The sequence below is a fragment of the Bidens hawaiensis genome, unplaced genomic scaffold (genome assembly GCF_021521415.1).
Source record: "Bidens hawaiensis isolate Kalapana, Puna unplaced genomic scaffold, B.hawaiensis_p1.1 tig00008374_1, whole genome shotgun sequence".
In the NCBI taxonomy this organism is placed as follows: Eukaryota; Viridiplantae; Streptophyta; class Magnoliopsida; order Asterales; family Asteraceae; genus Bidens; species Bidens hawaiensis.
In genome coordinates, this window is record NW_027491592.1 from 826,902 (window position 1) to 898,828 (window position 71,927).

Sequence of the window (71,927 nt, forward strand, 5' to 3'; positions counted from 1 at the left end):
TACCCAGCTGGAAAAACGAACGAGGGTCCCTCGCCAAACACTAGATCAAGTGAAGGCGTGGGCCGAAGCACGTCAGAAAGAGTTCCAAGCTGAATTGGACGAACGCTTGCGTTCAGTTCAACAGGCTGACGAATTCGGCAGTACTCGCCAACACCTCATTATGAACAGCGAGGGCGAGTACTCAGACGACGAGAGGGAGGAGTCCGATACCGACGCAAACCCTCGCCATAAGGCGAAAGGGAAGCGTAAGGAAACGGACTCCCAGCCAAAAAGGAATTTTGGGGAAGCCTTTAAACCAACAAATGCGGAGAGAAACCCGCGTGACTTCTCCAAAACCTTTAGAACAACTGCTACGAATGCAGGAAAGTCAAAATTTGCAAGGGACATTGCGGAAGCAATCGCCCCGAGAAGTGCCAAACAAATGTCCAACATTGGCACTTATGATGGTCTATCCGACCCAGACGACCATTTGAACAGGTTCATTGCGGGGGCTACCGTCAGTAACTGGACGGAACCCACGTGGTGTTACATGTTCCAGATGACTCTGGTCGGAGCAGCCAGGGCATGGTTCGATCGTTTACCGGTCCACCACATATATGACTGGGCGGAGTTTCAGAACAAGTTCAGCCAGCACTTCAGCCAGCAGAGGAAGTATACTGAAGAGCAGTGGACGATCCTCAACTGCGTTAGAGAGGAGGATGAATCTTTACTAGACTTCATCACCCGCTTCAACTCCAAGAAGCTGAGTCTGGGCAACATAAGTGAAGATCTTGTTCGCGCCGCTTTCATCCAGGGCGCCGAGTACCCAGAGCTTATCCGCACATTGACGGGTAAGGACGGCATGCCATCCACATGGGATGCCATCATGACGGCAGCCAAGCGCTTTGCCGAGACGGAGAAGCAGCTGGGAAGAGATCTTCCCCAGAGTACACACCTCTACATGCAGAGGACAAGGGAGAACAACGTTAGGACCGCCCGGCAGAACAAAAAGAGGCGGCTAGGTATTTGGCAGTCAAGGGTAAACTTTGACACCTCATCCAGCTCTCGCCCTCTTGTTGGCGGAAGGGACAACACACACCCTTCAAACCGAAAACACCGTTGGACGCCACTCACCAAGAGCGTCACGGAGATATTTGCCAAGGAAAAATTGCCATGGCCAAAAGCCCCATTGATCCGGCAGAAACCTAATGCGGATCAAAGCAAATCCTGTGATTTCCACGGGACAAAGGGTCATGGTACTGAAGAGTGCACATCCTTGAAGGATATTGTTGAGACATTTGTCAAGGATGGAAGACTTGCACATCTCGTGGCATCAATCAAGAAGGGAGGAAGGAATGACAACCGGTACAGAGGTAACGGACGAAAGCCCGTCGACATCAGCATCAACATGGTTCATGGCAAGGTCAGAGGAAGAAAAAGACGAGTGACAGAACCATGCGCGTGGAAGGAAGCTGAGGTGCGCTTCCCGCGAGTGCCAGGAGGCCCCAGCAAAGAAGGCCCCATCGTCATCAAAAGCCAGCTGGGGCATTACATCACTTCCCGCACTCTTGCTGACAACGGCGCTTCGTCGACAGTGATGTACAGGCAGTTCTTTGACAAGCTGGATGATGAAGACAAAGAACGCTTGGAAACGGTCTACGCTTCAATGGAAGGGTTTGACGGCAGTACAGAAACCCCCCTGGGTATCCTATCTTTCCCCGTTACTCTTACCGATGGGAATCATTCACGCACAGAAGACGTGGATTTTGTCGTGATGAAAAAGCCGCACCACACGTACGACATCCTATTCGGAAGAGACGGGATGGCAAGATTCAACGCCGTGGTATCTTCAGTCCACGGCATGATGGGATGGCCAACAGCTGAGGGTGTAGCGATGATCACTGGCATTCCCCAGGTATGCATCGCATCTGTCTCATCTAAACCCAAACCGAAAATGGCTAAACCAACCATCACCGAACCGGAAAAATGGGCCTTCAATGGCAAATACCCCGACCAGGCCGTTACCATTGGACCAACAATCGTTGATCCCACCCGCACCCTACTCAAACGCTTACTGCAGAAAAACGCTGACATCTTTGCGTGGGCACCAGCTGACATGACTGGTGTACCCCGAAGTAAGGCGGAGCATAAGCTCAAGTGCGATCCGGCTGTTACGCCAGTCATACAAAAGCGCAGAGTAATGGGGCCTGAACAAACTAACGCGTGTAGAACCCAAGTCAAGGAACTCCTTGACGCAGGCATCGTACGCGTTAGTAGATATCAAACATGGGTTGCAAATCCCGTAATGGTACCGAAGAATGACAAACAATGGCGCATGTGCATAGATTTCAAAGATTTGAACAAAGCATGCCCCAAAGATTGTTATCCGTTACCAGAAATTGATCTTAAGGTGGATTCGTTGGCACCATTTCGCCTTAAATGCTTCTTGGATGCGTATAAGGGGTACCATCAAATCCACATGGCCGTAGATGACCAGGACAAAACCGCATTTCGGACGCCCGATGGTACATTTTGTTATAAAATGATGCCATTCGGACTTAAGAATGCAGGGTCCACGTACCAACGACTGATGGACAAAGAGTTTCATGCCCAAATCGGGAGAAACTTGGAAGTCTATATGGATGATTTGGTCATCAAAAGCCTCGAGCCAGAAGCGATGTTGAAAGACATTGAAGAAACTTTCAACACGCTCAGAAAGATAAACATGAAGCTCAACCCGAGCAAGTGTTCATTTGGGATGGAAGAAGGGAAGTTCTTGGGAGTCATTGTTACTAAAGATGGCTTCAGAGCGAACCCTGAAAAGGTCGAAGCCATTGTTAAAATGGAATCACCTACCACCATCAAACAGGCTCAGACACTGAATGGACGACTAGTCGCACTTAATCGCTTTTTGGCAAACCATGCGGATAAGTCGTTTCCTTTCGTGTCAACATTGAGAAACTGCTTAAAGAAAACGCACTTCCGCTGGACACCAGAAGCGGAAGCAGCTTTTCAGGAGATTCGGTCACGCCTGATCGAACTCCCAACACTTACAGCACCACAAGCGGGAGAGAAGTTAATCCTATACCTTTCCGCAACAGATAGAGCAACCGGGGCAGTCCTGCTAATAGAACGAAAAGGCATCCAGATGCCAATCTATTATGTTAGCCGTGTACTAACAGACGTAGAAACCCGGTACTCTACCCTCGAAAAATTGGTCTTAGCACTTATACACGCTTCACGCAGGTTAAGACGATATTTCCAGGGCCACCCAATCACCATTCTCACCAACTTCAAACTCTCAAACGTTCTAGGCAAACCCGAATTATCGGGACGTCTAGCCAAATGGGCAATTGAATTGGGAGAATATGCAATTAAGTACAAGCCAAGACCAGCCATAAAAGGCCAGGTCCTGGCCGATTTTATTGCAGAAGTCCCCGCTTCGCGGGAGAAAGAGTGCCAGGAGGAGGCTCAACCCTCCCCAGCACAGGACATCAATGATGTCTGGCGACTCTACACTGAGGAGGAGCAGCCAGTAACGAGGGTTCAGGCGCAGGGTTAAAATTAACCAACCCAGCAGGCCAAGAATATACTTACGCTATTCGGTTGGATTTTCCAAGTACGAATAACGAAGCCGAATATGAAGCATTCTTGGCCGGATTGAGAATTGCGCGTTAGATGGGAGTGAAAAACTTGGAAGCCCACGTGGATTCCATGCTGGTGGCCAACCAAATAAATGGGACGTACACGGCTGTGAACGACACATTGGCCCTGTACCTCGCCCAGGCAAAAACCCTTATGCGTGATTTTAATGATTGTAAAGTCATACACGTCAAGCGCAGCGAAAACAAATCTGCGGATGCGTTAAGCAAGCTTGCATCACTAGCCTTCACCCACTTGGGAAAGGACATCCGCATTGAACTCCTCGAAGCACCATCAGTCCCGCACAAGGAAATTTGTGTCATCCAAACCGGTACAGAAACGTGGATGACACCAATAATAAATTACTTTGCAGCAGGAACACTACCAGAGTCAAAAACACAGGCAAGAAAACTACGCTGTAAAGCACTGAATTATCAACTCGTCAATGACATCCTTTACAGACGTAACTTTCTTGGCCCACTCTTAAGATGCGTGGACAACCAAGATGCTGACTACCTCCTAAGGGAAGTACACGAAGGCATCTGTGGAGTACACGCAGGTCCCCGCGCTGTTGTAGCCAAGCTAAACAACGCGGGATACTTTTGGCCGGGGATGCATACGGATGCACTGGCATACATCAGAAAATGCAGGTCTTGCCAGCTTTACGCACCCAACACGCACCGCCCGAAGAATGAACTGGTTCCAGTCACTTCTTCATGGCCATTTCAGAAGTGGGCCATCGATGTGACAGGCCCATTTCCTACAGCAGCAGGAAATGTTCAGTTCCTAGTGGTAGCCATCGACTACTTCGCCAAGTGGATAGAAGCAAAACCTTTAGCCCAAACAACCGCGAAACATATCAAAAAATTTATTTGGGAATTTATTATTTGTCGTTTTGGACTTCCACAGAATTTGGTGAGCGATAATGGCACCAACTTTGCTGACAAGAAGCTACAACAGTGGCTGAAAGAACTTCAAATCACCCACACCTTTACCTCAGTGGCACACCCGCAAGGTAATGGTGAGGTGGAAAGAGCAAACAAGAGCATCGTCGATGGCATAAAGAAAAGACTCTTGGAACACAGATCCGGCTGGGTGGACGAGCTTCCGCACGTCCTTTGGGCAAACAGAACGCTGAAAAAGGCGAGTACGGGGGAAACCCCGTTCAGTCTCACTTATGGCACTGAAGCCATGGTCCCGGTCGAAATTGGTTTACCCTCACCAAGGGTCTTGATCCAGCCAGAAGACAATGATGCGGAAAGACGGTTAGACCTTATGCTAACCGAGGAACGCAGAGACTTGGCCGCAGTGCGTGAAGAGAATTACAAACGACAAATGCAAAAGTACTACAACACGCGGGTAAAACTCTGCAACTTCAATATAGGAGACTACATACTGCGTAACAACGAGGCTTCAAACCAAGAGCGCCCGGGAAAGCTGGCCCCGGTCTGGGAAGGGCCATACATTATCAAAGAAGTCCTGGGAAAGGGCGCATACCGGCTCGAAATGCTCGATGGCACTCCCATCCCAAGAACATGGAATGGAGCTCAATTACGCAAATGTTATATGTAGATCAATTCCAAAACTTGTAAAGAAAAGGCCTAGAGCCACTTCTAATGGAAATGATTCTCCTTTCATAATGTGTTTACCTTTATACTTATGAACTTCCCACTGGTGCCGGTATTTACCGCATAAACGGGAAGAAGTAAGTCGTTACGTGTGGAAGGCGGCAAAACCCGCATAAACACAACGTTAAAAAAAAGGGAAACCTACACGCAGGTCAGATGTAAGTAAAGTTTAGCCATCCTTGTAAGTGCAAGTGACGGTCTTACCCGCACAATCACGAACAAGGAAGCAAAACTTCAACCTATCATCTACCACGTTCAAAGGTTATCCTAAAAAAAAAAAAAAAAAAAAAAAAAAAAAAAAAAAAAAAAAGATGAGGAAAACCTACACGCAGGTCAGATATGGGTAAAGTTTAGCCATCCTACTAAGTGCAAGTGACGGTCATACCCGCACAATCACGAAAGAGGAAGCAAAACTTCACACCTATTATCCACCACGTTCAAAGGTTAACTTATCCTCAGAGATGAGGAAAACCTACACGCAGGTCAGATATGGGTAAAGTTTAGCCATCCTACCAAGTGCAACTGACGGTCATACCCGCACAATCACGAAAGAGGAAGCAAAACTTCACACCTATTATTTACCACGTTCAAAGGTTAACTTATCCTCAAAGATAAGGTAAACCTACACGCAGGTCAGATGGTAAAGTTTAGCCATCCTACTACGTGCAAGTGACGGTCCTACCCGCACAATCACGGAAGAGGAAGCAAAACTTCACACCTATCTACCACGTTCAAAGGTTAACTTATTCTAAACACTTGGAAAATTGCTAATTTAAACTAAAGTATGTAAGTCATATAACGTTTATAAAGCAAGGAATCCAATGAATCAAGCGGTCTTAGCCGCGCAAAGATTTACATTTCATAAATATTCGTTACAAGAATGGCCGGGTAACTACCCGCCTACAAGAAAGTAAATCTATACAAACTAAATCTATCCTAGCAGCGGGAAGGGATCTTCAGGATCAGGCTTCAGGGCCACTTCCACTTGGACCAGCGCCGTCAGTAGAGCGTGGCTGTTCAAGGTAAGCCTTAAGGATAGGTAGCCCATCATCAGCAGCAGCAATTTCATTCACCTTCTCCACCACCGGATGCGGGAAGGCGGCGTATTGATTTACTGCTTGGTCATATATGGCTTCGGTATCTACATTGTACAAAGGGAAGTTGGATGGCGGGACGCCTTTCTCAACAAACCCTAGACCAAGCAGGAAGCCGACCCGTTCCCCATCCTCGTGAGAAGCGTTGAGGGCTGCGCTCATTGCATCGTCGTAAGATGTCTCTGAGAAGACCCGATGCACAACCTACATAAGAAAATATACAAGTGTCAACACCCTATTTACAAAGAAAAGCGTGAAGACATGAAGATAAACATACCTGAGACAACGCTTCTCGAAGAAGCCACTCATTGGCAACCAGAGCTTCTTGGAGGGCGGCTTGAGCTTGGGTGCAGGCGCGTTCGGCTTCGCTTTTGTTAAGGTTGGCAAGTAGCACTTCCTTTGCGGCAGCCTCTTCGACGCCCTTAAGCTTCCGCTCGATATGGTCAAGCACGCCCCTCTGGTCCAAGATCTCCTGGAGCTTCTTGGCATCTTCCATCGCCAAGGCATCATGAGCACGTTGGAGAGCCTCTAACTTGGCCTTGAGCTCCTCGTTCTCCACGCGTAAAGGCTCAGCAACGGCTTCAGCCTTGGTGGCCCTCTCGGTTGCGTTCCTCGCAGTCTCCTTAGCCAGCCGAAGCTGTTCGTTAACAGCTTGGGCAGCCTTGGAGCGGGCCTCGAGTCGCGCCTGAACCTCAACCTCGAGGGCCTTGAAGGCCTTCTCCTTCTCCGCAGCAGCTGCGGCCAATTGTTGGTTCTCCTCCCGAAGAGCCCGCGCTTGAGATACTTCCTTAGCGCGAGCTGCTTTCAACTTGTCGTTTTCACGACAAAGCAGCTCGACGCGCGGCTGCATCCGGGCCTGGAGAACCCGAAGCTCATTGGTTAGCCTACCCTCCTGGTAGCTAGCCATGGCTTCCCCCAACGCACCATGGGGAGCAGCGTGGCGAGCCCATTCCACGCACTCCACAGGGGTACGAAGGGTTGTTCCTCGGCGGATGTTCCATCGCGGAACATACACTTCATTGGAATCCGACACTGCAAAAGAAACAAAGCAGTTAGGAAAAGATGAAGAAAAAATATAAAGGCTAAAAGAACCCTACGCACCTGTAGGGTCGATCACAGGCCGATAGCCACCGAACCCATCGCCTGAACCTAAGGGAAATCCATCCAAAAGGTCGGGCAGATGGGAAGGTGACAAAGATTGGCGAGAAGCCCTGCGCGTACCTGATGGGCCGGCCGTCGTTGCCGGTGGCGGAGGCATAGTAGCGGCCGTCGCGGTCGCCGCCGCAGAATCTGCGGCAATCGTAACCGCCGGCTCGGTGAAAGATGCTGTAAAAATCGCACTTACCACCGGCGGTGACGTCATCTCGGCTGGAACAGTCGGCTCAAAGGAGTGAGCAACTGATCCAGCGGAAGCAGGCGCAGGCGCCTGGGTCGTCGCCTCAGGTAGGCTGACCGAGCCTACCGTCATCGGCGGAGAGGTACTCCTCTGCGCTCCACCCTGGAATGCGTCAACATCCACGCCTGCACAAGAAGATAAGTGTCAATAAATTTATAAAGTGAAATCTACAAAGGATGTTTGTACTTACGGGTTTTCTTGAGCTTGAACGTACGGACGGGCGGGGACGAACCCGATGGAGCCGGTCTCTTGATGCCGGTCACCGTCGTCGTCATTGGTTCTCCGGAGGTAACAGTCGTAGCCTCCGGAACAGTGGTCTTCTCACCACCGGGGTTCCCCGCCACCTCTTCACTATCTGACTCAGTGTCAGATAGGAGCACTGGATCGGCTGTGGAGGCCGCCTTCTCCTTCCCTTTCCCTCCGGCAGCCCTCTTCTTCCGCACTAACGAAGGACCATCTGCGGATTCCTCAGAAGAAGACAGGATGTCAGGAATTCCAGCAGACTTGAGTTAATTCACCATTCATTATATGAGTTCAATGATGATCTTAATGTGACACTTATGAGATTTGAATATCTCAATTAATCTCCTTCAACCAATGGAAATCAAAAGATCACCGATTTCTCATTCATATCAACTACATTTAGTACCTAATACAAATAATTATTTATCTCCAAATATTTAAATTTCCAACAATTTTGACGTATTCATTGAGTAGGGTAAATGAATCTTTTGGCTATGTCAAGGAGACAAGGTAATTTAAAGAATCTGTTGCATTGCTAACGTTCATAGAGTTGGCGATCGTATTAGAAACTTGGCGTTATTAGTGACATAAATTCGATACCTTTGGTCATTCAAAGCTGGAACTATAAAACTTTGGGCATTGGAGCCGCGAGTCAAAGATTGGTCACTGAGCCGCAAGTCCACTACAATATATGTGCATCAGCGCCTCAGATTTGGGGCTCGATAACCATCATTTGAATTGATTGTGAGCGAAGAATTAACTGTTAAGAATTACCTGCTAAATTTTGGAACTAATCCCTAAAAGGAGTAATGAACTAGCTAACCCAGTGAACGATCACTGGATCAGGATGATATGAGGTGAGATGTTTGTTTCACGTTGGGTTTACCCTTCTTACGAGCGTCCCTTGGTGTGTTGATGTAGATGTGACGGACTACATTTTCGAAGATCATTTTGCTAATTTTGTATTTGAGCACTTGGGTTATTGGCTAGTTTATACTTCATTGAGGACGACCTTAATTAGTGGATAGAAACATGATATGCCTAAATGCCTTTGCACATTGAACACATCATTAGTCGAGAGATGAGAGCTAATGTCGCTCTTAGGTAACCAGTGGGCCACATAGAGCCTCGAACGTTTATGTACCTCAGGTATGCTTTTATGTACCTCTAATACTTATGGAGTATATTAAGCTGTCACTTGTTCAATAAAATTGTCATCCAACTCCTAATTTTATAAGCTCTTGGTATAATTTGAAAATAGAATAAAACAAAATGGAGATAATTCTATATATGGTTCGTAGTCGGTACATTCACGGAATCCTCATACATGTTACACATGTATGCAGTATGCTTATTCCAAATCCTACCACACCCTTCTCCTTTTTGATATGTATTGTTTCGAAATCAATGCAGATCGATGGCTTTTGTAGCCTCTATGAGGGGACCGAATACTTGATGCCAAAATAAGAACAGGATGTAATCATTGTATACTACGTACCATAGATGAAAATATGTTGAAAAAATAATCTTTTTACTAACATGTAGGTGCATGTAAAATCTAACTGTAACTTACATAATTATAAAGTGTTGAGTTTGTGTTCTGCTTGATCACGAGAGCTTCGAAATAAGGTAAGATGTTTGAACTAAAGTTGAGAAGTATGCAATATCGATGGTTAAAGTGGTGTGTTTCAAGTGAAAGCGTTTTGAGAAATTGGGTGAGAATGTGTTTATTCCATTGAGGATGAATAACTTTGAATTGAATTGATTTACATGTAAGTAACCAATATGTTTTAGACATATGAAGCATTTTCCCTTTAGAATATATATAGTAGACACTCTTTGTCAATTTATTCAAAAATACCCAAATTGCATCACGTTTTCTTGTCTTTTGTGTAATTCGGTTAATATTTGCATTTCATCTAGATGCATGTTTCTACATAGGATTTACCTGGATTTTGGTGTTTGCATTTCATCTAGATGCATGTTAGACATGTGTCAATGTATATAGTTATACCTCTCCACTAACATGATCAAAAGTAATTGATTTTCCAATCTCACGCACCCAACACTATATTTTCTTGATCGCTAAAAGTTGGGTCTAAAAATGGCCAAAGTGTCTTTAAGCCAGTGACTAGATTTTGATAAATCTTACTTTTCATTTTCTCTGTTAGTATATTCTTATTGCTTTAGACAATCTTATTTTCCCATCAAATAATCCTATTGTCATACTGTCACCACCATCTTCGTAACTTTGTCACCGGAAACTCGCATGATCTCGCCAATATCTTGTCAACCAAAAGTTTAAGATATTACAGCTTGCGCTTCTCATGTTATTGGAAAATTTATGTGCGCCCATCAATTTCTCGTTTGTCAAAAAATTAGATACACTACAGCTTACACTATCTTGTATTATCTTGCATTATAGCACATTAAAGGAGTAAGTCATAGGTCTCATAAACATTATCTATTTATTAAACATGATACGATTTTCAAAAGGTTAGGTTATGCATTATACTTCACACTTTATTGCTATGAACTATTCGCCACCTCAACATTTCCTACCCTTCACCCCAGTGTTGTAAAAATCGTTAGTCCTTATTGGGCGGTGGGATGGGGACTAGCGATTGATCGGATCGGACCGGACTTTAATATATAATTTTTAGTTTTATATATATATAAACACACATTTTTATATGTAATTTTCAGTTTTATACATAAACAGACATATTTTGGCCTAAATCTCGCTAGAAACCGCTGGTTTTTAGTTGGAATTTCGCCGGATCCTGTTTCTTTTAGTCGGAATCTTATCGAAAACCTCTGATTTTGGTCGGAATCTCACCGAAAACTGTCATTCAGGCCGGATTTGACCATTGACCGATTGATTGGCCGACTAGCCCAAAATTAATTAGTGAAGTAAAGACTGGCGATTAATTTAAGATTAATCGGTGCGTAATCAGGATTTTTACAACACTGCTTCCCTCTATATTATACTTCATTTTCCATAACTAATGGTGTTAGTTGAACCTTACCCCATTGCCATAATGAAATCAGTGTAATAATAATATTTTATTTGGAATCGCTTGATTCTCACGATATGTATATCGGTTGCATGTGGGTTACGTCGTTAAGGATGGATCTATCCATGAGATTAACAAATCATGTGTAGTTGCTAAAAACATTAGTCCCACTCTCAATATAGGACAAACAAAGTTGTCCTAAATGGCTACACGTGTCCATCCCATAAGAAGAATCATGACGTAATCATTCTGTTTTGTTCTTCAAGAACTCCACTCCATCACAATCACACATAAAACCTATACATACACACACACTCACACCTTTTTCAACCTCTGTAATAATAATATGAAGCCACTCGATCTATTCAAATCTTCAATCCTGTTAAAATCATTAGCCTTCATATTTATATCTTCAGCTTTCTTCTACTTCGGTAAACAATTCTCCGACGATAATTACCACCAAATCATTTTCAATAATCCCAATTCTACCCCTAACACCAAAACCCTAATCATCTCAATTTCCCCAAATCTCAACAAAACCTTCAACATTACTTCATTAATCAACACCACCACCAATCACACATTACCTCCGATTACTCAGTCTCCACCGCCGGCGCCGGCGGTGCTGCGGCTAGGGTTAGTGGACGAGAACGGCGTGATGCGGAATGATTTTGAGGTCGGTGAGTTTGATTCCGATGTGGTGGAGAGTTGGAATAATGAGACGGAAGTGAAGGATGTAAATGATGAAACGGTTAGGGTTAGGGTTTCGAAGTTTGAAAAGTGTCCGGCGAGTATGAGGGAGTATATTCCGTGTTTGGATAATGTGGAAGGTATCAAGCGGTTGAAATCGACGGTGAAAGGAGAGAATTTCGAACGGCATTGCCCCGAAAAAGGATTGAATTGTTTGGTTCCGGCGCCCAAGGGTTACAAAGCGCCGATTCCGTGGCCGCGGAGTCGGGACGAGGTGGTTTTTCTAAATCTTGAGCTCGGGTCGTTTATTGTTTATTAATTGACGTGTATGCATTGTTAGTTATATTTATATACATTGAGAAAAACCAAAGTAGCCTAAGCAGGGCCGTCCCCGAGAATCGTAAAAAGAATTTTGGGCCGAATGAGAATTTTTTTTTGGGCCTTTTAGTAAAAGAAAAAAAGATTATTAGGCTTAAACAATTTGTTATGATTTGGGTTGTGCAATTTTTTATTTTTTTTATTTTATAGAATTGGGGATAAATAAGTTAAGTAATTGGGTTTAAAGTAACACATATTTTTTTCTAAAATAAGGTATATACATTTTTTTTTAAATTCGGGCCTACCAAGGTGATTGGCCGGGAGGTCATCGACCACCCTGCCCTCCTTCAAAGCCAGGCTTGAGCCTAAGCTTGGCTCGAGCTTGGCTATATAATGTGAAACTAATACTTAGAAGGTCAAAAGAGTTAAGATGTAAAAATACACAAGGCTTGAGCTTGGGCTTGAATGCTCAATAAGGCTTGGCTCGTTTCGAGCATTTTATCGATCTGATCTCGAGTAGCTCGGCCCGTTTGCATTCCTAATTTGGCCCTGATTTTGTGAGCTTATTGTGGTTTGGGCTTAACACAGGTGTGGTATAACAATGTTCCACATGCTCAACTAGCTGAATATAAAGGTGGTCAGAATTGGATTACTGTATACAAGGATAAATTCAGGTTTCCTGGAGGTGGTACACAGTTCATACATGGTGCAGATGAGTACATAGATCAAATTTCAAAGGTCAATTTCTATAGTTTTTATAATTTTACTTTAGTTCAAAACATTTTGTTTACAGTTTTGATCTGTTTTTGCAGATGGTTCCAGAGATTGCATTTGGGCATAAAACCCGTGTTGTGTTGGATGTGGGATGTGGTGTGGCGAGTTTTGGTGCGTATTTGAGTTCACGGGATGTATTGACTTTGTCTGTGGCTCCAAAAGACATGCACGAGAATCAGATTCAGTTTGCACTGGAGCGTGGTGTGCCTGCAATGGTGGCGATTTTTGCAACGCGGCGGTTGCTTTATCCGTCTCAGGCATTTGATTTGATCCATTGTTCAAGATGTAGAGTTAATTGGACCCGTGATGGTAAAGGTTTTATGGTGATTTTAATTTTAGTTGCTAAGAAGATTAAGTGGTTATGTTATATGGGTTTGGTTTTGTTTTCTGGTTAACTTATATACTTGATCACATAATAAGACTTTAAAACACAGTACAATCATGTTCAGTCATATGCCTTAGTTAGAAATGCCTTTTCAAAAAGCTCGTTGCTCGCTCTAAATTGTCTTATCTGTAGCCGAACCGAGCCCAAAGCCAAGGTTAGCCCCGTGCTTGCTCTTGAGTTGGCTTGTCGGCTCCCTTGTGCCTTGCTATTAGCTTCTTTACAGGCCTAGTTAAAGACGTCAATTTCGTTTCATTCACTTATGAATGGGTCGGTTCCAATTATATCTTAAAAGGGTCAAAAGTCACCCAGGGTGCACTTAATAAACCTTCAATCACTTAATTTAAATAGTTTTTCTATTCTTGAAATACTATAATTTTTGTTATCGTATCTGACAGTGACACTAATTATTACCTATGTTACAATGTGTAGATGGGATTTTACTGCTTGAAGCAAACCGACTGCTTCGGGCAGGAGGATATTTTGTCTGGGCAGCACAACCAGTTTACAAGCACGAACCGCTCTTAGAACAACAATGGGAAGGTGACATCATCATCTTCAAGAAATTAGTTATATCTTTTATAACAATTTCAAGCTTTATAACTCATTTTATTCGTTACATTGATTCAGAGATGATGAACCTTACAACTCGTCTTTGTTGGAATCTTATCAAAAAAGAGGGCTACATTGCAATATGGCAAAAATCCACTGACAACACTTGCTATTTAAGCCGGGATCCAGAAACCCGACCCCCATTGTGCGATCACGAGGATAACCCAGATAACGTTTGGTATATATTATTCAAATTAGATATTTCCTAGTAAATAATATATTTCAATAAAATGATTATATCAACTTGTTGTCATAACAGGTATGTTGATTTAAAGCCATGCATCACTCCACTGCCCGATGACAAATCGGGAGCAAACAGTATCACATGGCCCGCAAGATTGCATAATCCACCTGAAAGAATCCAATCCATAACTTTTGATGCGTTTATGTCTCGAAAAGATTTATTTAAAGCAGAATCAAAATACTGGAGAGAAATAATCGATAGCTATGTTCGGTCTTTACATTGGAAAAAATTCAAACTCAGAAATGTGATGGATATGAGAGCTGGATTCGGAGGGTATAATATTATTTTCTTTTGACACGTTATTAGTTTATCTTTTTATATTCATGTCTTAAGATTAATATTTTTGTTGTGTCAGATTTGCGTCAGCCTTGATTGATAATCAACTAGATTGCTGGGTTATGAATGTTGTTCCTGTTAGCGGTCCAAACACGTTGCCTGTTATTTATGATCGGGGCCTGTTGGGAGTTTTGCATGATTGGTACATATTGCTTATCATTTTTGCTATAGTAAAAAAATAATTAGACTTAATTAATCGGTTGGTCCCTGTGGTTTGCTCATAATGCAAGTTTGGTTCTTAAGTTTGAAACATTACACGTCTGGTCCCAACTATATTGAAAAGTGTAACACGGATAGTCCTTGAAATGGATGGCCATTAGTTTTTCCAGTTAACTGTGCGGGAAATGACCAAAATACCCTCCTGTTGAAAAAGACAAAAAGAACAAGTAAAAACAAATGTGTAGTTTCACATGCACTTAACTGAAAAAGGTAACGCCCATGTATTCCAAGGTACATTTGTGTTGCACGTTCGAAATAGTTGGTACTATACGTGTAATTTGTCAAACTTAAGGGCCACCCTTGCAGTATGGAGTATGGACATAGGGACCATCCGAGTAAATAACTTAAATAATTATAATATTGTTCCTTTGTATTTTACAGGTGTGAGCCATTTGACACTTACCCGAGAACCTACGATCTCTTGCATGCGGCGGGTGTTTTCTCAACCGAGCAAAAAAGGTGGTTTTTCTTTTAACAGATTAGGGCAGATTTAAAAATAATAATAATAATACTAATAAATTTTATTTTTCAGATGCAATATTTCAAGCATAATGCTTGAGATGAACAGAATTTTAAGACCTGGGGGACGCGTGTACATTCGTGATTCAGTTTCGCTGATGAATGAACTTGAAGATATTGGGAACGCAATTGGTTGGCGTGTCGCATTACGTGATACATCTCAGGGGCCCCACGCGGGTTACAAAATCCTGGTATGTGATAAACGGCTCAAGTAATAATAATCTTGTTTAACGATTCTTGGCAATTTTTTAACCTGTGAAACAGAAGTTACCACCCTGTTCCCCACTCCTAGTTTTTATAGTTGTATAGGTACATGTACATCTTTGAGCGGTTACTATGTGTATGTTAGTATGTATGATTAAAGTATGTTTAGGATTTTGAATTTAAAACATTCCAAGTGACTTTATCCTTTCAAACGATGGCCTTGGTTCGTCGTATCTTGAATTGCAGAGAACTGTCTGAAATATGTATTGTTTCACGCGTATATAAATTACAGTACGCGAGCTTGGGTATAGACGTGTAAAACAATTGAAAAATAATTATTTTGTTTAATTAATTTATTGCTCTTTTTTCCTTGATATTCAAACGATTGATTGAACTCGAACGTGTAGTTGCATTTACAGAAATTTATAGTTTTCTGATGGTTTTATATACCCTAATCATTTTACAGAAATAATCGTTCCTTATGTAATGTTATGTTTCACGCATATAATCGTATCATATGCAACTATAACATCGGGATAACAAGAAAAGAGGAATTTATATAAGTGGCATTATGTGTGGCTAAGTGAGCATTAGTCGCGTATAATCTCTGTGAAAATACCTGCTACACAGCATCTACTTTGCATGAGACTTGTATCCGTAGACAATCAACTGGTATTAACTAGAAGATTGAAGTAGTATTTATGCGATTAAGTAAGCTTAGATGCTATTGTAGATCTTTACAACAGCAAGCAGCAACAGTCATATAACTATTTCGAAGTTGGTTGTAAATTTAAACGCTTTTAGATGTAAAACGATTTGAAACACTTTTAGATACATCCCAACATGGATTATTGCAATTAACAAGAAACTAAAAAGAAAAACAATCATAGAATTTTTAGGACACTGTAGAAAAGTGATAGTAGATTAAAGAAACTTGTGCCCCACAAAATTATCCACACCAATACCAAACAATGAGATGGCCTGTGTTCAATCCACCAACTCACCTAACACTCGATTATTACACGCCGCATGTTTAACATGTTTAGATAAATAAGTTAAATGACGTTTGTTTGATTAACAGATTTATGTGTGTGCGGGTTGACCGTTGCTATCTCGCAACAGACAACCCATCAACTCAACACAATTGATACCCCTGTTGAAACAATCTAGATAATATTCTTTGTAGATTTGCAGTAAACCCAAGTACTATGTATACATAAACTAGACAACATAGGTACAAAAGGACTTAGAAAATGATTAAAAAACAAGCAGCACTTCCACATGGCCATTGACCGGTTTGGAAAAGAGACAGGAGATCCCATTTGTTTAATCAAAAGTATTTTAATACCCACCAAAATAATGTTGTTTTTTTTGTACCATCCATAAATTATAGGAAAGGACAAAGTTATGAGTTTTTATTTTATATAAAAACCATGTTATAAACATAAAAACAAATCAGTATGTCATTGACATACTAACTTTCAAAGATTTATACATAAATTGGATATATGCATAGTTTTACTTGCATTGAATAATCGGTATAAATTTTAATTTATATTTACAACAATATGTTGTAGATCTACTTGTATATTCTTGTGAAACATCTCTAGAAACCTAAAATGATCATAATTTCTCATTATAGTCTTTCTCAGCTATCTTAGTAATCAAATCATTGAGATTGTATATGATAAACATGATAACCCGCTTCTTATTGCATGGGTTTATTGCATTTTGTACCACCAGCTACGATAGACAGGAACTCTATAAACAAAACCCAAAATAATGTTAGATAATGAAATAAAGAGAAAACCTAAATTTAAATCATGAAACGCAAAAAATAAAGTTGGGTATCATGTGCCAACCCATGATCCGGCCACGTGTAACCAATAAGTCAAGAACACTGTTCGCTAATCTTGTCATTTTATGCAAGGATGATATCGGTACCGTATCGATACTAAAATTTTTCCAAACAAAATTCGTACCGAATAGGCGAATACTGTGTGTATCAATACAGAACTAATACTCGTTACAAAATGCTCATATTATATTGTACTAGTATAGCACGGGCATTGAAAATACAAATACCAAATCAGTTAAAAATTGTAACTGAATACCGAATTAAAAGGAAAACGGTGGATTTGAATTAGCATTTTAAAATTTTGTTAAATTATTTTACGTTACATTATCCTTTTTTATTAAAAAAATAAAAATAAAAATAAAAATAAAAATAAATAAAATTTACAAAATAAATTACGAGCTTGATCAAAACTGTTAATATAAAACCCGTATTCACTTCTTTCCAATCATCGTATCATTCCAATTCCATTTCATTCCGTTCCAAACCCTCCCACCGCACCACCGTCGTCCCACCACCCACCTCCGGCACCACCAATTCCATCCACCACCCACCTCCGGCACCACCAATTCCATCCATCACTCACCACCACAAACCACCGTAACCATTTCCCCCAAATCAATTCCACCCAAAACCCACTACACATCCCATATTCATATGCTAGGGTTTCAAAATGCTAATTAACAATTTCGACACCGTGATCCACTCAGGTTCCAAATCAATCAACGAATCCGTGAACGGGTCACATGACTTCACAATCCGCGGCTACTCGTTGGCCAAAGGCATGGGTGCGGGTAAGTACATATCCAGTGATACGTTTACTGTTGGTGGGTATGACTGGGCGATATACTTTTACCCAGATGGGAAGAATCTAGAGGATAATTCGATGTATGTTTCGGTGTTTATTGCGTTGGCGAGTGATGGGTCGGATGTTAGGGCTTTGTTTGAGCTGACGTTGTTGGATCAGAGTGGTAAAGGTAAACATAAGGTGCATAGTCATTTTGATCGCGCGTTGGAGAGTGGTCCGTATACTTTGAAGTACAGAGGAAGCATGTGGTATGTATGTGTGTGTGTGTGTGGGGTTATATTGTTTCTTTTGTTATATATGTTACAAATTTGGAATTGGTGGTGAATTGGGATAATGGGTAATTGGGTTTGTGTGGTTATATTGTTTTTTTGTTAAAAATTTGAAATTGGTGGTGAATTGGGGATATGGGTAATTGGGTATGTGTGATTATATGATTTTTTTTTGGTTATTTGTGTTGAAAAGTTGAAATTTTTGGTGAATTGTGAATAATGGGTAATTGGGTATGTGTGGTTATATAATTTCTTTTGTTATTTCTGTTGAATAGTTGGAATTGGTGGTGAATTGGGGATAATGGGTAATTGGGTATGTGTGGTTATATTATTTATTTTGTTTGGAATTTTTGGTGAATTAAGAATAATGGGTAATTGGGTATCTGTAGTTATATGATTTTGTTTTTTGGTTATTTGTGTTAAGAATTCGATACTGGTGGTGAATTAAGAATAGTGGGTAATTGGGTATGTGTGGTTATTTAATTTATTTTGTTATTTGTGTTAAAAAAAATGAAATTTCTGGTGAATTGGGGATACTGGGTAATTGGGTATGTGTAATTATATAGTTTTTTTTTTGTTATTTGTGTTAAAAAGTTGGAATTGGTGGTAAATTGGGGATACTGGGTAATTGGGTATGTGTAATTATATGATTTTAATTGGTTATTTGTGTTATAAAGTTGAAAATTTTGGTGAATTGAGAATAATGTGTAATTGGGTATGTGTGGTTATACAATTTCTTTTGTTATTTTTGTTAAAAATTGTTAAAAAGTTGAAATTTTTGGTGAATTTAGAATATTGGGTAATCAGGTATGTGTTATATGATTTTTTGTTTGGTTTGTGTTAAAAATTTGATATTATAGTTTCTTTTGTTATTTGCGTTAAAAACTTGAAATTGTTGGTGAGCTAAGAATAATGGGTATGTGTAATGTCATTACTAATTCTTTTGTTATCTGTGTTGAAAACTTCAAAACTAGTATGATGAGTTAGGGTTTGATTTTGTGAATTTGTAAAATTAAAGTATTAATTGGGGACATAAGTTATTTAGGATCATGCTATTATATATGGTATATAATTTTAGTAAGTTAAATTGAAGAATTTTGGGCTGTTCAAAAAGTTTCCGACTTGTTTGAAGTTGACTCGGCTCAGAAATAGCTCCTATCTAAAGCAGCCGAGCCCGAGCCAGGGTTGGTGCGGCTCGTGGCTCTATATATGTATATTGTTGTTATTATTATTGTTACTAGTTTGAGGCCCGTGTATTACACAAGTAGTTATTGAAAATACAATAAATAATAAACCCGTTAAACACTATTAATACAGTCGTTGTACAATAGTCTTTAAAACAAAGTCAAAGATAATTATAAATATCAAATGTTTGAAAAAAAATAAGAAGTAAATATTAAATTAACAAATTTTGAAGCATAAATTTTAAGAATGGTAACTGTTATAAATTTATTAAAAAAGGGTGAAGTTTAATGTAGGAGTGACAAGTGGCAAAACTTATAGCCTTTTAATAGAGAGTATAGATAATTGAAAGATTATTTTTTGATGTTTTGTTTTATGCTTTAAAGACAATAGAATAGAGACGTTTATTGTTTTATTAGCTCAATTACTGTTTTAGCTATTGCTATTTGGTTTTATGTATTATCTTTGTGTGTAAAAAGTAAAAAAAATTATTTTTACAAACGAGCTGGCTCGGGCTTTTTACGAGCCGGACTCGAGCCATGATTGTCAGCTAACTAAAATATGAACCAAGCCTGAGCCTGCTTGTTTAACTTTGAGCTTGAGCCTGTTCTGGCTCGGTTTGACTCGTTTACAGCCCTGCTGAGAAAGGTACCAAAAATACCGATACCGAATTTCTAGATAAGTGGATACTGAGTAGTGTATACCATAATGAATCAATCGGTACGGTATGGGTACCGGTTCTTGGTACCAGTTGCTCATCCCTAATTTTGTTAATCTGAGAATTCGTGTATGACAACAAACTATATGCTGGAAATGAATTAAAAAATAATTTTTATTTTTTTTTAATTCAGGGGTTACAAACGTTTCTTTAGAAGGACAAGTTTGGAAGCATCTGATTATCTTAAAGATGATTGTCTTTCAATGCATTGTACTGTCGGTGTTGTCAGAAACCGTGTCGAGGGGCCCAAACAATTCACCATATCCATACCTCCATCTGACATGGGCGAAAGTCTCAGGTCCTTGTTAGAAACAGAAACTGGTTGTGATATTGTTTTTCGTGTTGGTGACGAGACATTTAAGGCCCACAAGTTGATACTCGCTGCTCGATCTCCCGTGTTTAGAGCCCAGTTTTTTGGGCTTGTTGGAAACCCTAATATGGATGAAGTTGTGTTGGAGGACATTGAACCCTCCATTTTTAAAGTAATAGATGTTTATTACAATTTTTTTAGTTCTTATTAGACCTGTAATTGAACTGAATGAACACGAACGGACTCAAAGAGCATGTTTGTGTTCGTTTATTTAACTTTAATCTTACAAATGATCGAGCACAAACAGCTTTTTGTTCTTTGTGTTTGTTTGTTAAGATAAATGAGTGTGTTCTTGTTCATTTATGTCAGTATAAACAAACAAATGGTTTGCGAATGTAAACGGACAACCATAAGTCCGTAACTGAACATAGATGAAAGACCATAACTAAAACTAAGGGAACACCGATTAAGAGTAAACATTGACTAAATTGTATGTGTCTAAAAAATTGAAGTGAATATGTAAATAAACTTAAACAAACGTTCATGAACACAACTGAATGAACAAGACGCGTGTTCATGTTCGTTCGTTTAACAAAATGAACTGAGAAAAATGTTCGTATCCGTTTGTTTATTAAATAAACGAACTTTAGCGAACTTCTTGCTGAAATGTTCGGTTTGTTTACAGGCCTAATTTTGATTTGTCAATGTTATTAACAAATGTGTTTGCAGGCTATGCTTTATTTTATCTACTCAGATACTCTCCTGGATTCACAACAACTAATGGGCTCGATGTCAAAGTCCACATCAACAAACATAATCCAACATCTGTTGGCTGCTGCTGATCGGTTTGGTCTTGACAGATTAAAACAGTTATGTGAAGCCAAATTGTGTGGAGAAGTTAATGTTGACACAGTTGCAACAACTCTTTCGCTTGCTGATCAACACCGGTGTTCTCAGCTTAAGACCATTTGTCTGAAATTTGCTTCTGCAAACTTGGGAGGTGCGTTTTTACTGTACAATCTGAGCGGTCCAGTGTTCAGGTTATATTAATTTCAATATTTTAACTGTTAATTATGCAGAACTATAGGCCTGTAAACGAACGGAACGTTCAGTGAACCGTTCGGCGGTAAGTCTATTTTATTAAATGAAGAGCATTACCAAAATGCTATTTTTATTTACTTAAATGAGTGAACATGGACATGAACATGTCTCATTCGGTCAATTATGCTCGTGAACATTCCTTTACGTTAGTCATTTAAATTTGTTTATTTTCGTTTACGTTTGTTTAAGCTAGTTTGTTTTATGTTCGTTTATATTTACTTGAATGCATTAGGCCCATTACGATTTAGTCTAGTTTTCTTAAAATTTTGGGTCCAGGAGATATATGTTCGCGTTAAATTTTATGTGGTGTTGGCTTATTTATGCTCGTTAATCTATATTTAGTTATGCTCATTCGTTCATGTTCTTTTACTTTCGTGAGCTGTTTGTTTATGCTATTAATGACCGAACATCAACAAACACGGACAAGTTCATTTTCTTAGCGAACAAACACGAACAAGAAAACCATTTTCGTTTAATTGTTCGTGTTTCGATTGTGTGGTTTGTTTACATGCCTTCACAGAAAGGTGTTCCTGTGCATGCATGCATGCAGAAAAAATGTTGCCTTTTGGTAATCTTGTTGGATCACTTATGAAGAAACATGTTATGTCTAGATTTTGTGTATGTTCTATTCTCTCGTAGTCTCGTATGTTTTGATGAAAGTAGTTTATGTTTTTGCAGTGGTGATGCAAACAGAAGGGTTCAAATATGTAGAAGAAACATGTCCTTTGTTGCTATCAGAGCTTCTAGAAACAGTTGCATCAGCGGCGGTGGATGATCGATCAGGTGAAGGGGGGCTAAGTAGAAAGAGAAGTGGCAGCAGTATCATTGGCCTAGATTTAGCAGCAGCAGCCGCCCAGATGTCGATCGAGGATGGTCCTAATATCAGGCGTATGCGTAGACGGATGTAATCTATATTTTTATCATCTTTTCTTACCTATAGCTATTTTCTTAATTCCAAATTGTAATGGATATTGAATTAAATTTCGGCTTTAGTAATCCAAAACTGCTAAGATTTGCATAAGTTTATGGTCTTTTGTATTTTGGTGGTTTGGAATTTTACTGTTGGTATTATCCACCACATGTTACAAATGGTCTCAGTGGGGTGCAAATGAGACAAGCCCTTGCCTTAAACTACTCGAGCTTGGCTCGACCTGAGCTTATGTTCTGGGCTCAGTGAGACAAGCCCAGGCCTTATGTTACTCAACCTTGGCTCAACTTGAGCCTATGTTTCCGGGCTTGGCTCGCCTAGAGCCTATTTGAGAAACACTTGGCCAAAATCCGGCTCGAGGTCATCTGCAGTACCTTAACCTTAAATATGCCAAGGCTTGGCTGATATTAATTAATATATAGAAAGCCAGAAGGAGTTCAAACTCAAAAATACAAAAGCTTGTAAAGGCTTAGGCTGAGCTTGGGCTTGATAATGTACTGCTTGTTTTGAGGTTTTATGAGATCCGATCTTGAATGGCTCGTGAGTGGCTCGGCTTGTTTTGTACCTCTAATGAAGGGTAAACAGTATGGACAAGTGTCTTTTTTGTTGGTCAATGTATATTTTTCTTAAAGCAGAAAAGCTATAAAAATCTACAATCTCTTTTCTTTCTGTGGCCTAATACTTGTTAATGGTATAAAATGTCCTAAGATCCTACAAAAGCCAAATTGTGAGATTCTCCCTTTATTCGATAAATACCAAGTGTAAAAAAACATCAAAAAAACGTGTCATAAGGTGTTTAAATTCATGTATGGCTTGGAGCATCCAATAAACCATTAACTCAGTTTATAATATGTTAAAACTTTATTTTTCTTTTTTAGCTATAATCCATCTTCGTTTGTTGCTAATAGTTTCATTAAGTTTTGAATGTGATTTGCCAAAGTTATATATCAATTTCAAAATACCATAAAAAAACACAATGTATGGACTATAGATATAAGTCATCAAGTCTGCAAGTTGACTCTTACATAAAAAAGTCAAACTATCGAATTTTCTGCATTTTGATTTCATAGCAACCATTCCTATAACATATAAACACAAAAAAATAAAAATACATTTATATACAACAAATCAGACCCACAAAAACAGAGTCCCTCGTTCAAAAACCTTAATATTTTCAGCAAATGCAAATTCAAGAAAGCGAGGCCAACAACCAAAGAACCGTGTGAGATGATACAAGAAGCAGAAACCAAGCAAAGAAAGCCAAAGCTATGGACATCTGGAACAAATTACACGAAAGTTTAGGGTCTGATTTGCAAATATCCGAGTCATTCACAAACAGAACCATCACCCCAGCTGACGAGGATGCACCCGCAAGTGATAGAATAGCAGCCACCTGAAAACAACACCACAAGATTATGTAAGTTTCATTAAAGGGTAGTTTGGGCATTTATAAATTAAGAAATGCGTACCCAGTCACCAATGACGACAAGGCTTAATAAGATTGGAGTTTGAAGATCTTTATTTACTCTTAACGCATGAATATCAAGACACGCGAGTCCAAAACTCCATAAAACTTGTAGTCCCATTGCTGAAATTAGAAAGCTAGTATCAAACATACAAACAAATTAGAAAATGATAAATGATAATGGTATCGCTCAATATGTAGTTTCAATCAATATACAATATAATACCAGATTGCATGCACATACAATTACCTAAGGATAATTGGACACTTGGAGTCTACTCAATATAAACATCAAGGATACAAAACAGGGGACAAGATCATGAGAAAATACATTCTACGTGAAAACCAAAAAAGACCACACTACATATATGCAGTATACAGGGGTGTAAAAGAGCCGGGCCGCTCGTAAACTACTCAAGATTGGCTCGTTAAAAAATCGAATTGAGCCGATCTTAATCTAGATAGAGCCCAAGTTCGAGAGTTTGTTAAGGCCCCATTAATAAACGAGCTCCAGCCTGAGCTTCAGACATCTAGCTCGAGCCGACTCGAGAGTTTATTAAGGCTCATTTAATAAACGAGCTCTAGCTTGACATATCGAGATCGAGCTGGCTCTCGAGCCCAAATGAGTTTTTTATTTAACATATTTATATAATAACTATTATTATATCTAAACATATTATCAAAACTATTAATAAATAATATATATTATATTATATATAAACATTATAATCATAAATATATATATGTAAACAATTAAATATATATTTATATATATATATATATATATATATATATATATATATATAATTAAATAGTTAATAAACAATAAACATGCCAAGCTCGAGCTTGGCAAACAACTCACGAGCCGAGGTCGAGCCAAGATCAAACTAGAGCTCGCTTAAACTAAAACGAGCCGAGCTCGGCAGTAAGCCATGCTGCACATATGATATTAATACTACATATATGCAATAAGTATGGAGTTTTTTAGTTTTTCCTTTCTCATGATCCCTAAGACAACTAAACAAGGCATTTTGATTGGAATAAACAACAAGGAATAATAATAATAATAATAATAATAATAATAATAATAATAATAATAATAATAATAATAATAATAATAATAATAATTATTATTATTATTATTATTCTCTCTTTATTTATAAATGAATGTGAAACATGAAGTCATGAACAAATGTAGAAATCTAACCTACATATGGACAATTCAATAGATTATTCAATTATTACCTAAACTATATTACATGATAAACTAAACATGACTGCTCTGTTTCAGAAACTTAATAAAACTTAGGCATTCATGTTGCAGCAAACTCCAATCAAAACCACGAAACAACACATTTAATACATACATACATACCAGAAGGAAGTGGCGGCGGCGAAACCAGTGGAAGAAGCCATGGCGGCGATAGAAGCAAGGGCGAATAAGCACTGTAGGATCCTTAATAACAGGCCGCTGGTGATCCCTGGGGTTCCAAACGACGGCTTCATAGCTACATGAATGATTTGATGATGCTCAATTGATAGCGTAGGAGTTAAGTTAGGTTTCAGATGTTAAATTAAATGAATGCCTTAATTTGATGCAGGCAGAGATTGATCGTTCGTTTTCAGGTGATTAAAGTCGTGATTTCGTAAAGGATACTTTGGTTTGGTTTGGAATTATTATGCGTATAAATAAATGAACACAACAGTTTGGGGGATTATTTAGTTGCATACGGAAACTATATTGCACCAAACTTGCTCTTATTTGGCAAAAAGTCAATAACTATTTAGGTCTCCTTTCAATTTTTTATACCAAACATATTTGCTTGCTTATTATTTGTTGGTATATTGATTTTTATTAATCCCGACTATCGTATTTTGGTCACTGTCGGTTTCAACTAACGAATTGGCTGCTAACGGTCCCAACTTTTAACGTACTCGTTCCCAACGGTCCGCAACTACAGAATCCTAACGTCGTTCGTCGCGGGTCGCGGGAAAAGTCAATTTTTTTTTCCGAAAACACCACCTCAACACCGCCACCGTCGCCAATTGTCTCACCACCAAGCAACCACCGCCATTTGAGCACTATCGACTGATTCCGACGATGGTTCTAGGGTTCCGGTGATCTAAAAAATTGGGGCTATTACTGGAAAAATGTTTCTAATAGTCTGATACAAAGTTATAAAGATGCTTGAGACGAAAATGTTGATTTTTTTTTTTTGAAAAATTGTGAGTTTTTTTTGCCAAAAACGTTTTTCTAACAACTTGCAACTAACCGCGTTAGGATTCTTTTAGTAGCGGACCGTTGGGAACAAATGTGTTAAAAGTTGGGACCGTCATGAGCCAATTCGTTAGTTGGGACTAGCAGCGACCGAAAGATAATAGTTTGGATTAATAAAAACCAATACACCTTATCACCACAAATAAAATCCGGCCACCTGGGTACATCTATTGGCAAAAAATTCGAGTCTTGTTCGTGGCAGAATATTCTATGCATAGGGGTTTTAACTTTTAATTCAGCAGGCCTTCGGATGATGAATTTAGATTTCTCCTAGAATTGGAGGCAAGTCATGTTACCAGCGCTGTTTGCGATTGCTAACGTTAATAGTGACCTTCTCTAGAGAAATACATTTGAAAAATCGTTTATAGGTTTTGTAATTCTAATATAGTATTTGATTGCCAAACTATGTCTCATACTGGTTATCACTAATATATATACCGGTTAGTTTGTTACATTATTTATCGTCTGAATTTATGTTATTCTATTATAGATGAGCAAAGGAAAAAAAATGTTATTTTGCTAAACTAACTTTTCTTGATTTGTTCAAACAAAAGGCTAAATACAATTGGGAGTCTACTAAAACTAAACCTCAAGCACACAAAATAGCAACATCTCAACAAGACATTAGTGAATATGAAACATGAACAAATTACACTCAAATTTGGTCAGTTCAACCAATTTTTTTGCTTTTTGCAACATGGTACATTGTTTTAGGAATAGAAAAGCCGTCAGTTGACATGGATAAATTGTCGGGTCTAGCGTATTTGCAATAGGAATTTTGTAGTTTTGATGAACATTTTGTAGACCCTTGCGATCAAAATGGATATTTTGGAAATTTTAAGGGTATAGTTTTTACTCGCATACAACACTTTAATCGGTTATATTATTCTAAACGAAACTTTAAAGAAACCACCAAAACAAACTCGGGCTTCAAATCGCATACACTTAAAAGAAACAAAAATCCATATCCAAATAAACATTCTTCCATTCATTCTACAAACCAAGACCATATTATATATAAACATAAATCCAAAACACACCGATTGATCTAACACCCACGACAACGACACACTTTTGACAACCAATTCCCTAACGAAAACAGACAAATTTGATAAACACAGCCAGGGTAAACTGCAAGACACATGCAGCAATCATGGCTGTAGCCAGTGCATTACACTTCAGGTTCAAACCAACAAAAGCAGCTGAAGCAGTACCTGTGACTAGTGTGACGGTCCATCGCAAAGAATCCACCGGGGTAAGCAATAAAAGCTGAAAATCAATATTAGAAAACTTGTCAGATTTTGGAAAAAAAATGCTTTATTAATCTTTTTCGTGGACGTTTGCGACATGAATTTTAATTTCAGTTTAGTTTTTATACGTTTTGCAACCGCCCTTACACCGGTCACTTTTGTGTCCACAAGAGCACACTTGCTTTGCGACCGAATTTGGTCAATAGCTAATTTTGTAACCGTTAAATGCATATGATCTAAAGTTTTAATGATGGATACTTACAGAGCCGAGGATGGAAATGAAGACAGAGTATCTCCACATACACCAAAAGTGAATAAGGCCAACCTTCGAACCAAGACACTTAAGCAAGAAGTAAAATCCCACTGGAACCATGCTTAAACCATACACTACGGTAGCTGAAGCTCGATAGTAGCTCCAAAAATCACTAGAATGTGTTTTTTCACTCGAAAGATACACGACACAATTGCCAAGTGAAGCTATCATATATACCAATGTGGTGATGATCCAAATGATCCCATTGCTAATAATAAGATAGAATTCAATATAACACTAGTTAGTTAAACCGGCTATATAGTGATAAAGGAAATATATAACTTACATATCTTGGTTAGCTATAAACCATATCTTAAAGAAAGTTATATCCTGCTCAACAGCTGAAGCCTGGAAATAACATATAGCGCGTTCATGGATATAATGTTGATCAAAATTTTTGTACAAATACAAATTAGTAGGGGTCTTCTTCTGGTTAGTTTTTTGGGTTTCGAGATCTTCGGGTTTCAAAGTTATAAATCCATACCCGAAACCCAACCCAAATCTCTCACGGTTTCTTCGGGTTTGGGTTTTTTCAGGTTGGGCTAATCGGGTTTCGAGTATCCTAGAAAAAAAAAACTACATTTTTAAATTTAAATGTAACATATTCTTCTTTACATGTAAGGTAAATAAACCAATAATAAAACAAAAATAAACCGATAAAACATCCTAAAAAAAGTAATATTTAACAAAGTTCAACCATAACCGGAACTTGAACTCCATCTCCTAATGTGTTCGGTTCGTAAAATTTGTTAAAATTGGAATCTCAAATACATTCTTAAATGTGTTTTGGTTGGCAAATGAACTAAAATCTAGTTGATTTCTACATATTTTATACCTCCTTGTAGCAATTTCATCCCTTCAGAAAAAAATTACTAACTTATAACTGTTATAACGTTTGGCTTTCAAGTCTCAATCGATAATCAAATACGGAGAAAATGAATAACTTCCCGTGCATATTAATCAGAAAATATAACTTAAAAAACTGATTACAAATACAAAATATACCTGATCATATTCATATACTTGTGTAACTTGTTTACGTGTGTCCTGAAGACGAGAACAAGTCATCATGTACGTTGCAAAATTAAAAAAAAAAATATGAACCGACAAGAACCAAAGAAGACGATGAAAGAATATATTCTTACCATTGGAGGAAGTAGTTTAAAGTTTAAGGAGCAGAGAAAGAAACCCGTGACAGATTTATGCATTTGTGGTAAAGAAAAAAAAGTGATAATTAATTCTCCGATTGGGGAGAATGGATTGACTCGGATAGCAAGCCAACTTTGTGTTTCTTTTCACTTCATTTGTGTTTCTTTTGAGTCGGTAGGATTTCCCACCAAATATTTCGGCAGTTTTTTTTTTTTTTTTTTTATTGTTATTATTATTATGTTTTTATCATTTCGGGCGAGCATTGCTAATTCCATACTCATACCTGGTGGTAAAATTCAGTTTCATACCTAACCCGTACCATCGAAAAAATTTTAAAGCTAATTATACCCGGTCCAATACCCGTTGGACTTTAGAAATACCCATCCCTAGAGGTGCACAAAAATCGGGCTTTCCAAATACTTGGTTCCGGGTATGAAACCGGTTTCGGGTATGACCTGGCATTGGCATTAACCGGGTTGGATTAGGGTCCGGGTATTGTCTCTAAAACCATACCCTATGCATCGGGTTCGGGTCGGGTAAAGAACCGGATATTCTAAAACCGAGTATTTGAATACCCTATTTTCGGGGTTTTTTCCGAGTAAATTTCGGGTATAGATTGGGTTTTTTAAAATGGTTGCACTTTTTAGGGGTATTTATAGGTCTTTTTCATGTATTTTTCGGGTATAGATCGGGTATTTGATAAACTCGGTTTCGGGTATTGGAAAACTCGGTTTCGGGTATGGAACCAGTTCCGGTTTTCGGGTATTACCGGGTACAAATCGGGTCCGGCTCCGGGTACGGGTTTTGGTACCGAAATGCATACCCTATCCGTACCATACGGGTAGGGTCGGGTACGAGTTCAGGTATTAAAAATCCGTGTATAAAAAAAACGGTTCCGAGTTTTTTTTAGGTCCGGTTTTGAGTTCAGGTTATTTGTGCACCTCTACCCATCCCGGATGCTTCATGTTTCGGGTATACCCGTCGGGCTCAGGTTATTTTGCAATCCCTAACCATGAATGAAAAAATGAAAGAACGGTAAGTTGTTTAATGTGGCCAGGGGCGAAGCTATCCACATGGGTTCGGGTTTGCCATAACCAAATCTATTTTCGGTTTTGATTACAAGTTAAAACACATGGCATTGAAACTTTTTCGACTATTGAACCCATTAATATTTAAAACCCAAACGACAATCATCAGTATTAAATTCGACATTCGAGTTCCCATCAAATGCCAAATCCCACTTGACTTGGAAATTCCAAATCCTTTCAAAAGTCCAATATGAGTAATTAAGGTTCTAAATCATTATATATGTATTTGTAAATTTTAATGTGGTTAGACTTGCCATTAATTTTTAATTAACTAATTAAGTTGATTTTGTGTTGAAATTTTGCATTAAGGCACTTATCTCTTTTTATGTATAGACTTGCTATTAACTAATTAAGTTTATTTGTCTAAAATAATTTGTTATATGATAATGTTGCTTAGTGCAACCCAAAGTAGCTCACTAAAACATGCTAGACCCTATGTAACTCAAGGCACAAGATAGATCAAATACTTTATTATTGCAAAAAAAACCGACTTAAAAACTCGTTACAAGAATTCTTTATTGATCACACATCTAAAGCCCTAACCAAACCCTATATGTATAATCTAACCAACTTTGTGACCAGGACATTACCATAATAATCATATTATAATTGGGAAACTAAACCAACTTGTCAACTTAGGTTCTTTCATATTCGCCATATTGTGAACACAATCCGCATTACCAACAATCACCCCCGTAATTTCGGAACCGTAACTTGATTTTTCTTGTTCTTCAACCATTGATCATCTTCGGTTTATCCAGTCATTCAAATTACGGTCCAGATCTGATATTCCAACTTAAAATCGAAATTTGAATCGATTAACCAAGAAAATAAAACAATAGTCTTCTTGTCACTAACTTAGGCAGTAAATATGGCTTGACTTTGGTTATGCGGTTCCCATAATTAATAAACAATATGTGCACCGACTTCTTGAAGCAATTGGTCGGCAGTCCTTAGATATTCCTTGACGTCTTTGATCGATTGACCCCAAATATCACTCTATAGATCTCTCCTTGGCAAAAACTATCAACCATAGATCTCTTCACGGTAGCGATAGGCTTCCATACAGCAGCTAAATCTTGGTATCAATCCCGGGTACATCGAGCTTGGGCCACAATTACACCAAGCTCTGATACCATTTCAAGGCACATGATCGATCAAACACTTTATTATTTCAAGAGGAAAATGACTCAAAAACTTGTTACAATAATTCTCTATTGTATCTAAAACCCTAACCAAGCCCTATATTTATAATCGAACATTTAACTTGGTGATCAGCACATTACCATAATAATCATATTACAATTAGGATACTAAACCAGCTTGTCAACTTAGGTCTTTCCATATCCACCATCTTGTAAACACGGTTTGGAATTACCAACAGTTAACATGAAGCTGGACACGGGAACTCTCGTGAAACCCACTTTCCCGGACGGCCCCGATATTGAACACCCCCCCCCACCACCACCACATGTGGTTTTTCTCGGGCACTATTCATCGATTTCCCTGGTGTACTCCCCGGTTTGTGTGGATGAGTGAAGAAAAACAAAAGCAAAAACAGGAAAGCGAGAGTAGAGAGTAGCCATAAAGTTTTTATCCGGAGAAAAATGACAACCCCCCCCCCCCCCAACCCACACACATTTGGGGAAAAGAAGGACAAATTGGGGAATTCAGTACCACTCGATGTCTTATAAGTGAGCATTACATGGAAAGTTTAGGGTCAGCATATATGAGGGAATTTCTATAAATAATTTTTATATAAGATTCTATTTTCTAGCATTTATCATATAAATGCCCATCGATCAAAATGCATACCACATACAAAAGTACATTTGTGACTATAGTTATCAATGTACATGCGTTAAAGCTAACCCGCAAACTTAACTATATATGAGTCTAAATGGGTTATTCTAAGGGTCTGTTTGACAATCTTGTGCTGAATCATTCAGCATATTTTTAAAATGTTTCATGAACCATTAAGATGTGTATGTTTACTGAATCAAACATACTTTATATCTGGCTGATTCAGAAGTAGTCTCTTAATCAAATCTTTAAGAGGCTATCAAATAGCCCATAGTTTAAAGAGTGAGTCATGAAGGTGTAGAATAAAACAAGTGAACTTAATCAGGGTCTATATAATTCATATACACATATTATTATTTTTATAAAAGAATATCCAAGAGACTGGATAGACAAATAAATTAAAACAATCTTTACAAATTTATAACCTTCATTTAATATAGAAACCAAATTGAAGCAATACACATAATAATATGTCTTCATTGTTTCCTGTTCTCTAACTAGAACAACATTTCCTTGAATTGTTATCAGAAGCAACTTGTATGGCAGTTGTATTGCTAGGAACATGAGTAGAAGAAGAAGCTGCTTCTTGAGCAGCCAAGGCTTTCTTACTTGCAATCTTATATATGTCCAACAAAATCATCTGAAACGCCTTTTCGACATTATATGCTTCAAGTGCAGACGTCTCCAGGAACACGAGCCCTTCTTGCTCGGCTAATGCTTGACCATCGGTTTCCTGAACCGCCCTATTATGGGTTAAATCCGCTTTGTTTCCAGCCAACATGATGACAATGTTGGCATCTGCATGGTCCCTGAGTTCCCTTAGCCAACGTCGCACGTTTTCAAATGATTGGGCCTTTGTTATGTCGTAGATCAAGAGGGCGCCTACTGCTCCTCGGTAATATGCACTTGTGATTGCTCGGTACCTCTCCTGACCGGCTGTGTCCCATATTTGGGCCTTCACAACCTTACCCTCAACCTACAAGAAGTTAGTTGCTTAAGTTATATTGTATTGTATCAACATCAAACAATCATTTATTTTGTTTAATCTATTACAACAAAAATAAACAATATGTATGTATTTCATATTTCTTTTTTATATCTTTTATTAGAAAACTAACGGGACCACCTGTCCAGCCAACCAACAGGATCAAACAAATCACAGCTTGCGTTGGATATGTTACACGAAACCAAATATTGTTTTTGGCACGTACACAAATATTGCAAGCATCACAAGAAGATAAAATCTTGAGCATCCGCTATTAAAAATGTGTAGCGATCTCTTCCACCGAGTTTTGGAGGGTCTAGACATCGCCATTGGAATTTACAACGATCGTGGATCATGACCAAGACTTTACCCTCTTGTGATGCATGTAAAAAAATATACCCTAGATGACCAACCTGAATAGTCCTTGTAGCGAATTCGACACCTATGGTGGATTTAGATTCCAGGCAGAATTCATTTCTTGTAAACCTAGAAAGAATGTTCGATTTTCCAACACCCGAATCTCCGATTAATACTATCTTAAATAGGTAATCATACCCATGAACCTGATCCACCTTATATGCCATTTCTTCTTTCTACACTTCCTACAAACCTATAAACATCTGGGAAATATTAGAAAACGAAAAACACAAATAACAAATTGATTAAGATTAACATTAAACAATCAATTTACGATCTCTATGATCGTCCGATTACCATACATTCCAAGGTTCAAAATAATAAATGAATTACAAATAACTCACCATGCATGCAGATTCAAATAATTAACTCACCATGCATGTAGAAAACAGGCCAGAGACTACGGTAGGACGACGTAGAACGACGACAGGAATTGCACGGAAGGTTGGATCGAGAGAAAAACAAGACCAAGCTGAAGAAATAGAAATTCCGAACAAATTGGAAATTTAATGGAGAAACTTTTAACATTCACAAAATCCTCCAAATGTTTCTAAGGTATAAGTTTCCCTACCACCCCTAATGTTTTCCAATGAACTTGAAACACCCTTTCACTTGGGCATACTCATGAGAATCCTATTCTTAATAATAGGGGGCGTTAATCGGTTAAGGATTCTCACTTTGGTGGGGTGGTAAGATGGTGATGTTATAAAATAGGAGGTCAATGGTTCGATCCCTCTAAAGTCGGTGCGACATTAATTACTTGTTCAAAAATCGGTCAAGATTTTGGTTATTTGATATTTGTTGATCATTTGAGTTTTTGATAGGTATATCCGAAAACAAAACCAAACTGAATTCAGTAAGATTCAAATCGAATAGAATAACCAAATAAGAAGTTAGATTGGTTTTCAATCAAATGAATGGAATAACTTTTCTATTTCAAATTGTTTAAATGTTTTTAATTATTGTTGTTTGTTATTAATTTGAGTTTGGACGAATAAAATTATGTTAGCCTTAATTGTGTGATAACATTTGACGTTAATCATGTAGTTAGAGTAAAATCTGTTTTAGAGACTTTTTTGTATTTGTATATGGTCTCTAAAGGTCAAACATGCAAACTTGTTACATTTGTGTTGTGTGATTTCAATAAACGACGTGTCAGTGTTATATTCTAGGGCTATAAAAATCCATCAACGTTCTCTAAACATTTACTGTGAAGGAGATGTTAATTATTGATTAATACAAATTGTATGCTAGGGTTTCATCCAATTGTACTTTGTTCTAGTTTCTTGATATTCTTGAATTATTGTTGAATTGTTTGATTTAAGGATCTTTGGGTTCAATAATTGGTATCAAGTCAAAGGATCATAGATCCGGTAATTGTTATCAGAGTCAAAGGTTTAAATAGTTATGGATAATAGAAAAAAATAAGTTTTTATAAAAGTAACTAAACTTTTTAATGATAGTTGGTGTAATTAAATGATGTAACATGTTACAAAAAGTAAACATAAAGGATGTTAAGTGTAATATTTTTTAAAGATAAAGAATGCAAAATGCAATTTTATATCAACAAAAAAGGATGTTTTTTTTAATATTTTTTATATAAAAAATCAAATGTTCAAATCCTTTTTAAGTATTTTTGTCTTTTGAGTTGATTTGGTAATTTTTGACTATGACGTGTTTATTTTTATCAATATTTAAACACTAGCGTGTTTGTTAACTTAATTTAGAGCCCGGTGCAAGCGCGATTTAAACCTGCAACTTCAATGTAATTTTGAAAAGTGAATTTCCAATACAAAATAATAACTTATTTTACGATGATTCGTATATTTAAGAACTAAACAAAAATAAAAGAACAATGTTGAACCATTCAAACTCTTTAGAACATGGGTGATGAGGGCGAGGCATGTGCAACCATTCCTACTCGTTTATAGTTACCCTGCTTCAACGCATAAATGTTACTATGTATATATAATAGATTATTTATGTTTTGTTTATATAAAAAAACTATTTATGTATAAACATAAACCCGAGGATATTCATTGACAAAATTATTAATTGGCAATCAACCTGTGAAAATATATTTTATCCGTAATTTATCGGCTAAACATTTCAAAAAACCAACTCTAGATAAAGACTTCACATATTTGTCTGTCGCTAATTTTTTTTTCCAAATATATATGTATTCGAACATTCACTTACTGTTATTTAATATGTATTTTATGGGTCAAGAATATGTCGAAAGGTTTATATTTGAATTGGTCTAGATGCATTGCTTTTGATGTGTAAGCTATTGAGTCATGCGTATTTTTTCGCCCACTACTAACCGCTTAGTAGAGGGTTTTAATAAAAGAAATTCTCCTTTTAAAAAAAGTTGTATCGTAGTGAGTTTTCAAATGAATAATACATAAATTTGGTGCACATTTCGGTTATTTTTCTAAATTTAGGAAAACGAAACAAATAATAATAACAACAAATGTTTTTGCATAAATACTTTTGTAAACTACTTTATCTTTGTTTTTTTCTTTTTCAAACCGTAAATTTTATTCACAACCAACAAACAAACACAGACAAAACCCAACCACCAAAGGCAGACTAACCAAAACCCAAGGAAAATTACATCAAGGCAAATTTGCATCATTTCAAGTTATCTAGAGATTTTAAGTTTCATTTATTCTTGTAACACAAAAAAACCTTCTTTACTTGATATCTCCTATTATCTCTTGTATATTAACTTCTTTGCCTTCAAGCAGTTTCTCGTTTTCAAATTCTTCCATCGCACTTAGATTTTTGTTACTCGATATTTACAAGTTATCTCCATACATTTCTAAATAAAAATTATTTCAATTTCACTTTAGTGACTATTTGTTTGTGATTGTACACACAACAAAAGTATAATTCAATGGTGTGATGCATGGTAACCATAGATAACCTAGTTTGTAATTTATCATAAAATAGAATAGGGTCAGAAATACAATTGTGTGAAAGAATTTGAATTTAGTTATTATTATTGTTAATATTATTTTGTATTTGATCATATAATTGGCATGTGTAGAAATCTATATCTATAGTCTCTAATAAAAGGCTACAAATTTTGTTATTTGGCAATCATACATTAAACCTTACATTTTTTAACAAATTTATAATAGTAAAATACCATTCTTAAAATTTATGCTTCAAAATTTGTTGATTTAATATTTACTTCCTATTTTTTTCAAACATTTGATAATTATAATTATCTTTTACTTAAAAATTGTTTTAAAGACTATTGTACAACGACTGTAGTAATAGTGTTTAACGAGTTTATTGTTTCTTGTATACTAATTATTTATTAAATATTGTATTTTCAAGAACTACTCGTGTAATACACAGGCCTCAAACTAGTAACTGAAATTGTGAAATTGATGTATAAAAAGCAATTGTGTCTTGTTAAACTCTTAAAAGTTAAGGTAAAAAGACAATCTCATCATTCTAAAAGTATTTGATATAATATGGATTTGAAATGAGAAGTTGAACTTCTTAATCGCTCTTAAGGTAAACTTTAGTATAATACAAAGGGGCAATTTCAAAATAGTGATGTACTTGTTGAGCACAAAGCATAATCTAAGGCCATGTGTTATGGGGTGAGAAATAAGCGAATTTGAGGAGGAACATCCCCCCCCCTCCCCCCCGGCGATTTTGGGGCGATAAGGGGCGGGGGTGGGGGCTAATTGTCGCCGTGGAAGAAGAAAAAAATATTATTATTTATTAATATGTATGTGTGTTATATATATGCATGTATGTGTATATATATATTATACTGTTATTGTAGCCCCTACACCATTACACCTCAAAAACAAATTTTCACCCCTTGCTAACTGGGCGCCACATGGCGCAAAACGCCCCAATTTGTAGCTCCTCTACTACGCATAGCCTAAGAGGTGCTTCTGACAATAAATTTTACAAAAATATATGACAAGTTTTCATAAAAATCTATCTACTTTGATACTTTGTTCTTTCTTTGTTGAGAAGGAAGTATTCGTAATATTTAAGTGAATACAAAGATGCTTTGCCCCCGAAGTACACAATATATATTAGAAAAGTGCCTAGACAAGGCACATTCTATGCACAGACCAGTTGTGGATTTTTCTTTAATTTGAAATTGAAAATTGATCGATTCATTTACCTGTCATCAATTAACCGTAGCATCCATTGAACCACTTAACATAACAACGTGTTACATAGAACACAATAATCTCAATGTTTGAACCAATTGTAGACAGACCATGCTATGACCTAAACACTTTTAATAATCAACAAGGCCCACGGTCGGCACATAACCAAATCACAAAACGGTCATCAAACCCGTTACAGTTTACCAAATTTAAAGCTTTGGTGTCCATAAATGCTCAAATCACTTTGTGTCGCCTAATTTAAGCCTATAAAAACGTATTTCACAAACTTTCAAAAACATAAACAACAACCTAACAATAAATGTACAACCTGTCTCATTTAATATTGTATGGTTCATTTATTTTTATTATGTCATGTCCCTGTTCCAATGTCTTTTGGTGTAAATTATCATTTAATTTTAGTGCATAGGTTGTTAACGGGTGGAACTATATATATTGTTGCTAGACCTTTACTTATATTAAAATTTTGGTAGGTGTTTTGTAATCGTCCATCAAAGTTCACTAGTTGGGAACTTTTAATTTGATGCCACAACAACTCGTTCATTTCTTTATTTTCTCATTAACTAAAGACGCATTATTGTACATTTAAGGGTCGTTTGGTTCGTGAAAAATCTTGAAAATGGAATTGGAATTTGAACTTTTCCTACATAAATCATGTTTGTTTGAAATTTGTGAAAAATGGAGTTTTCGTTCATGAGATTTCAACTCTCCTCCGCTTCTCTGATGTAATTTCAAGCTTTCAATTGGAATGTTAGTAATTACCAAGTAACCGTTACATCTTTAAAAACTGGTGTTTATATTATTTTTGGTGGGAGTTTATTAAAGGATTTATGTATTTTTAATCTATTTCAACATTCTAATTCAATAAATTTGCAATATTTTTCAGCATTTGGTGGTGTCGTGTAATTTCGCGCAATCTTTTTGGAGTGTCATCTCTTCGTGGTGTAAGGTCCCATATATATACGCGTTTTCGGTTAAAGATTTGTTGGAGTTGCATAGGTTCACCCGTTTCCCAAAAAGGAAAACAAAAGCTTTTAACGTGGTTTGCTTGACGACAATTTGGTGCATTTGGAGCGCGCGTAACGCCCTTGTATATATTTGAAGGTAAACCGATTAATATCAACAATGTGGTTGGCGAGATTAAGGCACTTAGTTTCTTGTGGGTAAAGAACCGGGGAAGGAATGTGAGTCTTACATGGGAGAAGTGGCGGGCGTTTAACTTCGAGTTGTAATGGGTAGTTGGGTTGTGTTGTTTTGTTGCGGTGGGCTTTTGTTGGTTAAGGTTGGTTGGTTTTGTACTCTTTTGGTATGAGCGTCTTGCTTGTATCGTTGGTTTGTTTATATTCAAGTTTTGGTTGATCGTTAAAAAAAAATTGCAAACAAGACATGATATAAAAATGTAAAGGAATTATTCAAATCCCACAAAATTCGAAGTTCTTTCACAAATTCCAATTTTAACAAAAGTTTTTCATTAATCAAACAACCCCTTAGTGTTTATTTTCACTCGGCCAAGTTAAATTGTAGATCGTTCATTGACTCAGACAAAATAGAAATTCATAGAAATGAGTGAAATGACCAACTCATCAAAAAAATCTGACTTGAGTTACATGTGTAGACAAATACGAGCCCATATTTTGGTTGGATTGTAATATATCGAATCGTGCCAGTTGGGCTCATATTGATACTAATTTTGAGCTGAGTTAGTCTTGCCTCGATATGTATTTCTTGAACACCACTACGTATAAATAGCATAACTTTCTTTTGGTTAAAATTGTAAAGTTTATATGATTAAAATGTTATTAAAAGCGTGAAATGTATACAATTACAGACAATTAGTTTTTTTAAGAGGATGCATTGCCATTCTTTTGGTGATTAAAACTAAATCAAATAAATTATATATAATAAAAAATTTTAAAAATGGTAAAGTCTTGTACCATGTAAAGCAGGGACAAAAATCAGGGAATTTGTTTTGAAGTGTGCAATACAAGCTAAAGTTCCGTTACACAATCGGTACTATAATTATTAACATTAGCAGTCCGATAATTTTATTCATTTGTTTGTGCTTAAAGCCAAAAATCAGGGAATTAGTTTTATTAATACATAGTGTAAGTATAAATGTATAATCACACATACCTATGCCACATGGCAATTAAGGTTAGACACTCGTACAAATGTTTCCCATTGTCACGGCAATTTGCCTTGTTGCTTGGAGCAAACCCCTCACCAGTCACCATCTTTTAAACTTCTAATATAATTATTATTCAAATTCTAGTATACATACATGAAATAACCATTTAAAGGACAATAGAATAACAACGATCCATACAGTTTTATTTCGTTGTTTATTTCATTCTCTTATCAATTTCATTCATTCATCCATTCAATTATTTCATACTAAACAGACCACAAATCTGACAAGTATTCATAAGATGTTATATGACGCCTAGACAGTCCATAATCATGGTACCAAATTAGTCATCATATAAAATGGATACTTTCAAATAACGTGATATTAGTGTATTGCCATTAATTGATCACGAACCCATATAAGAGTAGCGGGTCGCAGCAAGATCCAAGTTAGAAAAGTTAGAATATGGGTACCATATCTTTTTATCACGTATTTTAAATTAGAAATTCGAAGTACCATTACAATTCAAAAATAAACTTTTATAAAATTGGTAGACAACTTCAAGTATTGCCTGTCTAGAATACAACCAAATAAAAGTATTTTAGTAAATACATACAGCCAAAACTATATTCACTCAAATACTTGTATTTCAAAAAATGATAAAAAAGCTGTCTATTCAACGTTCTCTCCACTCTCTTTAATCTTTCAGTGGGACCCTCCCTCTTTATGATATCTTCTCTTCTTTCTCCAGAATCCATTTCACTCCGCCACTTTCTACCACCCATGTCCCACGGTTTCTCCTCCTCCTCCGACCACCACCACCACCACCTCCTCATGGACAAAGAAAACCTGTTCAGTTCACCCCATGAAGATTATGCCACCGGATTAACTCGCCGGTTCTCTCGATCTGTCTCTCTGCAACAACCCCTTTTTAATTTCAAGGTTTTTAACTTATCATTTTCTTTAACGCGCACCTTCTTTATGTGGTTTTTGTTTGGGTTTTTTCATGAGTCTTGTTTCGGTGTATTGTAGTATCTAAATTCTTTTTTGTTGTTGTTGTCATTTGTTTAGTCCGTCTATGTGTAGTTATTTCTTTTGTTATGGTTTTCTATGAGTTTACGTGTAGCGGAGGGGCTACAAAATGAAACTATTTGCACGTAATGTGATGTCTAGTCAGAAAAAATGAGTTTTTGTTTTATGGGTGTAGTAATGTTCTAACTCAATATATGTGCACACAAAAAAAATATAATAATAATATTCTTTAAACCATTGGCCGGTGACAAACGACACTCCCCCTTATCGCCCAGTGAGGTGTTCCTCCATTTTATAGCCCCCGTGTATCGTCATGTCTAGTTTTTACTAGATATTTTTATATAATATGGCTGTTGTTTTAAAAAAATTGTTTAATGATTTTCGGGTTTTACAATAGTATACTTTTAATTTTTTAACAGCAATAAAATTTTCTAAGATATATATATTTTTTTAAAATATCTTTTTATTTTTTTTTTTGTTTTGGAAATTAGGAAAACCCGGTTTTCTCCGGTTCGCCGGAAAGCAATGAAGATGCATGGAATCTGATCTACACTGCAGCAGGCCAAGTTTCACGAACAAATATGAAGACAAGTATTAGCAACAGCCACGGAGGTTTAACCGGAGGCTTTCCATGGCGGCGGAGGTACGACGGCGAAGAGTTATTCCGGCAGCAGCATTTTAGCCGGAGCAGATGTGTCGCTGCATGGCCTCCGCCACGTCAGCAACAAAATCACGGCGGTGGTACGGCGGCGAAGAGGGGCACTGGTGTCTTTTTACCCCGGAGATACTGTACTAGTAGTAATCCACCTGAATCTCGAAAGCGACAAGGTATGTTTGTCTTATGTGGCTTTCCGTCAGACATTGCAGTCAAACCACCCGTATTTTTTGTTTCAAATAATAATAATAATCAGTTGTCTGGTTAACATATGTTGGTTACAGGTTGTACGCCTGCTAATATGCCAGCTAGGGTGATTCAATATACTTCCATTGCACCACCTCAAATTCAGTCTCAAATCAATACCAGCTTCGTCTCACACTATGGTAATTGTTATCTTCCCTCATTGTAAGCGTGTAAACCAGTCGAACCCGACATGGTTGATACTCTATTTCTAAAGCTTGAGTTTGGCTAGTGAGTAGTTTTTTAAGCTCTAGCTCGGCTGGGCTCGACTCGTTTATTAATTAATAATAATGGATTTATATACATTTATAATGATTTTTCTATATATATTTTAGTTATAATTCTTTTAGCATGTTTCGGTTGAGTTTCAAAACAACTTGTTGACTTATTAGCTTTTTCAAAAGGTTATTTTGAAAAGTTGGAATTTTTGGCTTTTTAGAATACAGTTTTTTAACTATTTCAAAAGGCTAAAATAAGAAATATTTTTGTGATTATCAAACACTTTTGCTTTTTGAAAAACCAATCAACCAATAAGTTGCTTTTAAACTCAATCCAAATAATATATTTTATATAGTTACTTTTATTATAATTTTATACATAATAATTATGTTTTTACAAAATATATATTGAATATACTAAATGCAACTTGTATAAATAATACTATAATAGGCTCGTTTATGCTCACAGGCTGGCTCGAGCTCGTTAAATAATGTTTAGGCTTGGGCTCGTTTATTAAACAAGCTTATTTTCGAGCTCGGGCTAGAGTTCATTTAAGCGTGACTCGAATGGAGCCTTTAACGGGTTGATCTCACGAGCCACTTGATTTGTTTATACACTCCTTAATTGTATCCATCACTTCACATTTTTGTTAAAAGGAATTATTATTTGCAGAAATGCTGATGAGCCGGAGGAAAGCCATGATCTCTGGTTTTCAAAGGCGGCAAAGTGACATCAACGGTGGCTTTATGGAGGCGCCGAACAACCCGGAGATGCTTCTACCTCAAGAGTGGACCTACTGACTCCATCTTTAGATAGTAGAAGGAAATGAATATATAATAATAATTTTAGGTAGTGATATGAATTTGGTTGATGGTGAATGGTGATCATATCTAAGTACAAAGATGAAAATAAATGGAAAAAGGTATCCTAACTACTTTTTGTGTAAAAATTCCTTTTGTTTGGGCTAGGTAGCACTTGTATGTTGTGCATCAAGTAGTTGTACTTTATGTGCAAAAGGGCTAGGTAGGAGTTATACCTTATGCATTAAATAGTTATACAATGAGGATCAGAATGGCTAAAATAAATGTTTTTGAATGTGGTTATTAAGTTATTTAAAAACATGTGCTAACGTGCGTACTTCGTGAAGTAGTTGTACTTTGTTCATGCATATAATGTTGCATTGATTGTGTTTCATGCTTAAAGAGTGGTGTGTTGCTCTAAAAGCAAAGTAAATTTTATGCAACTTATTAATGGAAGTTTGACTTTATGTTGTTTGTAAAACTCTTATTGATTTAATATTAGTTGTGAAATAAACACGCCTTGCAATGGCGACACTGCGAGAATCAGTCGGGTTAAGTTTGGTTCGTTATGACATTGATTTGGTTCGATTCATAGTAGAGATGACGCAAACAGCAAAACTACAAGGCGGATGGACGACAATTTATATGTATGGCTTTTTGGCTTGCTAAATCGCCAAAATATAACTAAGCATATTCAAACCGGAACATGCAATAAGGAGTATAAAATAGATAATCTATTGCATGCTATAAAAATATATTATATAATATAACATAACTGAATTCAAAATATAACCGACGCGTAACGGAAATCCGTACTACAAAGTAACGACATATAATATACTATGAGTGAAGAAAAACAGAATCCGTACCTTAACTTAGCAAGCAAAGAAAACTGAACAAGTCGTCCTTAACGCGTACAAGAACCTAGAGTTTATTTATGCACCAAATAAATTACCTAAATTTTGTTACTCACATTGATTCGACAGTTTAGTGATTTATCCAACGACTAATGTTTTGGATTGATGACGATTAGTATAGACATGTCCTAATCTAATAACTGTCACAAAAGTAAAAGTTCTATATGTTTTAATGAATTACGCATTGCGAAAAATCTATTTCCCACCAACATATTTAAATCCAAGTAATTCAACTCTTTAACAGAGGGTGACCCATGGCCATATCAGAATCCTTGTTGAGTTTTCAAAATTAGAAGAAAGACTTGAATTATTTAATCATTCATTCATGTTTAACTAAATTTTTATGATTTAAACTTCATATATATTGGTATCATAATAACAATATTAGATTATAGACTTTATACCAATTCTTCAATTTCATGTGTGCCACAAATCACGTAACACGAGCAGAATTAAAACGAAATAAGGAAGCTTTATTTGTTTTCTTCAAAATAAATTTCAGATTACGTCTTAGTCGCTGAAATCAATCAATCGTACCGAATCTATATATAACTTAGACGCTGAACACGGAATAATAATCCTTACCTTAATGCTCGAATGAACAGAACTGATTAGCGCGAGTGTCGAACGACGCGTGGTGATGGCTGTCAATGTTACCGACATCAAAACAAGTACGAATTCAAGGAATTATTTTACCGAAACAGAGAATGGTTTCATCTACTAACCTGCACCGATAGTCGGAACCAATCGGATAACAAAACGGTACTAACGAACGCGAAGAAGTTGTTGGTCCGTGACTGAGTCTGAATTAAGGGTGACAGGCAAAGAAGCGGCGAAGTTGCAGTTCTCCGGGGACGAGTTGAAGGGAGGCGGTGGTGAGTAAATACGGCGTCGTCGAACAACTCAAGGTGGTTGGCCATAAACGAGATGAAGCTATGTGTAGGGTTTGAGAGTCGTTAATGGGGTTTAGGGGGTTTTATAACTGAACGAATTAGATAAAGGAACGTGAGTTGTGATATGGTATTTCCGTGAGGTTTGTTAGCAGCCGATTAGGATGAGTGAGTGAAACATGATCAGATGACATTCAAAACCAAAACTCCCTTTTTGTTTATATCTTTATTATTATTATTGTTATTGTTGTTGTTGTTGTTATATAATACTAAAGTTCGGGTTATTATAATTATACTCCCTTAAAAAAAATTTCGTCCACGAAATTGTAAGACATGGACACATACTTTCGGATATAACGGAAACGAAACAAACTTAAACGTTCATAAATTCAGACATGACAATTGCGAAGTCTTGGAAACAAATATTAGGACATATAAAACAGAATTCATATGAAATCAAAACCATCCAAACTGAAATCACCAAGGGCTAAAACGGAAATAAATACGGATATTGGGAACGAATTGTATCCTCCATTTCCCATGTAGCTTCTCGTTCAGAATGGTTCTTCCAAAGAATCTTAACGAACGGAATAGTTTTCTTGCGCATAATGCGTTCTTGACGATCAAGAATAGCTTCCGGTTCTTTTTCAACAGATAAATCCTCGCAAATCTGATGGAGCGGATAGGTAACAACATGTAACGGGTGATAATTATACCCCCTAAGAAGAGATACGTGAAAGACCTTATGCACATGAGATAACTGAGGTGGTAAAGCCAAACGATAAGAGACTTCGCCAACTCTTTCAAGAATTTCAAACGGTCCGATGAATCTTGGGCTAAGTTTTCCCTTGATTCCAAAACGTTGAACGCCTCTACAAGGTGAAACTCGCAAGAATACCCGATCACCAACATTAAATTCCAAAGCTCGACGATGTCGGTCTGCATAGCTCTTCGGTCGACTCTGAGCCTCTTTTAGCTTCTCACGAGCAATGGTAACTTTCTCATTTGTAATTTGTACCAACTCGGGCCCTTCAATAATTTTCTCACCAACCTCATCCCAACAATTAGGGGCTCTACACTTACGACAATATAAAAGCTCGAATGGCGCCATACCGATGCTAGCTTGCCAACTATTATTGTAGGCAAACTCAACCAGACTTAAATACTCGTCCCAGTTTCCACTCCACTCTAAAGCACATGCTCGAAGCATATCTTCGAGTGTCTGAATGGTACGTTCTGATTGACCGTCAGTCTGAGGATGAAACGCGGTACTGAATCTCAATCTAGTACCCCATGCGGCCAGCAACCCCTTCCAAAAACGCGAAGTGAAACGTGGGTCTCGATCACAAACAATAGAGACGGGGGTGCCATGGAGTCTCACAATCTCTCGAGTAAAAATATCGGATAACTTACTGACTGATAATCCTTTTTGAATCGGAAGAAAGTGAGCCGATTTTGACAAACGATCGACTACAACCCAAATAGCATCATTTCTTTTGAACGTTTTAGGTAGTCCGGTAATAAAATCCATTGAGATATCATCCCACTTCCATTCCGGAATGTCAAGTTTCTAAAGTAAACCCCCAGCTCTTTGATGCTCAGTTTTAACTTGCTGACAAGTAAGGCATCTGCTGACATAACTGGCCACGTCCTCTTTCATACCGCTCCACCAAAAATGTTGACGAAGATCCCGATACATCTTTGTGGATCCGGGGTGGATTGAGAACGGTGAACTGTGAGCCTCGGCTAACAACGACTCCCGTAGGGTGGAATCGCTAGAAACACATAACCGTTTCCCACACCAAACTACGCCATGCTCGTCTTCTCTGAATTCTGACTGTTTACCAACCTCCAAATTCTGTATAATTGCCCAAATTTCTCCGTCTTCATATTGCGCACTCTTGATTCGAGAAATTAGATCAGGCTCAATCTGAAATCTGGCTAGATATCCATTGGTATCACCAAAATGGAGACCAATACCCAATCTATCCAGATCATTGAGGATATGAGGTTGCAGCTGAAAAGAATTTATCGTTCCGGAACTCTTCCGACTAAGAGCATCGGCTACAACGTTTGCCTTCCCCGGATGATACTGTATGATAGCGTCTTAATCTTTTAGAAGTTCTAACCAACGTCTCTGCCTCATATTCAGTTCCTTCTGAGTGAAGATATATTTCAAGCTCTTATGATCAGTGAAAATATCGCAAGTCTCTCCATAAAGATAATGGCGCCAGATTTTCAACGCGAAAATAACTGCAGCGAGTTCGAGGTCATGCGTCGGATAGTTAACCTCGTAAGGTTTCAACTGTCGTGAGGCGTATGCAATGACTTTACCATGCTGCATTAAAACGCAGCCGAGACCTTTCTTAGAAGCATCACTATAAATTTGGTATCCACCCGTGCCTGAAGGAAGTGTAAGAATCGGATTAGAAACCAATCGCTTCTTTAGTTCTTCAAAACTTTTCTCTCGATCATCATTCCAGGAGAACTTAACCCCTTTCCTTAACAGTTGCGTGAGGGGTAGGGCGATGGCGGAAAAACCTTCAACAAATCGGCGATAATAACCGGCAAGGCCGAGAAAACTACGGACTTCTGAGACTGAGGTAGGTCTAGGCCAATTAGTGACTGCCTCGATTTTAGCCGGGTCCATTGTAATGCCTTCGGCCGACACAACGTGACCCAAAAACGCTACCTTGCTTAGCCAGAACTCGCATTTTGAGAATTTTGCATAAAGCTTCTTTTTACGTAAAATCTCGAGTACGATACGAAGATGATCCTCATGTTCCGCTTTACTTTTAGAATAAATTAGAATATCGTCGATGAAGACTATCACGAACTTATCAAGAAATTCTCGAAAAACTCGGTTCATCAAGTCCATGAAAACGGCCGGGGCATTGGTTAACCCAAACGGCATCACCAAGAATTCATAATGGCCATAACGAGTACGAAAAGCTGACTTAGAAACATCTGAATCTTTGATCTTAAGCTGATGGTAACCAGATCTCAAATCAATCTTAGAAAAACATTTGGCGCCTTGAAGCTGGTCGAATAGATCATCGATACGAGGCAAGGGATAACGATTTCGAATGGTGATTTTATTCAACTCCCGATAGTCAATACAGAGTCTTAATGAACCATCCTTCTTCTTCACGAATAAGACCGGTGCGCCACAAGGAGAGACACTCGGTCTAATAAAACCCAGTTCCAATAATTCTTGTAGCTGCTCTTTGAGCTCCTTAAGCTCCAAAGGTGCCATATGTAAGGCCCTGTTACCGGTAGCCCTACTTTCGTGTTGGATTTACTCATAAACACAGTTCTAAATATCAGAGTTAATTAAAACATTTACGCGGAATATAAAACTTTCATAAAACTTTACATAAATCATAACTTGTCTCAAAACATCCTTTGTCTTTCAACATTAAAGCATTAAATTAAAACATCATAAGTCTTCAGATGCCAGATTCTAGTTCAGTGCCATGTGTCTCCTCAAGCGAGCTGCCTCATCCTACTCACCTGCGTGCATACTAAAAGTCAGCTACGCTGAGTGAGTTCTAGTTAATCTCATAATCATACAATACATTCTTACGCTTCATACTTAATCTCTTAACTTTCTTTCATATACACCTAAGTGCTTTTACTTTCATTTTTACTTTCATACTTTCTTTACATACATAATCATACTTTTTAAAGAGCCTTTCGCCCTATAACCTCACAGATATTATAAGGGTCTGGTCCCTAGTTTTCGAATATTAGAAGGGTTCGATTCCCTAACATCACAGATATTATAAGGGTCTGGTCCCTATCATCACAGATATTATAAGGGTCTGGTCCCTAGTTTTCGAATATTAGAAGGGTTCGATTCCCTAACATCACAGATATTATAAGGGTCTGGTCCATATCATCACAGATATTATAAGGGTCTGGTCCCTAGTTTTCGAATATTAGAAGGGTTCGATTCCCTCTTCGTTACCATACAACCATACATCATACCTCGAGTATTAGTAGGGCTCGGTACCCTTTTCGTAACCATACATTATCATTTATTTCTTCTATTATCTATATCATGTTCATACACATAAACATACATAACATACTTACCTTATACATAGCGTTACAACCTGACAGTACGTGCAATATCCGAAGATCGTTCACGTACTATCAAGCAATCATTCATACATTTCACATTATCCACATAAGGCATACACTTATCTCTTAGGATAAGTGTATTAACAAATATATTGAGTATGCACACAGCCCCGAAAACGTAACACATAAATGGGGCTAGAAACTCACCTGAACACGGTTACGTTCTCCGTTGATCGTAATCCCTTTCTTCAGTTGTGCACGGCTGACTGTATAACAAGTATACATATCAATTTAACTATCACTACTTATAACATCTTTTTAGTCTTAATTACTACCCACAACGAACGGGGGTCCGGGGGCAGCGCCCCTGGCAGCGGGGTCTAGGGGCGGCAGCCCCTAGCAGGGTCCAAGGGGCAGAGCCCCTGGCTGGGGTCGAGCTGCCAGGTCAGTTTGGAAAAATTTTATTTCCATTAACTGTCTTAACACATTTTTCATTAGATTTTTAATTTATTTTCTAATCGAACTTGACTTTAGGCGAAGTTAACCTTAGGCGAACTTAGCTTTAGGCGAAGTTACCAGCTAGGCGAACTTAGCTTTACAGCGAAGTTTCCATCAGGCGAACTTGGCTTCAGGCGAAGTTGTCATCAGGCGAACTTGGCCTCAGGCGAAGTTACTAGTTAGGCGAACTTAACTTTACAGCGAAGTTGCCATCAGGCGAACTTAGCTTGCAGGCGAAGTTCATCAGGCGAACTTAGCTTGCAGGCGAAGTTCGTCGCTTTGAAGGCGAAGTTGCCCAGATGAAGGCGAAGTTGCCCAGGCAGCCGCTGTTTTAGTTTCTGATCGGCATTTCGAGCGATTTTAACACCCTTGCTATGGTTCAATATCACCCACTACGCTACCCGACCATTTTTGGTCGTTTATACACTAAAAAGCTTGGATCTTTAAACTTCAAAGATCAAGAATCATACCTTTTTGGGCTTGTTTGGATCTCGTTTACTTGCTTATCACCACTAATCGCTCTCTCTCTCTCTCTCACTCGGGTCTGCCGGATCTGCCCGGATCTGCCTTCGGTCCGGCGGCGAAGTTAGTGTGGTATGTGTGTGTTTTTGGAGTGTTAGGGAGTTTGGTGAAAAATGAAGATATTTTGGGATTTTGGGGGTATTTATATCCCTGAAATCCCATTCTCATTTAACCCCTCTCAATTAATCCAAGTCCAAGACCCGCTCCTTACCCGATATTAATTAATTACGCGAAATCACTAAACATAACTTCCTTTATTCATCATTAAAATTTTAGGATGTTACACCATACGATAGGGTGCCTTAGAAATCGGCTCGGCACCAGGGTCAAGATCAATAGTAAACTCTACCTCGCGATCTGGTGGAAGTCCAGGCAATTCTTTAGGAAAAACGTCCGGAAAATCACAAACAGTAAGATAATCAGAGATTTTGGGTTCATTAGAAGATGTAGCTTTAACCGAAGCAAGAAATCCCGCACAACCGTGCGATAGAAACTTATGAGCCTTAAGCGCAGAAATAATTTTTAAAGATTTTCGAGGCTGGGTCCCCTGATAGATAATTTCGGGACACTGAGGATTTCCAAATAAAACACGACGAGTCTGACATTCGATCGTAACATTATGTTGCGATAACCAGTCCATACCCAGAATAACATCAAAGTCGCTCATATGCATAGGATACAAGTCTGCGGCACGGATAACTGAATTGATTCGGATTGGACACTCATTATAAACGTGAGAGATAACAGTGGTGTCTCTCAGAGGAGTAGATATCACTAAAGGTTACTCTAAGGCAGTAGGCATAGTCATTAAATATTTAGCAAATAAGAGTGATACCACAGAATGTGTCGCACCAGTATCAAATAAAACATACGTATCACGATCACCAATTTGTAAATTACCGGAAACCATACCAGGGGCATTAGCTGCATCATTAGCTGTAAGTGTAAAAACTCGTCCTCCTGCAGCAGATCTAGCATCTTCCCTAGTATTAGCCCTAGGGTCCCGCTGAGGGCAGTCTCTGATCATGTGTCCTGCATCTCCGCATCTAAAACAACGACCTTCAGCTCGACGACAAGCACCTCCATGACGTTTCCCACACGTGCCACACAGAGGAGTATTTCGGTTTTGTTGATTAAGTGGTTGAGCTCTGGTGGGGTTATGATGTTGTTGCATATTATTCTGTGCGGGCCTATGATTCTGATTTTGATTTCCCCCATTTCATGGCTGATTGTTGAAATTCCTATCAGTACGCTGTCTACGGTCTCGGGGTACAAGGGACTGTTCAGTTCCAACCTGAGAAGAAGATTGACCCTGATTATTTTCTCTTGGCCGCTTACGACTTTCATCAAAAGACTTCTGGCGGTGTTTCTTATCATTATTAAGGTTCTTAACCGCATCAACTATCCCATTTATGTCATTAAAACGGAGGTTCAAGATAAACTTCCTATCTCGGTCACAAATGGCCCACTTGAAATGGTTGGTCTGTTGTTCTTGCGTGCCTACAGTTGGGCCAAGAAAACTAACCAATCGACTGAAACGATTTTTAAACTCAACGATGGGCTCATCATTAGCCTGAATAATTGAAGAATATTCTCTCAAATATTCACTGCGATCAGCATCAGTGAAATACTGTTGGTAAAACAAAGTACGGAATTCATTCCAAGGAAGTGTAGCAGCATAATTGTCTCCACCACGGGCAGCTTTCAGTGTCTTCCACCATCTGTGAGCGTCATCTTCGAGCTTGTAAGTAGCTAATCGAACCTTAAACACATCTTCAACACCCAGCACTTCAAACAGTTTCTCGATGTGCGCGATCCAGTTTTCAGCTTCTACTGGAGAACTAGCAGTACTAAAGGATTTTGGCTTTTGCTTTTGAAAACGCTCAAGCCAGACATGAATACCAACAGGAGGATTGTTGCCTCCAGCATTGTTTCCACTGGCGTTGTTGCCACCGGCGTTGTTACCACCGACATTGTTGCCACCGACATTGTTCTGCTGCAACTGTTGTATGATGTTAGGGACTGCCGCAGCAATAGCCGCATTGACGGCGTTAGCGACAAGGGTCACAAGAGGTGGGTCGTTTCCAGCATCATTCCCGTTTTGGCGGTTAACACGTCTTCTAGGAGGCATCTGAAAGTAAGATAACGTATGAATTGAACGATAAGGATTTACAGAATACGCGGAAAACGAAAAGGAAAATCCTAACTCGACGTCTACCCATTAACTCACATTTTTAATTATTTTCGTTTAAGTTTTCTACAAGAAAGAGCCTGGGCTCTGATACCATAACTGTAACACCCCAACCCGGAGCAGGCTAACGTGTCACAATTACAGATATCCTAGACCAAACAAAAACCATTTAAATGAAATGAAAAGAATCCCATGGCAACCAAAAGAGTTAAAAACACTGAAAGAAATTCTAAGTCAAATTTATTAAATGCTTAAATAAAAGAAAATTAAATCAAGTCCTTATTCTTGAGCTTCATTTTACTCTCATCACTGATCTCCCCGATTTCCCGAATTACCTGTTAGCAAATAAGACAGACACAAACAAGAAAATACGGCTGAGCCAAAAATTGCCCAGTAACGGAGAGAACAATAGTACAGGTAAAGGCATACATAAGACAAAACACATACTGAAATAAAACTGAAACTATTGCGGATATAAAACCACGTTTTAGACCGAACTATAATTAGATGCGAAACATAATCCGATACACGATCGGGACGTAATCTGAATATACTCAAATTTAACCAAATGCGTATACACATATCAAAACGGACCAGAAATATAGCGAAACAAAATATAATTACTAAAATACACGACGATGATGTTAAAATAAATAGTTCGTGTAATACGGAAACACCCAGAGCCTAAACAGAGGGGTACACAGCTAGCTAGTCCATGCACCAAGGAGACGGTGTGGGTGGCGTGCACACATTGTTCCATCTCAAACAGAAGTCAGGAGTCAGGAGTCGGAGCTAAGATCGATCTATACGCCTCTAAATGGCTAAGGTACTACATGAGTACTGCCAGAGACGCCGTGAACTTTGATTACGCACTGTCACGATAAGTGCCATCTCGTTGACGCCCCAACGACAAGTCAGAATTTGCTCGGGTAACAGAGTACAAAAACTAAAATCATATAACTAAGCATATTCAAACCGGAACATGCAATAAGGAGTATAAAATAGATAATCTATTGCATGCTATAAAAATATATTATATAATATAACATAACTGAATTCAAAATATAACCGACGCGTAACGGAAATCCGTACTACAAAGTAACGACATATAATATACTATGAGTGAAGAAAAACAGAATCCGTACCTTAACTTAGCAAGCAAAGAAAACTGAACAAGTCGTCCTTAACGCGTACAAGAACCTAGAGTTTATTTATGCACCAAATAAATTACCTAAATTTTGTTACTCACATTGATTCGACAGTTTAGTGATTTATCCAACGACTAATGTTTTGGATTGATGACGATTAGTATAGACATGTCCTAATCTAATAACTGTCACAAAAGTAAAAGTTCTATATGTTTTAATGAATTACGCATTGCGAAAAATCTATTTCCCACCAACATATTTAAATCCAAGTAATTCAACTCTTTAACAGAGGGTGACCCATGGCCATATCAGAATCCTTGTTGAGTTTTCAAAATTAGAAGAAAGACTTGAATTATTTAATCATTCATTCATGTTTAACTAAATTTTTATGATTTAAACTTCATATATATTGGTATCATAATAACAATATTAGATTATAGACTTTATACCAATTCTTCAATTTCATGTGTGCCACAAATCACGTAACACGAGCAGAATTAAAACGAAATAAGGAAGCTTTATTTGTTTTCTTCAAAATAAATTTCAGATTACGTCTTAGTCGCTGAAATCAATCAATCGTACCGAATCTATATATAACTTAGACGCTGAACACGGAATAATAATCCTTACCTTAATGCTCGAATGAACAGAACTGATTAGCGCGAGTGTCGAACGACGCGTGGTGATGGCTGTCAATGTTACCGACATCAAAACAAGTACGAATTCAAGGAATTATTTTACCGAAACAGAGAATGGTTTCATCTACTAACCTGCACCGATAGTCGGAACCAATCGGATAACAAAACGGTACTAACGAACGCGAAGAAGTTGTTGGTCCGTGACTGAGTCTGAATTAAGGGTGACAGGCAAAGAAGCGGCGAAGTTGCAGTTCTCCGGGGACGAGTTGAAGGGAGGCGGTGGTGAGTAAATACGGCGTCGTCGAACAACTCAAGGTGGTTGGCCATAAACGAGATGAAGCTATGTGTAGGGTTTGAGAGTCGTTAATGGGGTTTAGGGGGTTTTATAACTGAACGAATTAGATAAAGGAACTTGAGTTGTGATATGGTATTTCCGTGAGGTTTGTTAGCAGCCGATTAGGATGAGTGAGTGAAACATGATCAGATGACATTCAAAACCAAAACTCCCTTTTTGTTTATATCTTTATTATTATTATTGTTATTATTGTTGTTGTTATATAATACTAAAGTTCGGGTTATTATATTAGGAGTGTAGACTTATTGTTAATTTTAAAAAAATCATTTGGACTTTTTTGTTTTTAAAAAAATGGGCCCATAAGAAGATTCGTCCCTGATCACATGAGAAAGTTAAATGAGACGACCAAGATGATGACTTGATTTATAGTATGTCGGGATTAAAATTGTTATCTTTCACACGAATAAATATGCATGTCCGACACATTCAACCATAGACATACATACTAAAAATTTTCACTCGCTACCCACAACCTAAAAAATGAGAGGCTAAATATTGTAAATAAAGGTGGTTCTTGTTTGTAAACTTTCGAGTGCCACCGGAGTGTCTGGATCAGTGGCGAAGCTTGGACTCAAGCGTCGAGGGGGCCGAACTCAAAATGTATTAAAAAATCATAAACGAGGGGGACGGGTTGAATTTTCGGCCGAAAATGGGTAAATTTACACTACGTATAAAATTTTCGGGCGAGAAACGGATACATTTACACTACCGCACACAAAAACAGGGAGGTCAGGCTCAAATTTTCGTGCGAAAAAGAGTAAATTTACAATACTCATGAAATTTCGAATGAAAAATGAATACATTTACACTACTATTTACACTACTGCGCAAAAAAACAGGAGGCCAGACTCAGATTTCGAGCGAAAACAAGTAAATTTACACTACGTATAAAATTTATGGACGAAAAACAGACACATTTACACTACCGCGAAAAAAAAACAGGAGGAGCCGGAACACCCAGCCCTAAAGAAACTTCGCCAATGGTCTGGATATAATTTGGACATTAGGGGACAGCATAATTTAATTGAATTGGTACATTTTGTAATTGGAGAAAACTCTAACGGTACCTTTATTTACTTATATTTAATTTAGGTATTATATTGTTTTTTTTTCTTTAAACATTTTATCCTATAATTTTTTCTTTTGGTTTTTCATATATGCTGCAATGCATTTGTGATTTGTGTGTCACAACATTCTCAATCTATCCACCATATTATGTGGAGTAAAATTTTTAATAATACAAGAGTGGTTTATGATGTTGTAAAAGCATTTGCAACATGTCTCCTAAAAACATGTGAGGTAGATTTGCAAATCCAATCATATCATATCCTATTATAGTCTTCTAACAAAGTAAAATACTAATGATGATGTATAAGCCCATATTCTTTCTTGATATATTTTTCCTTTCAAAAATCTTAATATTTTCTATCATTCATTCTAGGTAAATAAATCCATTGATCAAATAAAATATACTACCAAAATTATGGATTTGAAAATAATAAGTAATGGTCAATATTTTTTTTTGTTAAGAATATTAAGTATAATTTCATACCAAAATTAAAAAATATATACATATAAATTTGAATTATTTTTAAAATATACATGTGAACTATAATATTTTTTCCTAAATATAATTTCATGATTTACATAAATATATATTTGAATTATCTTTCCTAAATACTTTCGATGTATAGTTTTTCTTCAATTGTAAAACCTCCAATCCAAATAATTCAAATGAAGTTTCTATTATATTTTATAACAAATATTGGAGAACTACAAGTTTATCAGGAACAATATAAGTTTGATTCATTTGCTAAATATATTTATATATATATATATATATATATGATTGATTTCTTTTGAGAACCATTTTGAGTTTTAAGAACTCGAAAGAACTCAACGTAACAATTTTTTTTTCGAATTTTTTTTACACATGTGTAATACATAAGTGTAAGTAATGTACAAAAAATTACAGTATTTTTTTACACACCGAATCGACTTTTTACACATGTGTAACTAACGTTTAAACTTGTGTAATTATCAAAAATACTTATTCTCTCTCCTGCTTCATTTTTTAATTAGATTTAATCTCAGCCACATATTTCATATCACCATGGTTCTTAGACAAAATTTGTAATTTATGAAATATGTGTGGATTACATGAAATATGCTTGATTTAATCTCACCCATTCCATAATTTATGTGTGGTTTAAAATTGAGTTCTTAAAGTTCTTAAAACTCACCATGGTTCTCAAAATAACCCTCCCATATATATATATATATATATATATATAGTTACTAGTAATTGATTGATTGGTAATTAGTTTGCTTCATTGTATCTTTTACCTTTACTTTTGTCATTTCTTTCAAATAATTCATCTTATTTTTTTTTAACATTTGACAAATCTCGTGTATTACACGGGTTCAAATGCTTGTTATATGATATAGTTATGAGTGGTTGTGAGTAGAGAATAGAGACAATGTTATATGAGAAAATTAAATTTGAGGTTTCACTGTTCATACCGTATGACTTTTTAATATTTTCTGAAATAAAGTGAATGTAAGTGGAGAGAAGAGAAAATATAATGATTAATATATAAAAAGTAATATTTAATTGAACAATGAGAAAAAATTTAGGGATTTTTAATGTAATTATATGATATATATATATATATATATATATATATATATGGTAGGGAGTGGGCTGTGAATGTTATGAATAATGAAGAGAGAAATTTTTGTGATTTTTTTATATTTGAATAGTTTTTGTAGCACTATATATTTTTTTAATATAGTTTTTTAGACTGATTGTGAGTAGAGAAGAGTAAAAATGTAATGATAAAGTTATTAAAAGGGTATTATTATTTAACTTAAAATAAAAGAGAAAATGCAGTGATTTTTAATGTAATTTTGAATTTGAAGATAAGAAAAAGAATGAGAATACTCTTAGCTGCTAGATGATAGATAAATTGTACCAATGTGTTGCGACATCAATATATGTTGAAAACGTGTCATTTTCTATAGAAAAAATGGTTCAAGCCTCATAATAGACAAATTTATAGATTTAAAAGTAATATAAGACATGTTATTTATTCAAGAAAAAAACGGTAAATATGGTATTAAGCTTCGAAGAAAAAAACACAGAACACGAATTTTTCTGTATTCCTCTCACTTACACCAACACTAACCAACCCATCACCCATTTCCTTTACGCAGATGATGTAATTTTCCTAGGCGAACGGGATAAGCTGAGCACGATAAACTTTCGTGGAATGTTGAGGTGTTTTTACCACTTATCTAGTGTATGGGCTTAAAATAAATTTGGCAAAAAAGCTGTCTTTTGGCACTTGTGCGGAAAACCCGGAAAGACAACAAATGGCAGCCATCCTTCGGTGTAAAGCGGTCGTTTTCCCATTTTAGCACCGTGGTTTACAGGTTAGAAGGAATATGAATTCGATTACATATCATGGGATCCGGTCTTGAACGTGTTTAGGAGACAGTTTTCGGTTTGTCGTCGTGTTGCAGTGATAACCGACCGTCCCATATTTTAATGTGGTCTCTAGAGTCTGGATGGTGGCCTCTATGTTAAAAGGTATTAACAAAACAATACTGACATATATATCTTAATGTTACAATAATACAAGATCTAATGAACCACTGCTAGCTAAAATATCAACAAGAATACTAATATTCTTTCCAACAACAAACATCTCATTGACCTCTAGCAATTTCCGGAGACGATCAAGACGGTACGTTAAAGTGAAATAGCCATGAGATGACAAAGGCAAAAACCATAGAAGCCAGCAAGATATTGAGAAACCGATGGCCCTGCCACAAGCTGTGAGCCTCTGATGTAGCCACGGTCTCACTAGGTGCGGTGGCAGCTTGTGACCCCATAGAACCATTTGGTTCATTCCATTGATCTGCTAGTTCAACCTCATCTCCACCAGCAACGTTTCGTGCTATCGATCCACAAATCTCACACGTTCTGTATTAGTAACACACGATATCATTATGTGTGACTATAATATAATTGGAAATCCTAGTTTTCACCAAATGAATGAAACCATTGATTTAGTTTAGTAGTCATTTGTAGGGCCGGAGGTTTATTTCATAAAAAAAGAAAAAAAAACAATTTTCAGCTTAGAATTCCAACATATGGAAATATGATTACACAATTTTTTTCTATACGATTTCTAAACCGCATAAAATCACACTATCTCAAACATAGTAAAACGTAAGGAAAAACAAAATCCGTTCGAATGAATCTGTCCATATATATTAGGCTTGGGTTATACATACACCATGTTCGTTATTCATACACCAGGGTAGCCTATACGAGTCGTATAGGCTTTATACGGCTCGTATAGGTGCATGGTCAAGTCATTTTCAAGCAGAAGTGTCAGGTTTTATTCTTTTGTATCGTATAGCCCCTATACGGCTCGTATAGGCTATATGACTCGTATAGAGTCTATTTGACTCGTATAGTTTTTTTTTTCAATTTTAAAACTACAAAATATTAAAAACAACACCCGAGTTGGTTACAAAATAAAAATATACATAACAGCCTACGTACAACATGAGCGTTTCGGGATAACGACTTTTTAGATGTGGTAATGCAATCCATTTTGGTTGACACGTATATGAGTTATCTAAGCTTTTGAAATATAATTGCTATAAAAATAGTTTCATTTGTTGGTGTAGATGTTTTGGTTCGTGTTAACTCAACTTTTGAAATATAGCCTTCAAAATATAGCCTTTTGAAAATCTGATACCTGGTCTATACGGGTCGTATACCACATATATGAGTCGTATAGACCAGAAAAGTAATTAAAAATCTCCGGTCAAGGTACATGCTGACATGCTGTATATACGAGTCGTATAGACCCTATACGGCTCGTATAGGTTAGACAAGTTACGTAGGCTATACGAGCTGGAAAATCTATACGGCTCGTATAGGGTCTATACGGCTTGTATAGACTGCAAAAAGCTGCCACACTGACACGCTCGTACTCAGGTCAATAGGTTAGGGCTATACGACTCGTATAGGCCTTATATGAGACGTATAGCATTATTCCCACACCAAGGGGCTAGTATATGTATACCATGACCCTATATATTAACTTAGGATTCCAGAACGGCAGCACTAGGATAGTGACAATGTATGTCATCTCATGCATAATTGAATTTTTTTAATAATCTTTAAATTTAAATCTTTTAAAAGTTGCTATATATGTTGGTTGAGTCGAATCCCACTGGATCGAATAATAAGAAACGTGAGGGGATTAAAACTTAAAGGAGTGAAATAAAGCAGATTCCATTACAGTTTAAAGTATATTTTGTGCCTATTGTGATGACTGATGAGTTAACTTATCAAATTAGACTCTTTTTTTTTTCTTTTGAAAGGGCACTTATCAAATTAGTAGACATGTTTCTTCAATATTGGTCACAATAGACTTGTCCTTTTCCATTTGTATAATAACTTTAAAAAAGATCATATCTTTAGTTCTAAATTATCCGTTAACATTATAAAAAAATCAATACTTTCTCATTATATATGAAAGAATTGTGCAATTTAGTTTTAATATAAAAAAAGTAAAATCAATACATGTATGTGAAATCTATATAAATTTACATATATATGGAATTTTTTTATATTTTTGTTGGAACATTAAGACAAACGGGCCAAAGCCCGACACATGGAAATTAACGAGGTAGTGTTCCGTGTCAGCAAACTAGTCTACGTGACATCTACGTCAAATCGTACCCTGCCTGATTCAATAAATACATGTACTGATTTTACATCTAAATGTGAAGCATTTAGATAGAGGGCAAACGGGCAACAAGCAACACCTCAAACCCTTTTTAAATAGCAAAACCCGATCTTTAATTTTAAAAATGTTTAAAGATTGATTTTAGTAATAGTTATTAGATTGATATATATATATATATATTCATGTTAAATAAGTATATATTAGTCTAAAACAATTAAACCTCAAAATCAAACTGAAACACCTTAAAATTTTATTAAAAAAATAAATTATACAGAAAGGTCAACCAAAATGAAAAAGACAACCTCAAAATGCAACAAAAACAATACTTGAATACACATAGACAAACAAACAATAATATATTTATACAAAGCATATAATATAAGAATCCAATGTTAACAAAAATGCTACATCAAGACACAAATATGACTATATATAAGAGCATGAAAGATGATGAGTATATGTAAATAACTATTTTAAAACTTGATACAAACAGGAAATATATATGTCCATTTTAACTTTCCAAGATATAATTAACTAATATGTAAAATTCAGATCCATCATAAACAAAAGTTAATAAAATTCAATCCTTGAAATATAGTTTTAATAATAGTTACCTGTTGCCTTTAATCTTGAACCAAGCTTCAGCACAGTGTTTATGAGCAGCAGCCAGATCATCTTTACAAGAACAACCCAACTCAATTGGTATCCCAATTATCCCATTTCCAGATTCTTCACTCTTTACACCCAAACTCAAATGACAAATCCTACAATCCTTTTCATTCTCAACTTCTTTTAACAAATGCACGACACGGTTGCTTTCGATATCCTCAGGCACCATTATTCCTGCGATCTCGGTCCCATCCGATGATCCTGACCGACGCAGGGTGTCATCTTCACCCCCACGCCAGGCTTCTATGTCGAAACCGGGTTCGGGTAATGTCATCATTTTTTAAGTAGAAAGATAAGAAAAGTTGTGTTTAGTAATGTAGCTAGACAAAGAGTGAAGATGAGAACATGAATATATATTCATGTGCCAATGAGTGTAAAAAACGTGTTTTGCCTTTTTGTTGTGATATAAAAATTATCACTTATTATTAACAACACTGTGTGAATATTGAAATACATAGTAACACAAAAAGAACAATAAGATATTGCAGATAAAGTTGCAATTTAAAACATAAAACTGTAACTTTTTTTTCCCTAATGGGACCTCAAAGTTTTAAGAACTGTCACCGACATTTCAAGGTGTCCATGGAACTATGGAAGCAAGGTGGCCTATCTTATTGTACTGGATTAGTCTTTAGTCATTAATATAAGTTATGAGATTCGACCAACAATTTGAAAGACTGGACAGCCGAGATAAATATATATACGTTGGATCGTTAAACTACCATATACGAAATTAAAAGATAAAGGAGAATATGATTAGTAGTAACCATTAAAAGTTTAATGATACATATCGTTTCTTTATCAATCGGTAGCTTGTATATTTATGATTTCAGTTATCGTGTTTAAATCGATCCGATTAGAGGCCATGTACATAGAGAGCATATTATAAGAAGTACTAAACACAAAACAAAAGACAACGACACCTTTTAAGATCTTTAAACGGAAAAGTATTCTTTATTTTGGCTCTCTAATTAATTATCATTCAATCGATTACAATAAAGTGACAAACAAACACGCAAAATAACTGTAAAATAGTTGTCTTTTTATTGATTACATACAAACATGCAACAGGCTGCCTCGTAACCCCGTTTTAAATAACTGTAAAATAGTTGTCTTTTTATAGAAAAAGAAACAACCATTCAAAGGTGATTAACAATTCAAAAGAAAAAGACAAGCTTTTTTTTATATATAGTTTAGTCAAACGGCCTAAAAGATGTTGCTTGAAATTTGGAACTATGTGAAAATAAATGGTATAAAGCCCATTATACAAATAACTGTTACTAAAATCTTGTAATATTAATATAGGGTCGTGCTATTGGCACGCCCCCCATCTATTTACACACCCCTAATATAATTCATATTGTCCAATATGAAGCATAAATGGCCTCAAATGTCATACATGATTGTAATACACGGAATCATATGCAAAGTGAATAGGTCCCACAAGTCTAATCTCTCACAATATGCACAGTTCATATGGTCCATACTACCCATATGATCCATATTGGTACATATCATCTTATAACCAACTTAATCAGACAAAAAATTCACACTAAGGTTCATATGGTCCATATTAACCATTAAGTTACATATTGGAATAACAACCAGACCAAAACTAACATGGTCAGCTTTTTGTCTGTTAGATGGGTTGATATGGGTCATATTGATCAATATGACTCATATGAGGGGTGTGTATATAGAAGAGGGGGTGTGCTAATAGACGAAGCCTTAATATAATCTAATACAAATTTAGCCGAAATGATGTTATTTTAATTTTGTGAGATTTAACTATTTAAGTAATCTAAATCAAATTTTGCTTTAAACATCCAATAGGAAAGGAAAGGAAAGCAATAAAGATTATTCTTGTGTCAGAAAAGGGAAAAATAAAGTTAAAGGTAAAGGTAAAGGTAAATTTCTGTGTATTATTGATTGTCTGCAAATTCTGCCTTACTTTTTCCATCTCCTTTTAAAAGTAAGATACACACAAAACACAATACTGATATTTAACTGCACAAAATCTGGATTTGTAACTTAAACCTTTTCGGCTTTTTATAACAATAATAAACAACTAAGAGTGACACTTATGTAATGTAAAATATTGTTAACAAAATCATGAAATACAATGTTAAAGATGCTAGAAAGGAATTAGAAAGTGGACACGATAACCCCGGTGACCCGCATTCTTGGACCAAGTGGATCTGAATAAAGATTAACTGTTTTGTGTGGAGAGCTTTATCGGGCCGTATGGCAACGAGGCTTGTATTGGTGGTGGTGGGGAGAGGGGTACCGATGGATACACTAAACCTGCTGGTTTCTTGTAAGCTATCTAGCTGGGTTTGGACTAGAGGTGGTCAAAAAAACCGGTCCTCGAACCGGTTTGCCGGTTTAAACCGGAAACCGGTTTTTAAGAAAACCGGTTTTTTGTAAACCGGTTTGACCGGTTTACAAACCGGCGGTTTGTATATCGGTTACACAATTTGGAGCCAAAACCGGTTTTATAACCGGTTATAAAAAAAACCGGTTTTTTTTAATAACCGGTTATAAAAAAAACCGGTTTTTTTATAAACCGGTTTTTGACCGTTATAAAAAAACCGGTTAACCGGTTAAAAACCGGTTTTTTCCCGTTGAGTAACGGCTATATAGCCGTTTTTTTTATTTTTTGACCGTTTTTTTTTTCCCCCATTTTACCCCCACAAACATCTATATATAGCTTAGGTTGGGTATTGGTTAGATCACACTCGATTATACAACTCCAATCGCTCTAAACGTTTATTTCATACGCGATTATTTTGTTATCTCACGCTCAATTATACCACATTACCACTCCATACGCTCTTATTTCGTAGTCGATTATCATGGCCTCCCAAAGTGCTGCTTCATCCGTCAACATGGGTGCCTCGAACACGGGAGAAACGGTCGTTCGGGTCATCCCCACGAAACGAAACCATGATGTTTGGCAACATTTCGACCTATGCGAAATGTCTAACGGTAGCCAAAAAGCTCGACGCAAACATTGTTTGAAGTTTTATGGCAAAGATGCAAACTCCAATCCCACCTTGTCAAACATGTATGATGTTTACCTTACAAAATACGGGTCGTCTTCCCAAATTCATGACTCGTTAAGAGCTGTTGCCCAATCCCAATCCCAATCCCAAACCGACCTTGAAATGGGGATGTACTACATGATTTGGGAAGACGCCGGTAAACGTCAAAAGGTAAACACCTCAAGCAGTGAACTTGGAAGGTATGGTGGTACCAACTTTGTGAAACACATGACTCCGGATGAATTTAGAAGTCTTGATTTGCTGGCTTGGTGGAGAGGTAAGGAGGATGAGTTTCCGATCCTCGCCGCCATGGCCAAAGATTTACTAACGGTCCAAGCTTCCACGGTAGCTTCGGAGTCTGCTTTTTCTGTTTCTGGCAGGGTTATATCGATTAGGAGGACTCGACTCACTCCACCAGCTGTAGAGATGTCGATTTGCTACAAGGATTACTTGGACTCTTTAGATAGGGCACAACATCAACGCTCACTCGAGGGGGAAATGGACTATGAGGCGGCCTTGTATGAAGACGAGGTCAATCAAGGACACACTCAACCAATGACCGATGAAGAAGCCGCGTACGACGATTACCTAAGGAATAGCTCGGGATCGGGTAGCGAAGAAAATTAGTTAAAGAAACAGCAAACATGGAGGCAAATAATGAGTAAGAAACAACAAGTTGTTAATGTAATCGTGTCTAAGCATTATTTAATGTTTGTATTTTTGAGTTACGAATATGCGATAACGATTTAATGTTTGTATTTTTTATGTAAAAGCTATAAATGAAAGTTATGTGTTTTTAATCTTCCAAGCAAAGAACCCTAACAACGAAAGCAAAGAATGGCTTCGGTCTTCCAAACTAAACCCTAAACCCTAAACCCAAAAAAAAAAAAAAAAAAAAAAACACCGGTTAACCGGTTAGACCGGTTATTAGAAAACCGGTTAATAAAAAAACCGGTTTATTAACCGGTTCTAACCGGTTTCTAAACCGGTCCTAACCGGTTAGACCGGTTAGGGTTTTCAGATACAAAAACCGGTTAATAACCGGTCCGGTTATTAACCGAACCGGTTTTTTTCTGGGCCAAAAAAAACCGGTCCGGTTAATAACCGAACCGGTTTTTTTAAAAAAACCGATTTGTGCACCTCTAGTTTGGACAATCGTTCTCGGCTGGATGAAACTTACACATGCTTAACAATTATATTCGCCTATTCGGTTAGAAATGGTGGAATTGTCGTATAGCTTGAATTTAACAACGGGTAAAAATGCAAATAACAACCACATGTTGGCTTATTTGAAGAGCAAGAAATGAGGCAATTTTCAACAATCGAAACATCTCAGCACTGAGATTGGTGGGAAATATAAAATCAAATAATAATGGGTCAAGCTTAGAGCAGACCTCAAAGCTTGGTTTAATGAATCGTTAAAGAAAAAGGAAGTCATGAAAATTGTTATTTTAAATATATTTATATGTTGTATTTTAGACGGATTTAGTTACGTAGAAATGAAGTAATATACAAAAGGGTCTTATCATACAAAGTGCATAAAGTCATCAGAAAGCGAAACATGTCTTTGGGCGAAGTTGAATTCGTGCACGCCTAATCACGCACAAGTATTATATAATTACACATAAATAATGCGCGCTATAAATAATTGCAAAACCATTTATAACTAAATACATCCAGATATTTTATTTAACGACACATAATTGCATTATTATGAGGTTTATTTTAAGTGAGCTTAAAGTGGACTTTTGAGTTCAGTTTGAAATAAAGATTTAAAAATACAAAAGAGAACAAATGAACTCCCAAACATAGAAATGGCAAGAGGAGCAAAAGTTCTAGCCAAAGGAGGCGAACTCTTATGAAAATATTTTCACCGTATCAAACTTTTATGTCTTCACTTTTCACAAAACAGGAAACATTAAAAAGTTGGATGGTATCTTGGGTGCATGAGCCATCTAAGAAAATACATACCGCTTCATCTGTTGTATTTGATCCGGGAGAGACGACTTTATTTAGAGAGACTCGGAATTTATTTTAAAAGCTTGGTGCAACTTTTTTAGAAATTGTTCAATTGTTGTATTTAACAACACCGTTGAAAAAACATTGTTAAAAATTAGAATCTTCGGCTCAAATCAGTTTTACGTTTATGTAATTTTTCTTATATTTCTTGTAGTTCTTTTGTACATGGTGTTATAATGTATTTCTCTTATGAATAAAAAGAGCATTTCTATTATATTTTATTTCATAAATATTATCCATTTCCCACTCTATATATTACATGTATATATTACATGTCATATGACGATTGTAGAGGTGGGATGCTTTGTTCATTTCTAAAGAAATTATGAGGATCAACTATGGTCTTCACCATTACAAGCTTATTATAATTAACCTCTTTGAAATACCTCACCCCATAAACCATCCCTTCTTCATAACTATACTTCCCATGATGGTTCACACCATTGTCCAGATCTTTGTAATTGTAAAATGCTTCTCTAGGGTTCTTGGACACATAGGGAGTCATATGCTCATGCATCTTCCTAGCAAACTCTAGGTTCATTTTCGCGGCTTCCGTCCCTAGCTCGTTCCAATAAGTTTCATATTCAATCATTGCAATATTGCCTGCTCGATGCTGGTATGGTTTTGTGAACTCCGAGATCTCATTCATTTGTCCACCGAGCGGACTAAAAGTGATCATCTGGTTTTCGAGTTCTTTCATCTTCTTGAATATGGATTTTAATCCTTCTCTTGGAAAGGGTTTTTTAAGAAGTCGGATTTGATATTGAATGGTCTATCTCGTTCCGTTTGTTGAGTTCGAGAAAGTAGAGTCTCGATAGGTGTGTTTACCGGGAACCCTGCATAGACCACAGTCGATTCAACCCAACTCGTTTCAACACATTGTGATTTTAGTAACCCTAATTCTGGGAAACTGTCGTCCACAAGGCTCAACAGCCTTGTGGAGTTTCCCATAAACAAGCTAGGGAACGAAGCACGAATCTTCTTCGTTCCCTTTATGTTGGTTACAACATCAAAACTCATTCGAATGAACACATCATTGTCCAACATATGAGCAACATTTAACCACTTATCTGCAATCTTAACAATGTTTCTTTCTGATGTTCTTTTCACATTAAAAAAAGTAACTCGAGGCGGGACACGAATTAACTTAACAACACCAAAACTTGAACCACCACCACCCGTAATCGCCCAAAACAAATCTTCCCCCCATCGACTCACGATCCAACACCGCACCATTAACATCAACCAACAAAGCATCAAGTATCAAATCCATGGTTAAACCAAACTTTCGAATCATGTTACCATAACCACCTCCACTACAATGGCCACCAACTCCAACTGTAGGGCAAACTCCACCAGGGAGCCCATATATCATGCTTCTTTCGGCTATTCGATAGTAAACTTCACCAAGGGTAGCACCTGCTTGGACCCATGCGGATTCTTGATAATATTAACATCTACTGAACGTAAATTAAACATGTCAAGTATGAAAAATGGGGCGTTCGAGTAGGAAAGATAAGAGAGACCCTCGTAGTCATGGCCACCGCTTCTTGTTCTCATTCGCATGCCATGATTTTGGGCACATGTTATCGCGGCTTGGATGTGTGAGACGTGTAATGGGGTGATGATTAATAAAGGTTTGGTTCTTGAGGAGTTGTGGAAAATAGGGTTTCTGATGTATGCATGGTATATGGAAGAGAATGAAGGGTTGCTAGGAGTGTAAATTGTTTCGATGATCGGGAAAGAAGGTTCCAATAGGTTGTTTAAGCAATCAATGAAGAGATTTGTTATGTGATTTCCGGAGGATTTGGTAGAGATGAAGAGAATGAGGAGGGATAATATGGGGACTGCCATGTTAGATGAATTGTGCATGCATGTATTGTAATGATATTTATAAGCAATCAAACAAATGAAAGTAATAAGGTCATGTTATAGCTATACTACACCCATATGATTTTACAACATAAGACAATAGTCCAAAAGATACTTGGACGGTTGTCAAACTTTGAAAATTGCTGGTCAGAATATCCGTTTGAACAATATCCGGACATCAGTTCTTACCATCGGAGATCAAGCTTTGATAATTATCGGTCTGAATGACTGTTTTTCCAATATTTGGACGAGCCATCAATTTATTCTAAATATACAATAGTAAAAAGGTATCATGCTACTTGAAATCAAGTTAAACTATATACATTATCAACTTTGACACAAATCTCACGTTTATATTATGATTTATGAAAGTGTAGCTCTAGGCAAAAGCAAATTAGGCACAAACATGTGTAATTGTACATTTTTATCATAGGAAAGAAAAAGAGTGGCTAACTTTGCTAAAACGAGCAAAAGGCAGCCATGAAAATTGAACAAAAAAACAAAAACACCATTTAGTTTTGTTTGCATTGTGAAAGAGTAGACTATCATTTCAACTTTAATCTTGATAATTGAAAAAGGCAATAGATTTTATTTGTTTCTGTTTTTTTTTTTTGCGTGTCATCCTTGTATCATTCCAGTTAGTTGTCTTTTTTACATTCAATAGCATAACTATTTTAAGAATGAATTTGTAGCTAGACATGAAAATGATATGGAGTTCTTTACTTTATTAAGATATATTTTTTTGGCAGATCGATTTATAACAGGTTTACGATATAAATGAGCATTGTCGACATGATAAGGTATCATCTCGTCTCACAAATCACATTCAATAAGTGACCCGCCTATTGTCATCCTCATTTATTGAAGTTCTTTACTTTATTAAGATAAGGTATCGTCTCGTCTCACAAATCACATTCAATAAGCGACCCGCCTATTGTCACCCTCATTTTTTGAAGTTCTTAGGCTCGCATCCTCACAGAACTTTATTTGTGTGTAATGGCTTAAATCGAGGATGCCATATAGGCACAACCACTCAAGGAAAGTTGTTTCACATTAGCATTGAATCTGTGTGGCTTTGTAACCTTTTAAAGGTTATAGCTAGTGAATGTGTCTAGTAAATGATCTGCTAACTTTTATAAATGACTTTAAACTTTTGGTTCCCGTTGTTTAGTTTTAGAATCAAACAGAGACAATGACAATACATATCAATTTATTTCACCTCCTAACCGCATTTTATCTTTTTTTTTTCGAAAGGCAAATTTAAAAAAAAAAAAAAAAACACTCCCGGTCTAAGCAAGGGCAAACAACATGCCAAATTACAACATTAAAAAAACTACGAAAAAGAGGAATTGTAACAATCACTCCAAATAATAGAATTGTGTGTTTTGACCTATTCCTTATCCACATAAAACCAAACTATTTGATATCTTCAAATTAGGGCTGTGCAAGGTTCGGTTTGGTTTTTAGGCAAAACGGAAACCGAAACTGAAGTCATCGGTTTTTGAATATACAAACCGTTCGGTTTCGGTTTTTCGATTTTGGTTCGGTTATAGTCGGTTTATTTCAATTATGTGTAGACATTGCAAAAAGAATTAAAAATGAAGATGATAATTTTAAGCCTGTAAGAGTGTATTAGAGTACCACAAATATATTGAACACAAAAAACAAAATTAGACGCATGTTACGTGAAAACATACGTATACAAAGGTGCTAGAGTAATAGAGTTTAAAATTCAACAAAGTTCTTAACCAAAAAACACTAAAAAGTTTAGTTCTAATCTCCATTAATCTTTTTGTTCATCTTCAAAGTTTAATCCCAATCTTCATCACCATTAATCGGTTCAGTTCGTTTTTTAAAATTGGAAAACCGAAGCGAAGCCGAAAATTCGGTTTTTCAAATAAACAAAAAATTAACCGTCGGTTAATGCGTTCGGTTTTTTCGATTCGGTTAATTCGGTTTTATATTCACCCCTACTTCAAATATTTTTATCACGTACTTTAACTTCTTTGTTTGAGACTCACTTAGGCTTTATTCCTTGTCTTGCATATGCGATAACAACCAATAATTATAATTTCATGTAGAATGTCCTTTTGTCCAATGCCTATCCATCTTAAGTTAGGAAATTTTATTAAGTCTCTAACCATTAAGGCAAATATATGATTTATCTTGCACCAGTTGCGGATTCCTTGTCATACACCAAAGCGATGTACGTAGCACGAAGTAAACAAATGATTTGCCTTCTCGAGAGTTTCACCACAAAGAATGTACAAACTGGAATTAACTTGGACATTTCTTTTTTATAAAACCCTTAAGGTAGGAATCCGATCCATCTCTGCTATCTGATCCGAATAGGTTACACTTGCTCATAAGTCATAATCCACTTGCAACATGTGTAGTTGTAATAACATTACTGAATTACCAGCTTTGGCAATCAAATTTTCAATCAACTAGACCGAAAAGTGGTTCATGCCATCACCCGCATTTCTAATCGACTTGACCGAAATCAAGTTTCTAACCGCATTTTATCTCACTATAATATTGTGAATGAGAATTTATAATGAAAGCCAATAATGTGAACCATATAAACATATCCCCAACAATGAATCTAAGTCCTTAATTAAAGATATATAGTTATTTGTACACAACATATTATACTAAACGACTTTGAGATCAGTGCCTATGAATTGACGATCTTTACCCAACACATCCATGGTTAACTTAGTGTTTCTTCAACATATTTTTACCAACACATCTATATTTCTTTGTACACATGATACTGACATCAGTGCCTACGCATTGACGATCTTTACCCAAACATGAAATTACATACACCCACACATGCATTTATGACACATGTTAACAACACTTAGTAGGGATATGTCGTGTCATCGTATTAGTCCATGTCATCTGTCAGTCTGCCACGTTAGCTACCACATCAGCCGCCACCCACACTAATCATTATACTTATAACCACGCATAATTATTAGTTTTAGTCACACACATATGTGTAGGTATGACATGATATATGCCTACATATAACTGATGTGTTCGTAATGATCTATATCCACATGTTTGAGTTAACACATCAAAACACTTAATTTATATGTAGGTAAAGAAAGTTCCAAACACATAATAGACTTTTACCTATACATACTATGTATGGATAATATCCCAAATTTCTTGTAGTAGAAACGCATGCAAAGCTTTTCTATCGTGTCCTATGATTAACTTGATTAAAACTACTAGATGTGATAAAATTATGACTCATTTCAAGTTTGGAACACTAGAACCATAACTGTTTGATCAGAATAGCTCGTTTGAAATTAGCACAATTTATAAACAAGCCGAGTTCGAGCCAATATTCGCTCATCAACTTTTTATATTTATATTTATACTATATAAAAAAGAATCTCAATTACCTCTTAAATTTAAAGAGGTATCATCAACCATGTAAAAGTTACAACACATAATGCATCAAATTATAAGATTTTAGCGACACTTTTATCTTTAATCATATCAATGAACGGTTAACTTCAACTTTGTTAAAAGTAAATTACAATTTTAGTCCTTCAACTTCAATAAGTTTTTGTTAATTTTTATAATAGTTACATTTTTACCCCTTATTTCAAACAAACTACCCCGCGACTTTTAAACGACCATAACTTTTTCACACGTTAATATTTATTTTAAAAAATTATACCATAAAAGCGAACATTTTATTATCTTTAGTTGAATATGGTATTGCTATAGTTTATTAATTTAAAAAAAACTAACATGTTACATGATTACCAATTAGTACCGGCAAAACGTCGGACAGGTTCGGCTCGTGGGTCATATTAAGGTCAGAACATGTCGATACAAAAAAATGGTTATTTTGGTTCAGATCTCGATGATTCAGGTCGAAAGAGGCCATATCAAAACGAGCTTTGGGTTAAAAAGTGATTAGAGGGTAAAACAAAGTAGAAACAAGAATTAACCAGCAAAATCAACACAATTAAGCCATTGTACGTTATCCGGACATGCTCGAAAGCTCGTCAATACTCAACGGGCGAGCAATCCCATGAACCACCAAGCTCTTGGACACGAACAAATCCGGTGCAGTAATAGGCACCCCATTCACACACACCACCTGATGATCATGATCAGAACTAGTCTTCAAACTCTCAGTCACATCCAAATGTCTCCCAGCAACCAACGTCGACAACGAGCCGCCTAACACCAACTCTTTAAAACTATACCTCTTTACAACAATATGAAACCTCATAAACCTATCCAACAACGGCGAGGAGGACATGATCATAGCATTTAATGGTGCAAAAACCGTCACCGAATCAACATCTGGGAAATCTTTAACAATCCCATCAGTCACCGACTTCAACCCGATAGCAAACGCCATGAATCCGGACGAACCCAAGACCCTAATCATTTTATCCCATTCATGTTTAACAGTAACGAACCCGCGGGCAATGCAAAAGTTCCCTAAATTCATACGTTCTTGAACACGATCAAACGAAGCGAAAGAACCCGATACTCCATGCATGGTTACAAACTGATCAAGGAACAAATCCGGGTGAGTGATCAACACGTTGTTGATTTCAAGAACTTGTGTTTTGTGATCGGTTTTGGTTATTGAAACGGTGTGGTGTTGGAATAATGTTGGTAAGCATGTTGCCAATGGTTTGTTTAATAGTTGTTGCATGGTGAGTTTTGTGGGTAATATGTGGTATGAAAGAAGGTGTTTGATCATGTACGGTGGGATTGACAGGTTGGAGATTGCGGAGTCGGGTACGGCGAAGATGGTAATTTGTGGTGGTTGTGAAAAGACTTCGGGTGAGATGTGGA

The 71,927-nt window shown here is 36.9% G+C and overlaps 6 protein-coding genes, 2 long non-coding RNA genes and 1 pseudogene across 9 annotated transcripts in view; 2 read left to right on the forward strand and 7 right to left on the reverse strand.

Moving 5' to 3' along the window:
* Window positions 1-11,341: 11,341 nt before the first annotated feature.
* LOC143637624 (putative methyltransferase PMT11) lies at window positions 11,342-15,429 on the forward strand. The gene is made up of 9 exons (XM_077104967.1): window positions 11,342-11,963; window positions 12,596-12,745; window positions 12,820-13,090; window positions 13,596-13,706; window positions 13,794-13,953; window positions 14,035-14,292; window positions 14,375-14,497; window positions 14,956-15,033; window positions 15,107-15,429. Exons 1-9 carry the CDS (start codon window positions 11,346-11,348, stop codon window positions 15,306-15,308), a joined length of 1,971 nt encoding a protein of 656 aa, XP_076961082.1. The 5' UTR covers window positions 11,342-11,345; the 3' UTR covers window positions 15,309-15,429.
* Window positions 15,430-17,706: 2,277 nt separating this feature from the next.
* Window positions 17,707-22,576, forward strand: LOC143637625 (BTB/POZ and MATH domain-containing protein 3-like). Its single transcript, XM_077104968.1, has 4 exons — window positions 17,707-18,208; window positions 20,263-20,611; window positions 21,169-21,439; window positions 22,219-22,576. Exons 1-4 carry the CDS (start codon window positions 17,826-17,828, stop codon window positions 22,446-22,448), a joined length of 1,233 nt encoding a protein of 410 aa, XP_076961083.1. The 5' UTR covers window positions 17,707-17,825; the 3' UTR covers window positions 22,449-22,576.
* Window positions 22,577-23,569: 993 nt separating this feature from the next.
* Window positions 23,570-25,485, reverse strand: LOC143637559 (CASP-like protein 5B1). The gene is made up of 3 exons (XM_077104924.1): window positions 25,309-25,485; window positions 23,938-24,070; window positions 23,570-23,861 (listed from the first exon to the last, which is right to left on the reverse strand). Exons 1-3 carry the CDS (start codon window positions 25,437-25,439, stop codon window positions 23,658-23,660), a joined length of 468 nt encoding a protein of 155 aa, XP_076961039.1. The 5' UTR covers window positions 25,440-25,485; the 3' UTR covers window positions 23,570-23,657.
* Window positions 25,486-32,117: 6,632 nt separating this feature from the next.
* Window positions 32,118-33,824, reverse strand: LOC143637560 (ras-related protein Rab2BV-like). 2 transcript variants are annotated; one of them, XM_077104926.1, is made up of 3 exons: window positions 33,591-33,824; window positions 33,213-33,409; window positions 32,118-32,790 (listed from the first exon to the last, which is right to left on the reverse strand). In XM_077104926.1, the coding sequence occupies exons 2-3, from the start codon at window positions 33,381-33,383 to the stop codon at window positions 32,308-32,310; spliced, it is 654 nt and encodes a 217-aa protein (XP_076961041.1). In that variant the 5' UTR covers window positions 33,384-33,409; window positions 33,591-33,824; the 3' UTR covers window positions 32,118-32,307. The 2 variants fall into 2 exon arrangements, with proteins under 2 accessions (XP_076961041.1, XP_076961040.1); XM_077104925.1 differs by having other exon boundaries at window positions 33,213-33,824.
* A 9,503-nt stretch (window positions 33,825-43,327) lies between these two features.
* LOC143637561 (uncharacterized) lies at window positions 43,328-44,164 on the reverse strand. Its single transcript, XR_013154451.1, has 3 exons — window positions 44,105-44,164; window positions 43,965-44,023; window positions 43,328-43,386 (listed from the first exon to the last, which is right to left on the reverse strand). It is a non-coding gene; the product is annotated as an uncharacterized LOC143637561 (long non-coding RNA).
* Window positions 44,165-52,707: 8,543 nt separating this feature from the next.
* LOC143637562 (uncharacterized) lies at window positions 52,708-53,544 on the reverse strand. The gene is made up of 3 exons (XR_013154452.1): window positions 53,485-53,544; window positions 53,345-53,403; window positions 52,708-52,766 (listed from the first exon to the last, which is right to left on the reverse strand). It is a non-coding gene; the product is annotated as an uncharacterized LOC143637562 (long non-coding RNA).
* Window positions 53,545-57,329: 3,785 nt separating this feature from the next.
* Window positions 57,330-60,514, reverse strand: LOC143637563 (uncharacterized). The gene is made up of 2 exons (XM_077104927.1): window positions 60,096-60,514; window positions 57,330-57,695 (listed from the first exon to the last, which is right to left on the reverse strand). Exons 1-2 carry the CDS (start codon window positions 60,425-60,427, stop codon window positions 57,449-57,451), a joined length of 579 nt encoding a protein of 192 aa, XP_076961042.1. The 5' UTR covers window positions 60,428-60,514; the 3' UTR covers window positions 57,330-57,448.
* Window positions 60,515-65,481: 4,967 nt separating this feature from the next.
* On the reverse strand, window positions 65,482-67,067 carry LOC143637564 (berberine bridge enzyme-like 8 pseudogene; annotated as a pseudogene).
* A 4,027-nt stretch (window positions 67,068-71,094) lies between these two features.
* Window positions 71,095-71,927, reverse strand: part of LOC143637594 (fasciclin-like arabinogalactan protein 21) — a 993-nt gene continuing 160 nt past the window's right edge. Inside the window, exon 1 of the mRNA XM_077104947.1 lies at window positions 71,095-71,927. This exon is cut by the window's right edge and continues 160 nt beyond it. Coding sequence (XP_076961062.1) covers window positions 71,095-71,927 — 833 coding nt within the window.

Excerpts from the sequence above, each read along its gene's own strand:
- LOC143637563 (XM_077104927.1), bottom strand. The coding sequence starts at position 60,427 with ATGATGACATTACCCGAACCCGGTTTCGACATAGAAGCCTGGCGTGGG. Across the intron at positions 57,696-60,095 it reads TTCAAGATTAAAGGCAACAG|AACGTGTGAGATTTGTGGAT; the intron begins GTAACTATTATT and ends TTACTAATACAG.
- LOC143637625 (XM_077104968.1), top strand. The coding sequence starts at position 17,826 with ATGCTAATTAACAATTTCGACACCGTGATCCACTCAGGTTCCAAATCA. Across the intron at positions 18,209-20,262 it reads AAGTACAGAGGAAGCATGTG|GGGTTACAAACGTTTCTTTA; the intron begins GTATGTATGTGT and ends TTTTTAATTCAG. Across the intron at positions 21,440-22,218 it reads TGCTTCTGCAAACTTGGGAG|TGGTGATGCAAACAGAAGGG; the intron begins GTGCGTTTTTAC and ends ATGTTTTTGCAG.
- LOC143637560 (XM_077104926.1), bottom strand. The coding sequence starts at position 33,383 with ATGGCATATAAGGTGGATCAGGTTCATGGGTATGATTACCTATTTAAG. Across the intron at positions 32,791-33,212 it reads TCGCTACAAGGACTATTCAG|GTTGAGGGTAAGGTTGTGAA; the intron begins GTTGGTCATCTA and ends AACTTCTTGTAG.
- LOC143637624 (XM_077104967.1), top strand. The coding sequence starts at position 11,346 with ATGAAGCCACTCGATCTATTCAAATCTTCAATCCTGTTAAAATCATTA. Across the intron at positions 12,746-12,819 it reads ACATAGATCAAATTTCAAAG|ATGGTTCCAGAGATTGCATT; the intron begins GTCAATTTCTAT and ends CTGTTTTTGCAG. Across the intron at positions 13,091-13,595 it reads AGTTAATTGGACCCGTGATG|ATGGGATTTTACTGCTTGAA; the intron begins GTAAAGGTTTTA and ends TACAATGTGTAG.
- LOC143637559 (XM_077104924.1), bottom strand. The coding sequence starts at position 25,439 with ATGAAGCCGTCGTTTGGAACCCCAGGGATCACCAGCGGCCTGTTATTA. Across the intron at positions 24,071-25,308 it reads GCCGCCGCCACTTCCTTCTG|CTTTCTAATTTCAGCAATGG; the intron begins GTATGTATGTAT and ends GTTTGATACTAG. Across the intron at positions 23,862-23,937 it reads TTGTCGTCATTGGTGACTGG|GTGGCTGCTATTCTATCACT; the intron begins GTACGCATTTCT and ends TGTTGTTTTCAG.